At 43.8% G+C, this 64,961-nt stretch overlaps 2 protein-coding genes and 2 long non-coding RNA genes across 5 annotated transcripts in view; 2 read left to right on the forward strand and 2 right to left on the reverse strand.

The window, feature by feature from the left end:
- Window positions 1-8,978, forward strand: part of LOC128833451 (amine sulfotransferase-like) — a 22,797-nt gene extending 13,819 nt beyond the window's left edge. The window contains exons 5-7 of the mRNA XM_054021376.1: window positions 3,838-3,932; window positions 7,375-7,555; window positions 8,734-8,978. Coding sequence (XP_053877351.1) covers window positions 3,838-3,932; window positions 7,375-7,555; window positions 8,734-8,858 — 401 coding nt within the window. The 3' untranslated portion in view covers window positions 8,859-8,978. The remainder of the gene's footprint in view (window positions 1-3,837; window positions 3,933-7,374; window positions 7,556-8,733) is intronic.
- LOC128833457 (uncharacterized) lies at window positions 3,942-8,718 on the reverse strand. Its single transcript, XR_008444240.1, has 3 exons — window positions 8,644-8,718; window positions 6,942-7,022; window positions 3,942-4,366 (listed from the first exon to the last, which is right to left on the reverse strand). It is a non-coding gene; the product is annotated as an uncharacterized LOC128833457 (long non-coding RNA).
- Window positions 8,979-10,836: 1,858 nt separating the features above from the next.
- On the reverse strand, window positions 10,837-13,731 carry LOC128833456 (uncharacterized). The gene is made up of 2 exons (XR_008444239.1): window positions 13,499-13,731; window positions 10,837-11,070 (listed from the first exon to the last, which is right to left on the reverse strand). It is a non-coding gene; the product is annotated as an uncharacterized LOC128833456 (long non-coding RNA).
- An 18,353-nt stretch (window positions 13,732-32,084) lies between these two features.
- LOC128833452 (amine sulfotransferase-like) lies at window positions 32,085-60,711 on the forward strand. 2 transcript variants are annotated; one of them, XM_054021378.1, is made up of 7 exons: window positions 32,085-32,216; window positions 41,448-41,621; window positions 43,072-43,280; window positions 45,239-45,365; window positions 49,242-49,336; window positions 51,223-51,403; window positions 54,579-54,901. In XM_054021378.1, the coding sequence occupies exons 2-7, from the start codon at window positions 41,480-41,482 to the stop codon at window positions 54,623-54,625; spliced, it is 801 nt and encodes a 266-aa protein (XP_053877353.1). In that variant the 5' UTR covers window positions 32,085-32,216; window positions 41,448-41,479; the 3' UTR covers window positions 54,626-54,901. The 2 variants fall into 2 exon arrangements, with proteins under 2 accessions (XP_053877353.1, XP_053877352.1); XM_054021377.1 differs by lacking the exon at window positions 54,579-54,901 and adding an exon at window positions 60,469-60,711 and having other exon boundaries at window positions 32,095-32,216.
- Window positions 60,712-64,961: the final 4,250 nt, after the last annotated feature.

The following is a 64,961-nucleotide window of genomic DNA, read 5'->3' on the forward strand; positions in this document are numbered from 1 at the left end:
ACTGACCACAGCCTGAATAAACTATCTGAGTGGATAAATTACTTAGATGGAGGAACTGGTCAGAATCCTGGCCCCCACCTCACAACCTGGGGTCTAAGGTTGCAGTGAATGCCGTATCATTCACAAATCATAATAGAGATTTTGTGCAAAGGTAGTCCAGGGGAGCTGCACAGGCACATGCATTGCACCAATAAAGTGCAAGTTGCCTCGTGTATCTCAATTGGGTGTTCACTCTGAAACCTAACAATGAAGATTTGAATACATTTCAACTCCACTTAGGTGCTCAGATAACACAGGTGACGAGATGAGGATGAGCGCTATGCAAAGAACACACAGAAGTAGTTTTCTACTGTTAATTTTCTGATTTAGTAGTTTTCCACAACTGTTATGCCTATCCGGCAATTCCAAACCATTACTTATACCTTCCAAAGAGCCAAAAGACTCAGCTGTAACCTATCTAGCTCCTGAGTTCTCTCTTAAAATCTCTGACAATGCAACATTCTCACTACGGCAGCTTATGGCACACTGAGAATTTAAGTACATAGTAAAATAAATTCTACACATTCTTCTATTATGATAATTAGTGAGACTGTCTCATCTGCATAGGATCTTTTGGGCCTGAATCCAGCCTCTTCTCCCCTAAGCTTTGAATCCACTGCCTCTTTTATCCTTTGTAGAACCACACTACAGGTAATTTCCCCTACAACAGAGAGTAGTGTGACTCCTCTCCAGTTATTGCCGTCAGTGAGATCACCCTTTTTAGGTACTCTGCCAACGATTCCATGTTTTCACTTGTCAGGAGGAGTCTCTTCTTCCTGAACTTAGAACAGTTCTGTCATTTTTATTAGGGTAGTGGGGTCAAGTTCTTTTAGCTTTTCTGCTGTGATTTGATCATCACCTGCCATTTTGTTGTTTTTCAGCTTCTTAATTGCATCCTGTATTGCTGACATCTCTGTTGCATCAATGTTAATGCCAAGTAGATTATGTTCACATGTTTCATCAATATCTGGTGTTGAGCTGGGACTGAGTCTGTTGTGGACTTGTCTGAAATGCTCTGCCCATCTGTCGTTTTGTTACACCTCAGTCGTAAGCCTTTTTTCATCTTGGCTTTTTCTTGGCCCATTTCCTGTTTGAAATGTCCACACTTTTCACTGCGTTGTCTGCTTTCTTGTACTTTTCCTTTGCTTTTTGCAGTATTTCGTTTGTCTTAGCGTTCAGGAGTTTTCCTTTCAGTGCTTTTCTTTCCTTGTTGAGATGCAAGGTCTCTTGGCTTATCCAATCCTTGCTCTGTGTGTGCTGATACCAGGCAGTGACTGCTGCAGCTTGAATCACGTTGTCTCAGACCACTGTGCAGTTTTCTTCAGGTCCAATCTCTATCTCACCTTCCTCTGCCTCTGTCAGCACCCCAAATCCGTTCCATAGTTCACGTTGGAATTTCTCAGAGCACACTTTTGTTTTCATATTATTGATTTCTTTGCTGCTTTCTGTTTAAAGTTGGTCTTTCCCAGTTTTAATTTCAGTTTGGCAATGCAAAGATTTTGGTTGCTCCTGTCATCTGTAGCTTGATGTGCCCTTGCATCTTGGACAGATGACGTGAATCTTGAACTGATGCCGATGCAATTGATTTCTTTTTTTGTTTTGCCATCTGTCAGATTCCATGGTTCTTTGTGTATGTCTCTAGAAGGGATCAGGGTGGTTGCAAGTACTAAGTCAGACACCAAGCACAATTCAGTGAATTCCAGGTTTCCTTCATCATTGATATCATTGACTTTCAAAAGGTATTTGACAGCCTGCATGGGCATACATTGTGGAATATTCTTCAGTCCTGCGAAATTCCAGCTAAACCCATCAACACCATACCGACCACATACAGAGTTGCAAGGTTGCTCTATAAGAGTGAACAACCTGACAACAGAGTGGTTCATTGTGGACAAATATATGAAACAGGGCTGCATTTTATTTTTGCTGTTGTTTGGCATTGCCATAGACAGGCTAATGAAGAAGTATATTAGTAACAGAAAACCTGGTACCCAGATGGCAAAAGCCTAGAAGACCTAGACAGAGACACTACTGAGCAATACCCTGGAAAAGCTACAAACAGAGAAAGACAACTTGGCAAAATCTGTAGGTCAAACATGGCTCAGAATCAGTTACAGACAACCTTGAAATTCAGATGTCAAGCAGTAACTTCATATTAGAAGGCAAAAACATCAAGAAAGTGGAATAATTCATCTACCTAGGCAGCACCATTTTAGCCAACAGGAACATCAAGAATAATATGACATCAAGGTTGAGAAAAGCATCCACCTAATTCACTAAACTCAACAACACATGGACATCAAAGATATACAGCACCAAAGCAAAACTGAGAATTTTCAACTCAAAAATCTCCGTGATAACGTATGGCTGTGATAGCTAAAGATCTACTAAAATGTTAAACAGAAAATTAGATGCCTTCGAAAATAAGTGCCTACAAAGATTCCGGACATTGGATGGAGAGACGTCATCACCAATAAATATATCTGAGAAATCACCAGCCAGCAGCTTATTTCCACTAGAATTAGAAGGAAGTATTGGACATATATGGGGCATGGGCTTCAGATGCCAATACACAGAGTTCCACATGAAGCTGCCAAGTGGAAACCAACTGGGTTAGGAAATGAGGGTGCCCAAGAGACCTTAAAAAGTACCCTTGAAAGGGAGGGCAGAATAGTTGATCATAACATCATCGAGTAGATGGAAGTAGTATCAAATGACAGAGAGGAATGGAAGAGATTAGTTTCACCATGGGCATCAACATTGACATGGTTATTTTGCCTCTATATTTGACATTGCTGGAATACTGTGTCCAGTTTTGGTGCCCATAATTGAGGAAGGGTGCAGATAAATTGGAGAGGGCTTGGAGAAGAGCTGTGAGAATGATTAATGGAGTAGAACATGTGCCTTTTAGCAATAGACTCAAGGAGTTCAATCTGTTTAGCTTAACAAAGAAGTTTAAGGGATGACTTGATTACAGTCTATAAGTACTTATATGGGGAACAATCTAGCAGAGAAAGGTATAATACAATTCAATGGCTGGCAGTTGAAGCTAGACAAAGTTAGACTGGAAATAAGGCATAAATGTTTAACTGTGAGAGTAATTGGCCACTGTAACAATTTACCAAGGGTCATGGTGGATTCTCCATCACTGACAATTTTTAAACGAAGAATGGATGTTATTCTAAAAGATATGTTTAGCATTTATTTGGGAAGTTCTATGGCCTGTGTTATACAGGAAGTCAGACTAGATGACCACAATGGTCCCTTCTGGCCAGAGAATCTTTTAATCTATGAATCTATCAATTTAATTCTAGGTTTGTGATCACTAATCCATCAAAAGCAATGAAAAATATTATCTATAAATAAATAATCCAGGACATAAAAGTGAAAATATGCTGTGCTAGGTGAAAGTACCATTCTGTGGTGCCAGTGGAAGCTAGAGGTAAAAGTAGAATGTGTATTGGTTATCATGTAATGGTCTGTTTTTGGAAAAAAACAAAACTTGTCCTCAGATCCCTAGATAAGAAAATGGACTTGGCTTAGCCTTTATATCATGTTTACGGTGAAAGATAATCCAGTATAAGGCTGTGAATAAAAACAGGAACTGGAATAAAATCTCTGTGAGCCCACATTTTCCCCCCAACAGCAGAGGGAAGAGAAGCTGAAAAAAGGAAGTCTGATCCATCGATTCTGAAGCCATGCTTGTGAGGGTATTAGAATGCAAAAATGTCAATGACTGAATGGTTTTTCTGTTTGAGATCATTAACATTTATTTCTATAATTTTTCTCCTTCATAAGTACTGGCTGGCTCCTGGTTGGATCATGTTAGAGGCTGGACCACCCACAGGGATGACTTCAATATTCTCTTCCTTACCTTTGAGGAGATGAAGAAGGTGAGACTATTCAATGACTTTATATCTGAAAGAAACAGTAAATACAATGCCTCCAATTTTCAGTCTGATTTTGCCACCTTTACTCACATTGAGCTGTACTTTACTCTGTGAAGAAACTCTGTGAAATCAACGAGAAAGGCACTTTGGTCTCATTGATTTCCATGTGAGTCCTTCTCAGTGTGAGTAAGGGTGGAAAAATCAAAACCGTAGGGTGAGATGTTCAAAAGCACCAAAGTAAGTTAGTCGCTTAACTCCTATTCATTCAATAGCACATAGAAGCCTAATTCACTTAGTCACAAGAGGTTTCATTTGCTTCCTAGTGAAGTATATCTGCTGGATGTGAGTACAGTTAGAAAAGATAATAATCTTGCTTTACTTCTTTTCTTTTTCTGCATAGCAGGATGGCAGCTACACAACCCATCCCACGAGGCATCCTAAAGGGAAAGGAGAGATTTTGATACATTTTAGAACTTCTCAAACTGCTTTTAGAACTAAAGATGTTTTATCAAAATGTCATTTTTTGCAAAACTGAAGATCTTCTTGTAATTTTTTGTGAAAAATGAGATTTTAGTGCAATCTCTATACAAAACTAGGTTTGTAGTAAATAAAGTATATTTGCAAAACTGAAGATCTTTTTGTAATTTTTTGTGAAAAATTTCAATTTTTGTTAGAAACTAGTTTTTCACTTTTCTACCAGCTCATCTAGCTTTTAACTCCTTAACAACTTCACCTAGCTTAGCAGAAGTCAGATTTAAACTACTTTGAGTGTCCATACATGTGTTTGTTCTGGTTGAACTAAATCAATTTTAAACTGATTTTAGTCACACTTTATAAACAAGATCTGGAGTATCTGAGTGCACCTCTTAGCTAAATAAATAGAGATGCAGCAACATCCTCTCTGCTGACTTCAGCAGGAAGCATGTTGATAATAGCAGCAAGGCTGATTAACAAAGCGAGGAAAGACCCTTCCCATTAAGAGGTCCAACTCCTGATATATATATTCATAGATTCCAAGGCCAGAAGGGACCATTGTGATCATCTTGTCTCACCTCCTGTATAACACAGACCATAGAACTACCCCAAAATAATTTCTACAGAAGATCTTTTAGAAAAATATCCAATCTTGATTTAAAATTGTCAGTGATGGAGAATCCACCATGACCCTTGGTAAATTGTTCCACCCTCACTGTTAAAAATGTAAACTTTATTTCCAGTCTGAATTTATTTAGCTTCAACTTCCAGCCCTTGGCTTGTGTTATCTTTCTCTGCTACACTGAAGAATCCATTCATAAATATTTGTTTCCCATGTAGGTAATCAAGTCACCTCCTAGCCTTCTCTTTGTTAAATTAAATAAGAACATTATAATGGCCATACTGGGTCAGACCAAAGGTCCATCTAGCCCAGTGTCCTGTCTTCTGACAGAGGCCAATGCAAGGTGCTCCAGAGGGAATGAATAGAACAGGTAATCATCAAGTGATCCATTCCCTGTTGCTCATTCCCAGCTTCTGGCCAGCAGAGGCTAGAGACACCATCCCTGCCCATCCTGGCTAATAGCCATTAATACACTGAGCTCTTTGAGTCTGTCACTGTAAGGCATGTTTTCTAATGCTTTAATCATTCTTGTGACTATTCACTGAACCCTCTTCAGTTTATCAACATCCTTCTTGAATTGTGGACTCCAGAACAGGACACAACAGGGGTCCTTCTGCTTCCAAAATAGGTTGCCAAAGACAAACCAAAATACAGAGAGCCAGAAAATTATGACAACCCTTGTCTTACATGGTGCTAGCAGTTGTAATCACAGTCACAGAAATGAGCCTTTTCTCTCTTGATTAGGCCAGGAGGATGGGTTGGCTAATCATAGAATCATAGAATATCAGAGTTGGAAGGGACCTCAAGAGGTCATCTAGTCCAACCCCCTGCTCAAAGCAGGACCAATTCCCAGCTAAATCATCCCAGCCAGGGCTTTGTCAAGCCGGGCCTTAAAAACCTCCAAGGAAGGAGACTCCACCACCTCCCTAGGTAACGCATTCCAGTGTTTCACCACCCTCCTAGTGAAATAGTTTTTCCTGATATCCAACCTGGACCTCCCCCACTGCAACTTGAGACCATTGCTCCTTGTTCTGTCGTCTGCCACCACTGAACAGCCGAGCTCCATCCTCTTTGGAACCCCCCTTCAGGTAGTTGAAGGCTGCTATCAAATCCCCCCTCATTCTTCTCTTCTGGAGACTAAACAATCCCAGTTCCCTCAGCCTCTCCTCATAAGTCATGTGCTCCAGACCCCTAATCATTTTTGTTGCCCTCCGCTGGACTCTTTCCAATTTTTCCACATCCTTCTTGTAGTGTGGGGCCAAAAACTGGACACAGTATTCCAGATGAGGCCTCACCAATGTCGAATAAAGGGGAACGATCACGTCCCTCGATCTGCTGGCAATGCCCCTACTTATACAGCCCAAAATGCCGTTAGCCTTCTTGGCAACAAGAGCACACTGTTGACTCATATCCAGCTTCTCGTCCACTGTGACCCCTAGGTCCTTTTCTGCAGAACTGCTACCTAGCCATTCGGTCCCTAGTCTGTAGCAGTGCATGGGATTCTTCCGTCCTAAGTGCAGGACTCTGCACTTGTCCTTGTTGAACCTCATCAGGTTTTTTTCGGCCCAATCTTCTAATTTGTCTAGGTCCCTCTGTATCCAATCCCTACCCTCTAGTGTATCTACCACGCCTCCTAGTTTAGTGTCATCTGCAAACTTGCTGAGAGTGCAGTCCACACCATCCTCCAGATCATTAATAAAGATATTAAACAAAACCGGCCCCAGGACCGACCCTTGGGGCACTCCGCTTGAAACCGGCTGCCAACTAGACATGGAGCCATTGATCACTACCCGTTGAGCCCGATGATCTAGCCAGCTTTCTATCCACCTTACAGTCCATTCATCCAGCCCATACTTCTTTAACTTGGCGGCAAGAATATGACGAAGGAATTTGCAATGGCTTAACTTGCTACTCACCTGTCAGTTTTCAATGCTGCTGTAGCCTCTTACAGTGAATTAAAATCTTGCTTATGAAGTAATGTAGTAAGACTGAAGGTCCTAAATAAGAAATCACCTTTATGCTTTAGTGCTATATCCCTATGCTCAGTTTCCTTTATTTAAGTACACCTCTACCCAGATAAAACGCTGTCCTTGGGAGCCAAAAAATCTTACCGTGTTATAGGTAAAACTTATTATATCGAACTTGCTTTCATCCGCCAGAGTGCGCAGCCCCCCCCCACTCCCCCGGAGCACTGCTTTACAGCGTTATATCCAAATTCGTGTTATATAAGGTCGCGTTGTATCGGAGTAGAGGTGTATCCCATTATCTTTTACTCTATCATTTTATTTATTTAGTTCTTTTATTTTCCTAATTTGGGAAACTGTTACTTTGAAATAATGTTCATTTCAGGATCTCAGAGGCACTGTGCTGAAAATCTGCAAATTCTTAGGAAAGCAGCTAAATGAAAAGGAGCTGGACACTGTTGTGGAAAATGCTACATTTGATAAAATGAAAACTGATCCCAGGGCAAACTATGAGTCCATGCTAGGCAATCTCCTGGAACGAGGCAAAGGACATTTTCTTCGGAAAGGTAAGGCAGAAACAGCCAAATCTAATAAATATTTAATCCTGCAGATCCTGGCACAGGACGTGTTGAAGCTAGCTGCTTAGGACTTCCAATCACAACTTTCCATCCCCAGGAAACAATTGGCTTCGGGGCACTAAGACTGTTGAGTGAGGGTGTATCGTGTAACAATGCACAGACACCACATCTCACAGATTAAAAGAGAGCTGCGCTACTTTGCTCAATGCAATATCTTAAATGTTTGCCGAGCAAAGTACTGCAGCTTTCTTTTGATCTGTGAGAAAAAAGTGTCAATATTTTTTTAAAAAATGAAAATGTTCAATAAGGTCTCTTGGAGGGTAACATTCATTTTGTGTCATTTGTAAAAGGGAAGGGTCTTCTTCAAGAAATTAAAACATGTGAACATTAGAGAAAATTGAAAGCATTTCTGTCTAGTGCTTCTGAGAAACTTCACACATGGTGGGCATCTGAACTGATTTTGTCTCTACAGCTTCCAGGGGTTATTTAGAGTATGAAATTAGCCAAAGAAATAAAATCTAGGGGACAATTCTCGTGGCTGAGTGGAGATGGGTATTTTTCATGTTTTAGCCCTTATATGGGAAAGTCGTGAATAGATGTCAGGGGTTTGTGGCCTTCTGATACTGCGGAATAGGAGCAGGACTCAGCTAGATGGTAGTGGGCACTTTGGTATGGAAAAGGTAGAGAACCACTGCCTACTGTTAAGTACAGCATTGCATGAAAAGTATGTTCAGAGAAGCTCATATTTCTCTTAACAGTCACTACTTCCTATTGCCAATTTTTCTTCTAAAATTTGCAATGAAATAAATCAGCATAGGAAGATAACTGAGATGTATAAAACCACCTGTGCCTAAAACAGAATTAGTGACATTAATTTGACCCAGTATTTCTAGATAGAGATGTACAACTTCAATTTAAAAAAACAGGAGGGTGTTTTTTACTGTAGTTTGCCCACACCTTCAGGAGTGGAAATATACCGCCAACGCCCTAGAGAGCTACGTTCTGGGGAGATGAGAGAGGAAGGAATGGAGGAAAAAATGAACTGCACCCAACTAGCAGCATTCACAGCCTCTTACCTGCACAAGCGATATTCCAATTAAAATAAAATGTCCAAGTGGCAGCAGAGCATCTAACCACCAATTCCTCTTCTGTGTCTCCTGCCCCAGGGACCGTTGGAGACTGGAAGAACACAATGACTGTGGCACAGAGCGAAAGGTTTGACAATGTTTTTAAGGAGAAAATGAAAGACCTGTCTTCCACGTTCAGCTGGGATATTAATGACAACATATAGGCTGGTTTCCAGTTGGAAAGAGGTGAAAGTGTGCTAAAGAGAATGAAAATACATTTTTGTCTTCAGTGTTCATAAAAATCCATCATTCTGTGCACATTAAAGATTTTAAACCTGCAAAAATGTTTACTTCTTACACGTATTTGCACATCACCATAGTACCCCAGTTCTAAGCTATGAAAAGGTGTTACATACTGTCATGTTCTGGAGCAATCCAGGCCAGTCAGAGGTTGTATCCCCACATGTCCTATAAACCTTGGTGTCTTAACTGCCCTGAGGCTGTGGCTGACAGCCTGGACACCAACAGCCAGCAGACAAACATGCAGTGTCCTGAGTGTCTGCTCTGCAGCCCTGGTTCAGCGCTCTGACCCCAGCCGCCTGCCAGGACACAACAGCCCCACTGTAGTCTCAGTCACCCAATTACCTCATGCAGCGGTGACCCAAACACACTCCCGGTCCTGAATTTTCCCCAAACTGCTTTCCAACATCTAGCCCTTTCCTGGACCATTCAGAGAGATATTAAGGTTCATTTGTTCCTTTAAAGATACACTACCCAGCAGCTTACCACATTATCCGGAGTTAATATTCACTTTAAATCAAACACAGCCACTGTAACCCAAACGCCCCAAGTGTAATGATTCTGAGAAGCAAACTCTTCCCGAAGGCTCTGAATCAGAGATTGACAGGAGGTTACTAATCCTTTGCAGGTCCCCTCGGCACCCATCTGTCAGAGTTTGCCTAGGAAGAACACCACCTGCACCGCTGTTTAAATATAAACGTTCCTTTAATTACTAAGGGAGAATGCAAAGGGAGGAAGGAAAGGGAGCAGGGCTGGTGCAACCACTAGGTGAACTAGGCGGTCGCCTAGGATGCCAAGTGGTTGGGGGTGTCCGAGATTTTTCCTCCCTCCCCTCCCTTCCCCTCACACAGAGTGTGGCGTGGCTGATTGGGCGCCTGGACCTGATTTAGCCGCTCCCACTGGCCTCCAGCAGGCAGAGTCCCTCTCCCCCCTCCCCTTCCTCAGCGTCGCATCACCAGCACGCTACGGGGGAGGGTCTGTGGGCTCGCAGCCTGTTTGTTTTGGCTCCAGCAGCTGGAGCGGCATGGTGGTAACGGGAGTCTGGGGGGGCTGTCAGGGGGCGGGGGGAGGGTTGGATGTGTCAGGAGTTCTGGGGGGGCCTGTTAGGGGGCGGGAGTGTGGAGAGGGATTGGAGCAGTCAGGGGACAGGGAGTAGGGGGAAGGTTGGATGGATCGGGAGTTCTGGGGGGCTGTCGGGGGCGGGGGGAGGGTTGGATGGGTTGGCAGTTCTGGGGAGGTCTCTCAGGGGGTGAGGAGTGGTTGGATGGGGCGTGGGAGTCCCAGGGGCCTGTCTGGGCGTGGGGGTGTGGATAAGGGTTGGGGCAGCCAGGGGACAGGTAGGGGGTAAGGTCCTAGGGGGGCAGATAGGGTGGGGGGTCTCAGGAGGGGGCAGTCAGGGGACAAGGAGCAGGGAGGCTTAGGTAGGGGGTGGGGTCCTGGGGGGAGGTAGGGGCAGGGGTCCCAGGAGGAGGCAGCCAGGGGACAAGGAGGGGGGGGGTTGGATGTTCTGAGGGGGGCGGGAAGTGGGAGGGAGTGGATGTGGGTGGGGCTCTTCCCCCACCATCCTCTTTTTTGATTGTTGAAATATGGTAACCCTAAAAAAGCAGTGCCCTGGCTCGGCAGGGAGGATCCGCCTTCTGGAGGCACTGGAGTGCCAGAATGTCGGCTTGCGGGGGTGGCGAACCCCAGCCATGGAGGAGCCAGCGCAGCACAGGGGGGCAGCAGCCCTGCAAAGACAGCAGCATCACTAGCGGGGAGCAGCCACACCCCATGCCCAGGCTGTGGCCTGGCGCACCCCCCTCCCCGCAGGGGTCTCCGGCAGGCTGCAGCAGTTGCATGTGGTCGGTGGCCCCCGTGTGCTCCACAGCTCCCCCCTCACCGTTCTCAGGCTCTGTTCATGGATAAGGCCCCTGGCTTTTATTTTTGCGTCAGCAAGGAGAGTTGTTTCGATAATCTCTTATAAAGCCTGTAAAATGATGGAGTAGTTTTGTTTTACAGCAGCCGCTGCTTCTGCTTTGCATGCCCATCTTGTGTTTGATAGTGACTTCAAAGTCTTCAACTGGGATCCTACTTCTTGTGAAATCTTCTCATTACTGCATGTCGCACAGTACTCCCCTCCATGAAGGCATAAAGAGCCTGAATAACACCAAAAAAATCAAAGACAGTTCTGTTTTGTTTACTTGAAGTGCATGCATCTACTAGGACAAGGTTCAAACAATGCGCATAGCAGTGTACATAGAGTATTTCACTGTTTCTTTCTTTACATTTCATTTGAACTCCCGCAGTACATCCAGACATAGTAGATGCGCCATCAAAACAGACAGACATCACTGATGACCAGTCAATTTTAAGAATGCCAAGGACGTCATTTAACCGGACAAAAATAGACTGAGCATCAACTGTTGCTAGTCTCTGAACAGACACAAAATGTTCGACTGGACTCTGTTTTTCATTGTCAAAATACCTCACCACAATGGACATCTGTTCATGGTGTCCACAGTCAGTAGTGTCATTGGCAATTATTGAGACCATTTTTCCATTTAGTGAAGACACAATCTTTTGTTGCACAATGTTGTGCAAGGCCACAATTAAAATCATTTTGGATGCGATTACTCAGATAGATAGCTTTTCGAGGAGATTGTTGCTTTGCCATTACGGGATCATATTTTTGGAGCATATTGACAAGATTTAGAAATAAACCTTTCTCAAAACTGTCAGCTTTTTCATTGTGACCCTTGAATGGTCTCCCACCTTTCAGCAAACATAGAACAATGTCAATCAGTCGCTCCATTGCACTTCAGTTATGGCACCGTTCTTCTCCTTGTTTAGACAGATAAGCCTGCTTGCCCTCATCCAACAATACATCAATAGTTTTCCCTTCATTAAAACTTGACCATGAAGAACAGCTCAACACATGAGATTTTTGACAGTTGGTGTTTTTTAAAACATTCGTTAGCCCTATGCCAGTTTCTGAATCCTTTATCATTAAATGCTGGATCAGTGTGACCTTTGTTTGCTGCATCATTAGAGGAGAAGAAACGGCAGTAAAAGCAAAATGCTGTGTCCTTTGATGGGCTATATTCTAACCACCTATACTTTTCATACCAATTTGGACTGAAAACTTTTTTGTTTATTCTCTATTTTACTCCTAGGAAACATGCTCAATCTAGGCTGATAAGGACCTCTAGCTAATCGAGACCGCTGTTCTAATCTATTTTTTGGAATATCACAGACCGGGTCATCAGATGGAATGTTTGATGGCTTTGAATAGGAGCTACACTAACCTGAACTAAGAGACAAAGTCTGTTTCTGTTGGTCATTACTCAGTTTATTGCACGCACTGGAACTGGTGCGGCATTATCTTCATGTAAGTTCTTAACCGAGGAGTCCGAGGTATTTGCACTACTATCAGCACATTCATTATAATTCAGTTTGTCTGCTCCTTTTATTATCTTAACAATGAACCGATCCATATTTTAAAATTAAAAGGGGGTATCATATGATTGAATTAAAACGTAAAGCCATGGGCTTGTTATGCTATTTCAGTAGAGTACACGCGACAAAGATTACAAACACTGTAGACACTGCTCTGGGCATGCCTGACGCGTCCACTTATATATGTCAAAGAATTTTCTAGAATAGTAGAGGGGAAGGGGAGGACCAATGGTAATGCGGCGCCACAGTAGAGGGCATGCATGCTGCGAGCGGGCTTTCTATACATTTCTACATCTATATTAAGCAATTTGGCGCTTATTGCATAATACAACCATCCATACTTTAAAACTAAAAGAGCGTATCATGCAATTAAATTAAAACGCAAAGCCACTTTTTTTTTTGAGACATTAGGGTAGGGGTGGGCAAACTTTTTGGGCCAAGGGCCACATCGGGGTGGGGAAAATGTATGCAGGGCCAGGGGTTGGGGTGCAGGAGGCAGTGTGGGGTGTGGGAGAGGGTGCGGTGTGCAAGAACGGGCTCAGGGCAAGGGATTGGGGCAGAGGAGGGGTGCGGAGTGTATGGGGGGCTCAGGGAAGGGGGTTGGGGTACAGGAGGGGTGCGGAGTGCAGGCAGGGGACTTGGGGCAGGGAGGTGGGGTGCATGGGGGCGCGGGGTGCAGGCAGGGGGCTCAGGGCAGGGAGTTGGGGTGCAGGAGGGGTGCAGAGTGCAGGCAGGGGCCTTAGGGCAGGGAGTTGGGGTGTGTGGGGGTGCAGGGTGCAGCAGGGGCTCAGGGCAGAGCGTTGGGGTGCGAGGTGCAGGCAGGGGGCTTAGGACAGGGAGTTGGGGTGCAGGAGGAGTACGGGGTGCAGGCAGGGGGCTCAGGGCAAGGGTTGGGGTGCAGGAGGGGTGTGGCAGGGGGCTCAGGGCAGGGAGTTAGGGTGTAGGACGGGTGTGGGGTGCAGGAAGGGGGCTCAGGACAGTGGGTTGCAATGCAGGAGGGGTGTGGCAGGCGGCTCAGGACAGGGAGCTGGGGTGCAGGAGAGCTACGGGGTGCAGACAGGGGGCTCAGGGCAGGGAGATGGGGGGCGGGGTGCAGGAGGGGTTCGTGCTCCGACCCGGAGACACTTACCTAAAGCAGCTCGGGGTGGCAGCGGCGCATTCCCTCGCTGCCTGCCCTGGCCCCACGACGTGCCACTCACCACGTCCCTGCGCGGTCCCTGGGGAGCAGTGGGGGACACAGGGTTCCACGTGTTGCCCTTGCCACGCCTCCAGATACCTCCCCCGAAACTCCCATTAGCCACGGTTCCCTGTTCCCGGCCAACGGGAGCTGCGGGAGGTGGTGCCTGGAGCAATGCACGGAACCCTCTGCCCTCCCCCCCCCCGGGGCCCCAGGGACATGGTGCCGGCCACTTCTGAGAGCGGCACGGGGCCTGCGGCACCACGGGGGGCAAGTCCCATGGGCCAGATCCAAAGCCCTGAGGGGCCGGATCTGGGCCGTAGTTTGCCCAACCCTGCATTAGGGTGTGCCTGGGCACACATGGCACGCTCCGTGCACACGCCTATGATCCTCAAGATTAAATATTTATTACACTTGGCTGCTTCTGCCTTACCTTTGCAAAGAAAATGTCCTTTGCCTTCCCCTAGGAGATCATCTACCAAGGACTCATTTTGCCCTGAGATCAGTTTTCATGTTATCAAATGTAGCCTTTTCCAAACAGCGTCCAGTTCCTTTTCATCCAGCAGCTTTCCTAAGACACTTCAGATTTTCAGTGCAGTGGTTCTGAGATCCTGAAATAAGCATTATTGCGAAGTAACAGTTTCCCAAATAAGAAAAGTAAAAGAGCCAAATAAATAAAATGATAGAATAATGGAGTATTAAATAAGGGAGAGAAACTGAACCCAGAGCCGTAGCACTGAGGGATGAAGGTGATGCTCCTTACTGGGACCATCAAAGTGCTTCATATGCAAGATTTCAATTCACTGTCAGAGGTTTCATGAGTATTAAAAACTGGCAGGTGACTAGCAAGATAAACCATTAGAAACTTCTTCTTTAGCTAACCCTTCCTCTTGGCCTACCAAAAGGGCATAAGTTCATTTCTGTTAGTGAGAATAATATTGCCATCAGCATTTTAAACAAAGGCTGTCCTAGTTTTTGGGCTTTTTGCATACTGTAGCCATTTTGATTAAGGGATCTGTCAGTCTTAGAGCTACATGAAACATCTCAGGAACTGGACCTCTTAATGGGAAGGGACTTTCCTTGCTTTTTTTATCAGTCTTGATGGTATTATTCTCAACTTGCTCCCTACTGGTATCACCGGAGATACCGTTTCTGCTTTTTTTCCCATTTAGCTAAGAGGTGCTCTCAGATACTCTATTTGTTCGTATGTTAAGTGTAATTAAAAACCATTTGAAATTGATTTAGTTTATCAGCACAAACTCCTATGTTGACGCTCTTACATGAGTTGGTAAGGAGTCAAAAGGTAGAAGAGCTGGCCTGACTTTCATATCCTCAGAGGTAAGGAAGAGAACATTGAAGTCATCTCTGTGGGTGGACCAGCATCTCATATGATCTATCCATAAGCTAGCAAATACTTATGAGGGAGGAAATAAAATAAAATAAATGTTAATGATCTCAAGCAGAAACATAATTCAGCTCTTAACATTTTTGTACCCTAGTATTTTCTTGATCACAGCTGCAGAATCAATGGAGCACACTTCCTGTTTTCATCCTTTTTTCCATTTGCTGTTGCGGGGATATTTGGACTTCAGAGGGTTTAACTCCAGTTCCTGTTTTTATTCACAGCCTTATTCTGGTTTATCTTTCACCTTAAGCATGAGATAAAGGCCAAGCCCTGTCCATTTTCTAATCAAATTATTTGAGGATAAGCTTTGTTTTTTCACAAACAGATAATTAGTTACATAACTAATACAAGTTATACTTTTACCTCTAAAATGATACTTTCACCTAGAACAACATTTTTACACTTGTACGTTCTGGATCCTTTACTTGTAGTTAATATTTTTCATTGCTTTTGGTGGGTTTAGTGATCAAAAGACTAGAACTAAATTCCTCCATATTAACATCCAAAGTCCAATGTACTTTGTGGCAACCTGGACTAAATACCACAGCAAGTATCTTCATGGTTTCTTCAGAACTCCAGTGTGGAAATCAAGGTTCTTCAGCAGCTTCAGCAAGATGGAAGAATTTAATTGAATTCAGCATGAAAATGAACACAGGAACAGCACAATATTCCTGGTCTTATAGATTTAGTTAATAAATTCAATTTATTTATTTATTTATTATTTCCATCCTTCCCATGTCAATGCTGGTGCACAGGGTGGAAACTCTTCTATTCCTCTCTATCACTTGCTATTGCTTTCATCTGCACTGTGATGTTAAAGTCAACTATTTAGTTCTCCCTTCCAAGGGTCCTTCTTAAGGTCTCTCTTGGGTACCCACCTTTCCTCAACCGTTGGTTTCCACTTGAGAGCTTCATATGGGAGTCTACGTGTTGTCATCTGAAGTATATGTCCCAAATACACCCAATACTTCTTTCTAATTCTAGTGAAAACAAGCTGCTGGCTGGTGACTTCTCAGATATATTCACTGCTGATGAGGCCTCTCCATCCAGTGCCCAGAAACTTTGTAGACACTTATTTTCAAAGGCACCAATTTTCTGTGTAACATTTTAGTAGATTTCCAGCTCTTGTGGCTGTATTTAGCACTGAGATTACATTTGGGTTGAAAAGTCTCAGTTTTGCTTTGGTGCTGTATTAGTTTGATTTCCATGTGTTGTTGAGTTTTTTGAATCCTGTGGATTCCTATTTTCCTATCCTTGATGCCACTTTCTTCTTGAGGTCTCTGGTGGCTAGTATGGTGGTGCCCAGGTAGATGAACTGTTCTACTTCCTTGTTGTTTTTGCCTTCTACTCTGATGTTACTGCTTGACACCTGAGTTTCCAGGATGTTTGTTTTGGGGCCCAGCTTGGCCTGCTGTTTTTGCCAGGTTGTCTGTCTTTGTTTGTAACTTTTTAGAGGTGTCACTAAGTAGTGCAATATCATCAGCAAAGACTAGGTCTTCTAGCCATTTGACATCAGCAATGACCACAGTGTTTGCATTCCCAAATTGAAATTAAAACGGAGGTCTACATTACACACTTATTGTGGTATGATGACGTTGCTTAGGGGTGTGAAAAATCCACACCCATGAGCAATGTGATCATACAGATCAATTCCCCCCTTGTAGACAGCGCTATGTTGACTAGAGGGCTTCTCTTGTTGACATACCTACTGCCTCTCATGGAGATGGCGTTCTTAAGCCGATGGGAGAGATATTAGAGCGTCTTCACCAGAAGTGCTACAGCGGTGCGGCTGCGCCCATGCAAGTTTGAAGTGTAGACCTGCCCTGAGAAAGCCCAACCTTAAACAGAAATTGGCAAAGAAAATTAATAATATAAAACTGAAAACAAAAACGTGCTGTGAGAAATTCCAGTGTGAACTATGGAGCAGATTTGGGGTGCTGGCAGAGGAAGGTGAGGTAGGGATTGGAACTGAAGGAAAATGCACAATCCTCTGAGACAACGTGATTTAAGCTGCAGCAGTGACAGCCCGATATCAGCACAGACAGAGCAAGAACTGGATAAGCCAAGAGACATCGCATCTCAAGGAGGAAAGAAAAGCACTGAAAGGAAAACTCCTGAATTCTAAGACAAACGAAATATTGGAAAAAGCAAAGGAAAAGTACAAGAAAGCAGACAAAGCAGTGAAAAGTGTGGACATTTCAAATTGGGAAATGGGCCAATAAGAAGCCAAGATGAAAAACAGTTTACAACTGAGGGAAAGACAGATGGGCAGAGCATTTCAGACAAGTCCTCAACAGACTCACCCCCAGATATTGATGAAACATGTGAACATAAACTACTTGGCATTAACATTGATGCCACAGAGATGTCAGCAGCACAGGCTGCAATTAAGAAGCTGAAAAATAACAAAATGGCAGGAGATGATCTAATCACAGCAGAAAAGCTAAAAGAACTTGAACACGCTACCCTAATAAAACTGACAGGAGTTACACTACTCTCTGTAGGGAAAAGTGTCTGTAGTGTGGACAAAAGAGGCAGGTGATTCAAAGCTTAGGGAAGAACAGCTGGATTCAGGCCCAAAAGATCCTGTGCAGATCAGATAGTCTCACTTAGGACTATCATAGAAGAATGTGTAGAATTTATTTTACTATGTACTTAATTTTTCAGTGTGCCATAAGCTGCCTTAGTGAGAATGTTGCATTGTCAGAGATATTAAGAGAGAACTCAGGAGCTAGATGGGTGAAAACTGAGTCTTTTGGCTCTTTGGATGGTATAAGTAGTGGTTTGGGATTGCAGGATAGGCATAATAATTGTGGCAAACTACTAAACTAGAAAATTAATAGTAGAAAACTACTTCTGTGTGTTCTCTGCATAGCATCATCCTCATCTCCTCACCTGTGTTATCTCAGCACCTAAATGCAGTTGAAATGCATTGAAATCATAGAATCATAAACTATAGGGTCAGAAGAGACCATTATGATCATCTATGAATAACAGAGACTTGGTGAGATAACTCAGATGACTGGAGTACTGTCATGGATGGATATAAACTGTTCAGGAACGACAGACAGGGCAGAAAAGGTGGGGGAGTTGCATTGTATGTAAGAGAGGACTATGACTGCTCAGAGCTCTGGTATGAACCTGCAGAAAAACCTGAGAGTCTCTGGATTAAGTTTAGAAGTGTGAGCAACACGGTGGTGGGAGTCTGCTAAAGACCACCAGACCAGGGGATGAGGTGGACGAGGCTTTCTTCTGGCAACTAGCAGAAGTTACTAGATTGGAGGCCCTGGTTCTCATGGGAGACTTTAATCACCCTGATATCTAATGGGAGAGCAATACTGCGGTGCACAGGCAATTTAGGAAGTTTTTGGAAAGTGTAGGGGACAATTTCCTGGTGCAAGTACTGGAGGAACCAACTAGGGGCAGAGCTCTTCTTGACCTGCTGCTCACAAACTGGGAAGAATTAGTAGGGGAAGCAAAAGTGGATGGGAACCTCAGAGGCAATGACCATGAGATGGTCGAGTTCAGGATCCTGACACAAGGAAGAAAGGAAAGTAGCAGAACATGGACCCTGTACTTCAGAAAAGCAGACTTTGACTCCCTCAGGGAATTGATGGGCAGCATCCCCTGGGAGAATAACATGAGGGGGAAAGGAGTCCAGGAGAGCTGGCTGTATTTTAAAGAATCCTTATTGAGGGGCCAGATGCGCTGCCTCCAAGGGTGCTAAAGGAGTTGGCGGATGTGATTGCAGAGCCATTGGCCATTATCTTTGAAAACTCATGGCGATCGGGGGAGGTCCCAGATGACTGGAAAAAGGCTACTGTAGTGCCCATCTTTAAAAAAGGGAAGAAGGAGGATTCGGGGAACTACAGGCCAGTCAGCCTCACCTCAGTCCCTGGAAAAATCATGGAGCAGGTCCTCAAGGAATCAATCCTGAAGCACTTAGAGGAGAGGAAAGTGATCAGAAACAGTTAGCATGGATTCACCAAGGGCAAGTCATGCCTGACTAACCTAATTGCCTTCTATGAGGAGATAACTGGGTCTGTGGATGAGGGAAAGCAGTGGATGTGTTATTCCTTGACTTTAGTAAAGCTTTTGATACGGTCTCCACAGTATTCTTGCCGGCAAGTAAAAGAAGTATGGGCTGGATGAATGGACTATAAAGTGGATAGAAAACTGGCTAGATCGTCGGGCTCAACGGGTAGTGAACAATGGCTCCATGTCTAATTGGCAGCCGGTTTCAAGCGGAGTGCCCAGGGGTCAGTCCTGGGGCTGGTTTTGTTCAATATCTTCATTAATGATCTGGAGGATGGCGTGGACTGCACTCTCAGCAAGTTTGCAGATGACACTAAATTGGGAGGAGTGGAAGATATGCTGGAGCGTAGGGCTAGGATAGGAGGGACCTAGACAAATTAGAGGATTGGGCCAAAAGAAACCTGATGAGGTTCAACAAGGACAAGTGCAGAGTCCTGCACTTAGGACAGAAGAATCCCATTCACGGTTACAGACTAGGGACCGAATGGCTAGGAAGCAGTTCTGCGGAAAAGGACCTAGGGGTTACAGTGGACAAGAACCTGGATATGACTCAACAGTGTGCCCTTCTTGCCAAGAAGGCTAATGGCATTTTAGGCTGTATAAGTAGGGTCATTGCCAGCAGATCGAGGGACGTGATCATTCCCCTCATCTGGAGTACTGTGTCCAGTTTTGGGCTCCACACTACAAGAAGGATGTGGAAAAATTGGAAAGAGTCCAGAGGAGGGCAACAAAAATGATTAGGGGGCTGGAGCACATGACTTATGAGGAGAGGCTGAGGAACTGGGATTCTTTAGTCTGCAGAAGAGAAGAATGAGGGGGGATTTGATAGCTGCTTTCAGCTACCTGAAAGGGGGTTCCAAAGAGGATGGATCTAGACTGTTCTCAGTGGTACCAGATGACAGAACAAGGAGTAATGGTCTCAAGTTGCAGTGGGGGAGGTTTAGGTTGGATATTAGGAAAAACTTTTGCATTAGGAGGGTGGTGAAGCACTGGAATGGGTGACGTAGGGAGGTGGTGGAATCTCCTTCCGTAGAGGTTTTTAAGGCCCGGCTTGACAAAGCCCTGGCTGGGATGATTTAGTTGGGAATTGGTCCTGCTTTGAGCAGGGAGTTGGACTAGATGACCTCCTGAGGTCCCTTCCAACCCTGATATTCTATGATTCTATGATCTAGTCTGACCTCCTGCAAAACACAGGCCACAGAATCTCACCCACCCACTCCTGTATCAAGCCCCTAACCTATGTCTGAGCCACTGAAGTCCTCAAATCATGGTTTAAAGACTTCAAGCTGCAGAGAATCTTCCAGCAAATGACCCATGCCCCACGCTGTAGAGGAAGGCGAAAAACCCCCAGGGCCTCTGGCAATCTGCCCTGGAGGAAAATTCCTTCCTGACCGCAAATATGGCAATCAGCTAAATCCTGGGCATGTGGGCAAGACTCACCAGCCAGCACCCAGGAAAGAATTCTCTGTAGTAACTCAGATCCCACCCCATCTAACATCCCATCACAGGCCATTGGGCATTGTCATAAACAGATAGTTAAGGGTTAATACCTCTTTTACCCGTAAAGGGTTAAAAAGTTCACCTAGCCTAGCTGACACCTGACCAGAGGAACCAATGGGGGGACAAAATGTTTCAAAAGGAAGGAGGGAAGTTCCCTTTGTCTGGGTCAGTTTTCAGTTTTGGCCGGAGTGGAAAAAATCAAGGAATCAGCTTCTTATCAGAGTAATGAGTATTAGAAAAGGAATAAATAGGCTTTATTTATTTTCTTTTTGTAACTTGTCTTGTGCAATTAGGGGAATAATGAAATTGGGTATTCTTTTGTGTAACTAAGTTTTGCCCAGGGGAACACCCTCTGTGTTTTGAATCTCTTGTCTGTGAGAGTAGCTGGTATGCTAATCTCTCCCAGAGGTTTGTCTTTCACCTTTCTTTTCTTTAATTAAAAGACTTCTTTTTAAGAACCTGATTGATTTTTCCTTGTTTTTAAGATCCAAGGGAATTGGATCTGAACTCACCAGGAATTGGTGGGGGAAAGGAGTGGGGATGGTTAAATTCTCCTTGTGTTAAGATCCAAGGGTTTGGATGATGTTCACCAGGAAATTGGTGATGAAGTCTCTCAAGGCTACCCAGGGAAAGAAGTTAGAACTTGGGAGTGGTGGCAGCAAGACCAGATCTAAACTGGTAATTCAATTTAGGGGTTCACATGCAGGTCCCGATATCTGTACTCTAAAGTTCAAAGTGGGGGTGAAACCTATGACAGGCATATTTACCGCTAATAGTCAAAGATCAATTAATTGCCAAAATAAGGCTATCTCATCATACCATCCCCTCCATAAACTTATCAAGCTTAGTCTTGAAGCCAGATATGTCTTTTGCCCCCACTGCTCCCCTTGGAATGATGTTCCAGAACTTCGCTCCTCTGATGGTTAGAAACCTTCATCTACTTTCAAGTCTGAAGTTCCTCATGGCCAGTTTATATCCATTTGTTCTTGTGTCCACATTGGTACTGAGCTTAAATAATTCCTCTCCCTCCCTGGTATTTATCCCTTTGATATATTTATACAGAGCAATCATATCTCCCCTCAGCCTTCTTTTGGTTAGGCTAAACAAGCCAAGCTCTTTGAGTCTCCTTTCATAAGACAGGTTTTCCATTCCTTGGATCATCCTAGTAGCCCTTCTCTGTACCTGTTCCAGTTTGAATTCATCCTTCTTAAACATGGGAGACCAGAACTGCACACAGTATTCCAGATGAAATCTCACCAGTGCCTTGTATAACAGTACTAACACCTCTTTATCTCTTTATCTCTACTGGAAATACCTCGCCTGATGCATCCCAAGACCACATTAACTTTTTTCACGTCCATATCACATTGGCGGCTCAAGATCCTTTGATCAACCAAAACTCCGAGGTCCTTCTCCTCCTCTGTTACTTCCAACTGATGCGTTCCCAGTTTATAACAAAAATTCTTGTTGTTAATCCTTAAATGCATGACCTTGCACTTTTCACTATTAAATTTCATCCTATTACTATTACTCCAGTTTACAAGGTCATCCAGATCTTCCTGTATGATATCCCGGTCCTTCTCTGTATTGGCAATACTTCCCAGCTTTGTGTCATCTGAAAACTTTATTAGCACATGTCCACTTTTTGTGCCAAGGTCAGTAATAAAAAGATTAAATAAGATTGGTCCCAAAACTGATCCCTGAGGAACTCCACTGGTAACCTCCCTCCAGCCTGACAGTTCAACTTTCAGTATGACCCGTTGTAGTCTCCCCTTTAACCAGTTCCTTATCCACCTTTCAGTTTCCATATTGATCCCCATCTTTTCCAATTTAACTAATAATTCCCCATGTGGAACCATATCAAACCCTTACTGAAATCGAGGTAAATTAGATCCACCGCATTTCCTTTGTCTAAAAAATCTGTTACCTTCTCAAAGAAGGAGATCAGGTTGGTTTGGCATGATCTACCTTTTGTAAAACCATGTTGTATTTTGTCCCAATTGCCATTGACCTCAATGTCTTTAACTACTTTTTCCTTCAAAATTTTTTCCAAGACCTTGCATACTACAGATGTCAAAAGTTACCCGGATCACATTTTTTCCTCTTTCTTAAAAATAGGAACTATGTTAGCAATTCTCCAGTCATACGGTATAACCCCTGAGTTTACAGATTCATTAAAAATTCTTGCTAATGGGCTTGCAGTTTCATGTGCCAGTTCCTTTAATATTCTTGGATGAAAATGATCTGGGCCCCCCGATTTAGTCCCATTAAGCTGTTTGAGTTTGGCTTCTACCTCAGATGAGGTAATATCTACCTCCATATCCTCATTCCCATTTGTCATCCTACCATTATCCCTAAGCTCCTCATTAAAGACTGAGGCAAAGTATTTGTTTAGATATTTGGCCATGCCTAGATTATCCTTAACCTCCACTCCATCCTCAGTGTTTAGCGGTCCCACTTCTTCTTTCTTTGTTTTCTTCTTATTTATATGGCTATAGAACCTTTTACTATTGGTTTTAATTCCCTTTGCAAGGTCCAACTCTACATGGCTTTTGGCCTTTCTCACTTTATCCCTACATGTTCTGACCTCAATAAGGTATCTTTCCCTGCTGATCACTTCCTTCACTCCTTGTAGGCTTTCTGCTTTTTCTTAATCACCTCCCTGAGATGCTTGCTCATCCAGCTTGGTCTACAATTCCTGCCTATGAATTTTTTCCCCTTTCTTGGGATGCAGGCTTCTGATAGTTTTTGCAACTTTGCAACTTTTGCAACTTGAAGTAATTCCAGGCCTTCTCTGCCTTTAGAGCCACAAGTTCTTCAGTCCAATCCACTTCCCTAACTAATTTCCTTAATTTTTTAAAGTTAGCCCTTTTGAAATCAAAAACTCTAGTCCCAGATGTATTTTTCTTTATCCTTCCATTTAATTTAAACTGAATTAGCTCATGATTGCTCGAACCAAGGTTGTCCCCTGCAACCATTTCTTCTATGATGTCCTCACTACTCACTAAAACCAAATCTAAAATGGTATCATACCCCCCTTTGTTGGTTCAGCAACTACTTGGTGAAGGAATCCATCAGCTATCGCATCCAGGAAAATCTGAGCTCTATTATTATTACTAGCACTTGTCCTCGTCTATATCTGGGAAATTAAAGTCTCCCATGATCACACAATTCCCATTAGTATTACTTCATTAAAAACATTAAAGAGGTCTCTATCCATATCCAAATCACATCCCCGGCGGTTTATAGCATACCCCAAGCACTATCCCAGGAGAGGCTCTAGTTGCTTTCTTCCTCAATGTGATTTTTGCCCAGACAGACTCTGTCTTACCCATTCCATCACTTCTTATTTTTTTACAGTCTACCTCATCATTGATATACAATGCTACTCCACCACCTTTGCCTTTATTTCTATCTTTCCTAAACAGCACATACCCTTCAATACCTGTACTCCAGTCATGACTACTATTCCATCATGTTTCTGTTATCCCTATAATATCTGGTTTCAGTCGTGGGGAATCAGAAGGAGTGATCGTGACAATCTCCTACAGCAAGGTATTTTAGGGTGAGTGACCATGCGAAGAAATGTCCTTTCTGGCTGCTGACGTGGACTATCCTTGTTATATCACCATCTCTGAACGGCAAACAGATAAAGCTCTTGTTTGGAGGTGATGCCCGGTCAGACTCTAAACAGGCTCCTCTTGTTTGTCCACTGGACAGTTCATTGGGTTTTTAAGAATGGGAACAGTCAGTCATTAAGAGGAGGAAGTCATTATCAGCGTGAGATCGGTGCCTGCCAGTGGTGAACAAAGGCAGACAGGGAGAACAGGCTGTCAGGTGCGGATGTGTTTTCAGAAGAGCTCTTGCATGAAAGAGCTGTGACAACATAGCAATGCCGCTGGCGACAGGTGAAAGGTGGTGTGTCCAGCAAAGCAAAGAGGGGCCTCAGTAGCTCTTTGTTGTACTCAGATTTGGTCCTGGTTGTGGGGGGAGAGAGAGAAAACAGAGGCCCAGATTCTCAGACCTTGTCTGTACAAGAAAGATACATTATTTGACCAATGGTGGGATTTTAATCTGAGTAAGGTCAACCATGAAAACCCCTGTGTGGAGGCTCTTCTTTCCATTCAAATCACTTCCTGGACCAGTAACTCTAGCTCCTCCATTTTGTTACCTAGGCTCTTCGCATTGGTGTATAAACATCTTAATTTTTGCTGTTTGGCTTCGCTCACATTCTTTAGGCCCAGGTATTATACTGCCAGTATCACCTATTAGACTGGTATCTACACTACCCTTCCTCCTTATGTCCATTCTCCTACCCACAGCTGTATCCTTTCTTACTTCATTTTCATTCCTCTCAATGTTAAAATCTGGCATGGAGGTTACCTGGACATCTCCCAACCATCTCCCCCCAATTCCTAGTTTAAAGCTCTCTTACTCAGTTGTGCCAGCCTCCATCCTAGAAGTCTATTTCCCTCCCTACTCAGGTGAAGTCCATCCCGAGAGAACAGTTCTCTGTCCATGAATGCCTCCCGGTGGCCATACATCCCAAAGCCCTCCTTATAGCACCACTGCCTGAGCCATCTATTGATCGTCATAATCTTGTCACACCTTTGTTGCCATTCTCTAGTAACAGGCAGAATCCCACTGAAGATCACCTAAGCCTCGATTTCCTTAAGCATCTTCCGCAGCCTGGCATAGTCTCCCTTGATATGTTCCAGGGAGAATCTAGCCGTATCATTTGTTCCCACATGAAGGACAATCAGTGGAAATCTTCAGTGTTAGGTTTCAGAGTGAACACCCGATTGAAATACATGGGGCAACTTGCACTTGATTGGTGCAATGCATGTGACTATGCAGCTCCCCTGGACTACCTTTGCACATAGAGCCTCTATTGTGGGCTGTGGATGATACGGCATTCACTGCAACCTTAGATCCCAGGTTATGAGGTGGGGGCCAGGATTTTGACCAGCTCCATCTTCTACGTAATTTACCCACTCAGATAGTTTACTCAGGCTGTGCTCAATGAGCAGGGTTTGGCCTTTTAGCAGTTAATGAAAGCTTACCTTTCCCAGATAACTCCCCCATTCCCCCCCAAAAAATAAAATCTGGTACTGTCTCAAGTTTGACTGCAAGCTTAGAAAAATGAAAAAAAAAAAGGAAAGCACAAATCAGTAGCAGAGATAGGATTAAACCACTGCAGTTCTTGGGTCCCAGAAACCTTAGGTTTCTGGCTATATAAATAACCTGCAAGGTGAAAATGTGGCAGCCTCAGATAAATTAAAGGGACACAATTAACCTAAAAATCTGTGGTTTTATAAAATTGCTATTGCTGCAAGTAACACTAAAAATCACTGTATCTGAAAAAGTTTAGAATAAGTATTTATAAAATATTTTATCCTGATTTTAAAAATATCATTTCTTTTTTGTCTTTGCCAGCACTTTCTGTACGGTCAGTGTCATTATTGTGCTTCCTTAATTCTACAGATCCTCATGCACATGTGTACATGTGTACTGTATAAAGGTGATAGTACCATTGACCTCAATGGGATCACTCACTGTTGTAAGGTTAGGAACATGAGTTAGTGTACTTAGAATCAGGTCCTCAAGTTTTTTCCAGTTGTTTATATGGGTCTTTCACACAGCAAGAGAGGAGCAAAAACATTTAAAAATCATGGGAAATGTGATAGTAAAAAGCACAAAAATAAATAGGGAGTGCACTTTCAGGAGTATTACCTGAAAAGAATTTAAACTTTTCAATAAATAGATTTGATTTTTAGTTCCTTTTAAATACAAACACTGTTAAGTCAGCAGAAGTTATTTATTTATGTGTAGTTTGGTATATTGGTAAAGTAGATGAGTCCAAAACATATAGTCAGAGTAGATTCCTAGTAAGCAAGAATATACTATTATTTCAGATAATTGGCAAACAGAAATATTTTCAGACAATTTTAACGGTTATAGTGATTACTGAGTAAATCTAACATGCATTGCTGCACACCTTGAGCAATTTCTCCAACAATTTGGAGCTGAGAATTTCTGGAAAACCACACAGACAGTTAAGCCATGCAGTGGTGCACGCTCAGAACAGCCAGCCACAAGGCATGAAAAGAAAAAATTCCCTACACTAATGTTTCTCAACAACCAGTCTGTGGCAGCACTGTGGTTATCTAGTCCAGTGTTTATCAATGATCTATTCATGGACTGCTGCCAGTCCATGCCAGTTCCTGAGATTTCCCTGACACAGAATATTTAAAATGTACCTTTAAAGTGGGTTATTTTTGTACTTACATTTTATATCACTGTATTAATTAACTTATTTCAGAAGTTTTGAAGTGTTCTGTATTTTTCAAAGATTTGAAATAGATATCTATTGAAAACATCAGAATAGTTATTAAAATATTTTACCTAGCTTTCAATTAATGAAAAATATCAATAGAAATTGCAATCAAACATAATTTTTCACAAAAAGTTACAAAAATGCGCCTAGAACTGGAAGGGACCTTGAAGGGTTGTCAAGTCAAGTCCAGCCCCGTCTTCATTAGCATGACCAAGTACTGATTTTTGCCCTAGACCCCTAAGTGGCCCCCTCAAGGACTGAACTCACAAGCCTGGGTTTAGCAGGCCAATGCTCAAACCACTGAGCTATCCCTGCTCCCCATATGTCATTTTGATAAAACATCTTTAGTTCTAAAAGCAGTCTGAGAAGTTCTAAAATGTAGCAGAACCTCTCCTTTCCCTTTAGGATACCTCATGGGATGGGTTGTGTAGCTGCCATCCTGCTATGCAGAAAAAGAAATGAAGTAAAGCAAGATTATTATCTTTTCTAACTGTACTCACATCCAGCAGATATTCTTCACTAGGAAGCAAATGAAACCTCTTGTGACTAAGTGAATTAGGATCCTATGTGCTATTGAATGTCAATGGGTATTAAGTGGGTAACTTACTTTGGTGCTTTTGAACATCTCACCCTATGTTTCTGATTCTTCCACTCTTACTCACACTGAGAAGTACTTTTTCAAAAACTTGCCTTGAAATCAAGGAGAACAATGTACTTTACTCTGTGAAATCAACAAGATTCTTCAGAGTAAAGTATAGCTCAAAGTGAGTACAGGTGGCAAAATCAGACTGAAAAATTGAGAAAAATTTATTTACTGTTTATTTAAAATATAAAGAGATTGATTGACTAGCCTCACCTTCTTCATCTCCTCAGAGGTAAGGAAGAGAATATTGATGTCATCCCTGTGGGTGGACCAGCCTCTAACGTGATCCGACCATGAGTTAGCAAAAACTTATGAGGAAGCAAAATTATAGAAATAAATGTTAATGATCTCAAACAGAAAAACCATTCAGTCATTTATCAGAGGGGTAGCCGTGTTAGTCTGAATCTGTAAAAAACAACAGAGGGTCCTGTGGCACCTTTAAGACTAACAGAAGTATTGGGAGCATAAGCTTTCATCGGTAAGAACCTCACTTCTTCAGATGCAAGTAATGGAAATCTCCAGAGGCAGGTATAAATCAGTATGGAGATAACGAGGTTAGTTCAGTCAGGAAGGGTGAGGTGCTCTGCTAGCAGTTGAGGTGTGAACACCAAGGGAGGAGAAACTGCTTCTGCAGTTGGAAAGCCATTCACAGTCTTTGTTTAATCCTGATCCGATGGTGTCAAATTTGCAAATTAACTGGAGCTCAGCAGTTTCTCTTTGGAGTCTGGTCCTGAAGTTTTTTTGCTGTAAGATGGCTACCTTTACATCTGCTATTGTGTGGCCAGGGAGGTTGAAGTGTTGTCCTACAGGTTTTTGTATATTGCCATTCCTTATATCTGACTTGCGTCCATTTATCCTCTTGCGTAGTGACTGTCCAGTTTGGCCAATGTACATAGCAGAGGTGCATTGCTCACATATGATGGCATATATAACATTGGTGGACGTGCAGGTGAATGAGCCGGTGATGTTGTAGCTGATCTGGTTAGGTCCTGTGATGGTGTTGCTGGTGTAGCTATGTGGGAAGAATTGGCATCGAGGTTTGTTGCATGAGTTGGTTCCTGAGTTAGAGTTGTTATGGTGCGGTGCGTGGTGAGGGACAATCGCATCTGCTCCAACCCCTCAGACAGAGACCAACACCTACAAGATCTTCACCAAGCATTCTCAAAACTACGATACCCACACAAGGAAATAAAGAAACAAATCAACAGAGCCAGACGTGTACCCAAAAGCCTCCTGCTACAAGACAGGCCCAAAAAAGAAACCAACAGAACTCCACTGGCCATCACCTACAGTCCGCAGCTTAAACCTCTCCAACGCATCATCAGTGATCTACAACCCATCCTGGTCATTTATCCCTCACTCTCACAGACCTTGGGAAGCAGGCCAGTCCTTGCCCACAGACAACCCGCCAACCTTAAGCATATTCTCACCAGCAACCACGCACCGCACCATAACAACTCTAACTCAAGAACCAACCCATGCAACAAACCTCGATGCCAACTCTGCCCACATATCTACACCAACAACACCATCACAGGACCTAACCAGATCAGCTACAACATCACCGGCTCATTCACCTGCACGTCCACCAATGTTATATCACCCAGTGTGAAAATCAGGCTCCTGGTGAGTGCTGAAAATTACGTCCCTATGTTTTCTTGGCAATAAAACAAATAAATAAATAAATAAATAAGGAGTATTTTGTGTGAAAGAAATTAAGGCACTTAACTAAGGTATCCAAACTTGAGAAGAGTAGAGAGAGAATTGCTCTGGCCTTCCACCCTGTCCTACAACATGGTAAGAAGAGGGCAGTTGGTAACACTACCAATAAATTCAGAAGTAGATAAAAGGAAATCCATGGAATCACAGTAGCAATACCACAGAGAAGGCTGCATGAAACATTCCATTCTATGTGTTACTCCTTTCACAGCATTTGCAAATTCCTTTTGGCTTCACATTTCTCATACTATCTCCTATCAGAAACGAGGGAGAAAGTGAAAGCTTTGAAGCACCATCATGTTGATTTTGATGCTGTATAAGGAGTAGTCACTGATGCTGTACTAAAATTTTTAAATGAAAAATGTCTGCAATGGCCAATAGCTCCCAGACGTAGCCATGATAGTCATAGGCAGGCTGGCAACAGAGGAGCATGTTGTTTACTTTCTATTAGTGGGATTTTGAATGTCTCATATTCATTCTTTTAAGATCCCACAACAATGGGTGCCACGTAAGCTATTGTTGTACAAATGCTGATAAGGGGGTTACCAATTTGTCCACAGTGCTCCAGTTTAGAAACCTGTCTTACAGTTTTGACCATCTCTGCATTTGAACCATTCAGCTTTCCATTTAAACTGGACTATGCAAGGACACATTTATTACTGTCGCAGGATGACTGTAATTAGCCTGAAGAGGACTGACTGCTCCAAGATAAACTGACCCAGGGAAAGGAGAAACAGGAATTTGTGTCTGGGGTGGCTAATGGCAGCTATTGCTCTTGTCATGATTCCATTAGTTTTATCCTGAGGCATGTCTTTGGGATCTTGCATAGGGGATTGTGTAACTTGCTTTGACAAAGGGAATGTGTTCTCTGTTGTCACAACTAACTTAAAATGGCACGTACCTTTTTTATTACAAGCTTGTTGCCTATTTGACTGAAGGACCAAATAAGACCTTGTCTTAATCATAGTAACTGTCTGATTTATGTCGTTACAGCAAGGGAATTCTGGGGTTTCCCCCCTTTGTGTTCAGGTATCTCGGTTTACATAATTTAACCTACAGTTCTGAGGTGTTGACCTCTTGCTGCTGCTGTAGCTCACTACAGTGAATGAAGGGTGGAGCAGCATCTTTTATCTCTGAAGTTCCCCTCTTCTGTGAATTTGTCAGTCCCTGAACACTATGTTGTAACCATGTGTGTTTAGTTCTATTTAGCATCCCCAAACTGGGTCTGGCCGGGAAGGCTGCACAATAGCTCCCCGCAGCCTCGCTCAAAGCAGCAACTTGCACAGTTGAGAACACACAGACCAGGGCCTCTCTTCACTGGACATTTGTCCCTTAAATCAGTATTTCAGTTTTCCATAATGGGAGCCCGCTACTTACACCATTGTTCTTGGAAGACCCGGACATATTGTTGCATATGTAGAGATGTCTTCGTATCTCTTCCCAAACATACACACACATATTCAGTTAATCTGGCACAGTTCTATGTTGTATTTGTGAAAGTGAAGTGCTAATAAAAGCTGCTTTCCCAGCAGGAACAAAATATTATAATCAAATGAAATCACTTCTGTTTTACATCTGTTGTCTCTTAAAGCAGGCCAAGGCTCGGGGTGAGAACTCTCACTCCCTGGGGAATGATTCACAGGGCAGGAGCTGCCCACTTTTCCCTGGCAGCTTCTGCAGTGAGCTGAATTGTTTCACTTCTTGATTTCCATACATAAATGAAGCTGGTCAGCTGGAGAAAGTGCCACTGGTGGCATTCTCCCCTTTCTAAGTAGACAGGGGGATGCCTGCAAGTGGGCAGGACTCTGAAGTTCTGCTCAGTATCAGCCTCCTCCTTCTCAGGTGGTGCCCTTGTATCCCTGATTCTGTGCTCATTGCACATGCGGCGGCCTGTCTACATTCATCACCATAAGAAGTGCCAAGTGCCCCCATGCTGCCTTCCTGGCAGCACTTACTTTGAAAATGCTGCTGGTTTGCAAACATAAGAAGGATGAGGGGATGAAAACAAGAGGCATCTTGAGAATTAAAGCATTTGACACTAAGTCTCACAATTCACAGCATGAAAAAATCCCAGAATGCATACAGAACAGTGGCTGAACAGAATGCCGAGCGCTCATAGTGAAACAGCACCATGCTGTGAGGCCACAAAGATGGAAGGCAACATTGACTTGAATGCGGGATAACAATGCGGTGTCTATGAACTGATTAGGGATCCCTTGTTGCAGATTGCTGAAGGCAGATAAAACCCCCCAGAAAGTACCAAGTTACAAACATAGCCATGGCCTAGAAGAGTTGCTGTAGTGGTAAAGGTCTATGTGTTCAGTACCAAAGGGCCTAGGTTTAACCCATGAAAGTGGTAATTACACACACTCTGCTTGGTAATATTTAAACTGTGTAATTAGGAACTAAATTTCATAATAATTGCTCACTAAGTATTTTACAAAAAGATATATATATGTGTGTGTGTGTGTGTGTGAATATGGTATATCAAAGGATTTTCTCCTTTTATGAGTAAACTACCTGAAAGTAAGTGGACATATTTTCAAATCTATAAGATTGTGGATAGATCATTTTCACATAATTCATCAGGGACAAAAAGCACAAATAGTTTTTCCCCTTCCATTTCATCTGTCTTCCTTAATGATGCTGCTGGTATGAAAAAGTTGGAATGAAAGTTAAAACTACAGTACTATCATTTGAATCGTTTACTGTTGAGTTACAGTATTTAATTCAGACATACTCAGGAAATTGGAGTCATATTACCATGTTTTTATTCAGACATTTTGAACTCTTTTCACATTTCTAAGAACTACCCTGCTTGGTAATCTTTCACTAGTGATCAGCCTTCAGGTCAAAGGTTGGAAGAGATCAAAAGAAAAAAAAACACCCCCTTAAAACTCCAATCAGGTTGCACACCAGCTGTAAAGAAAGTATTTTCCTGTTTCCAGGAGTGAATATCAGTCTTGTTTATTGAAGTGGAAGGCAGGAGTGTGGGCTTGTGTCTTGGAGCAGCAGAAATAGAGAAGAGAAGGTAAATATTATTTTATTACATAATATATTAGTAAAACATTTCCATTGGTAAATCTGTGAATGAATTAAATATCTTATAAGCTTCCGCAGAGAACTGTATGCATTGGAAATATTTTCCATCACTGTTCTTTGGCAATAAGCTGAGTGGCATGGGAATTTGATCCTGAAATGCTTTTTGTGTGTGTGGTTGTCCAACAAAGAAGTCACAACAACAGTGTGTGTGAAGGAGGTGACTGGTGAAAGTAAATGTAATTTAAGCCATCATTTGTTTTACAATATCAGCATGATGATGGAGTTTTTAACTGGTAGTTGATAGTTTCTGCTGTGTCAGCAGAGGTGGATGGAAAAGTTAAGGGAGAAACAGGTTTGTGTACGAGTACAACTGTTGCACCTGGCTGGCCTGATGTCATTCTACACATCACTGTTGGAATTTGAGATTTGTAGAAAGGTTATAACTCCTGTACTGCTGCATATGAGTGACCGCCCTAGACCAGCCCTTGTGCAGTGTCCATCAAGCTGAAAACTTCTGTAGAGCTTGTAGTGCAGCCTGAAGGGTAAAAGGAAGTTGAAATTTTTTACAAATTGAAAAAAAAAATGCAAGTAATAAAATAAAATTAGCAAGGGGGCTGATTGCATTCAGAAAGCAGGAAGGGGGAGAATCTTCAAGGTAACTGCAGCCCTGCTAGGTGAGAGCATATCATTCATTGTGTTATTTTTCTAATTTATGTAGTAGAATGAAGTTTGTTTTATCTTATGAACCAACTATTTTATCACATGGTGCTCTTCCATAGACACATCTAACTGTAAAAAAAAAACAAAAAAAACCCAACAACATTATTCCTCAATCTGATTTAAAAGCTCCATTACTAAACAGGGAGATTAGCAGATTCATTGGGCAAAACCAAAAATGTAGTATCAAATTGAACATTTTGAACATTTTATGGGGTCCCCAAGAGAGAGGATTCTCTGGGCACTGCACATTGGTATGTTTCTGCCCTTAGTGTGCACTTAGGAAGCAAAATGATAAACTGCCCAAGTCTGGTTCTTGCATGAGTAGATGAAGCTGGTCACTCCCCAGATCTTCTTGCTGCTCAACTTTTGCTTTCTCAACTTGACAGCTTTGGGCTGAGTTTAAAGAGATACAGTAACAGCTTTGTTATCCGGAATGTTGGGGGAATGGGGCGTGCCAGTAAGTCAAAAAATCTGGTTAACTAAGGCCTTGGCTACACTTGCGAGTTGCAGTGCTGTAAAGCCGCCCCCAGCACTGTAACTCACTCCCCGTCCACACTGGCAAGGCATTTGCAGCGCTGTATCTCCGTGGTTGCAGCGCTGCATGTACTCCACGTCCCCGAGAGGAATAGCGTGTATTGCGCTGCCGCTGCAGCGCTGCAGCGCCAGCGTGGCCGCCCAATGCGCTGTAACTGGCCTCCAGAAGTATTCAGCAGTATCCCACAATGCCTGTTCTAGCCACTCTGGTCATCAGTTCAAACTCTACTGCCCTGGCCTCAGGTAACCAACCATGTGACCCGCCCTTTACATTCCCCGGAAATTTTAAAAATCCCCTTCCTGTTTGCTCAGCCCGGCATGACGTGGAGTGCTATCAGCGAATCTTTCCAGGTGACCATGCCTCCACGTTCCAAGCAACCCCCAGCATGGAGCAATGGCGAGTTGCTGGACCTCATCAGTGTTTGGGGGGAGGAAGCTGTCCAGTCCCAGCTGCGCTCCAGCCGTAGGAATGACGATACCTTTGGGAAGGTATCAAAGGACATGATGGAAAGGGGCCATGACCGGGACGCCCTGCAGTGCAGGATTAAAGTGAAGGAGCTGCGGAGTGCCTACCGCAAAGCCCGCGACGCAAACGGCTGCTCGGGTGCTCGCCCCACGACCGGCTGATTCTACAAAGAGCTGGATGCTATACTTGGGGTTAACCCCACCTTTACTCCGAGCACCACCATGGACACTTCAGAGCTGGGGGGGGGAGGAGGAGGAGGAGGAAAATGGGAGTGAGGGTGGTGGGCCGGATGGAGACACCCTGGAGCCATGCAGCCAGGAGCTCTTCTCGAGCCAGGAGGAAGGTAGCGAGTTGCAGCGGCCGGTACTTGGTGGAGGACAAACAGAAGAGCAGGTTCCCGGTAAGCGGTTTTCTTTTCGGGAAGGAATTTTTTCAGTGCGGGCTCTTTGGGAGGGGAGGGTTAGACATGCATGCCTAGATGCGGAATAGTGCATTGATGTGGTTTATCACATCGCGATAATCGGCTTCGGTAATCTCCTCGAATGTCTCATCCAGAACGTGTGCAATGCGCTTGCGCAGGTTTATCGGGAGAGCCACCGTGGTCCTTGTCCCAGCCAGGCTAACGTGCCTGCGCCACTGTGCCACGAGGGGCGGGGGGACCATTGCTGCACACAGGCAAGCTGCATATGGGCCAGGGCGGAAGCCACATTGCAGTAGAAGACCCTCCCTTGCTTCCCAGGTCACCCTCAGCCGTGAGATATCATCCAGGACGAACTCCTGTGGAAAATGTTGGGACAGTGTTCAGTGTGGGTGCCCCCTGCAGCTGTTGGCTCTCCCCAAGGCACAGAAAGCCAGAGGACAGTGCAGCCGTGAAACAACCAGTCCCCCTTACTCACCATTTTGAGGCTCCCGTGGGATATGTGTGCTCTGTTTCTGACGGGAAAATTATGCAATTGTGTAGACCCTGTGTGTTTTCTACTCCTTAAGTGCGGGGGGAATCATTACTCTGTCTGGTATAAACAATGCTGCCTCTGTTAAATGTTGCATTTTGCCTATACAGCTGCAACAACCTTGAGACCTCAGCTGTCCCTCTTATCACCTGCTCAGAGACTGCAAAGACTCAGGAAGAGACTGCGAAAAACCAAAGAAGACATGCTGCAAGAAGTGATGCGGCAATCTATTAAAGAGAATGAGAAGGCACAGAACTGGAGGTAGAGAGAAAGCAGGATCCACCAGGAAAATGCAGCGCACCGGCAGCAATGCATGGAGCACCGGCAGCAAAGCACGGATCGGCTCATAAGCATCCTGGAGCGCCAAGCAGACGCTATCCAGGAGCTCGTAGCCATGCAGAAGGAGCAGTACTGCAAGTGCAAACGCCACCCCCCCCCACAGCCCTTGTCCCGAAAGATGCGTGCGTCATGCACCTTTCCTGGCCAGCCTGTGTTAATGTCAATGAAATGCCCACGGTGATCCACAAGCGCCTGGAGAACCATAGAGAAATACCCCTTCCGATTAACGTACTCGGATCCTAGGTGGGGTGGTGCCAGAATAGGAATGTGCGTCCCATCTATCGCACCTCCACAGTTAGGGAACCCCATTTGTGCAAAGCCATCCACTATTTCCTGCACATTACCCAGAGTCACGGTTCTGAGTAGGATGCGATTAATGGCCCTGCAAACTTGCATCAACACAATTCCAACGGTCGACTTTCCCACTCCAAACTGGTTTGCGACTGACCGGTAGAAGTCTGGAGTTGCCAGCTTCCAGATTGCAATAGCCACCCGCTTCTCCACTGGCAGGGCAGCTCTCAATCTCGTGTCCTTGCGCCACAGGGTGGGGGCGAGCTCCTCACACAGTCCCATGAAAGTGGCTTTTCTCATCCGAAAGTTCTGCAGCCACTGCTCGTCATCCCAGACTTCCATGACGATGTGATCCCACCACTCGGTGCTTGTTTCCCGAGCCCAGAAGCGGCGTTCCACGGTGCTGAGCATGTCCGTGAATGCCACAAGCAATTTCGTGTCATATGCGTTACGCGGCTCGATAGCATCGTCGAACTCCTCACTCTCACTGTCACTTTGGATCTTAAGGAATAGTTCGACAGCCAAACGTGACGTGCTGGCGAGACTCGTCAGCATACGCCTCAGCAGTTAGGGCTCCATTTCCCGCAGACAGATCGCGCTGCTCAGAAACCGTTGAAAGATGGCGCCAAAGGTGGACGGAAACAGAGGGATTTCTGTAGGCGCCAACTCCGTGGGTGCTCTGGGGCTGGAGCACCCATGGAAAAAAATAGCAGGTGCTCAGCACCCACCGGCAGCCCTTGATCAGCTCTTCCTCCTCCCTCTCCCCCCCTCCAGCCTGCTGTGGATCAGCTGTTTGGTAACGTGCAGGAGGCACTGGGGGAGAGGGGGAGGAGTAGGGGCAGGTAGAGGCGGGGTGGGGGCGGAGGAAGAGGCAGGGCGAGGGCTTGGGGGAAGGGGTGCAGTGGGGGCCAACCCCGGAACTCAGGATGTCAGCGCCTCTGCATAAGCTGCCTTAGGTGGACCTAACTCTGTAGTATAGGCCAGGCCTAGGGGTGAAAGTAAGGTGGTACGGGGCGATACAGCGTACCATTAAAAAGTGGCCCCCAGTCTGTACCCAGCTGACTTTAAAGCGCTGCCACGGCAAAGGACCCATTCCGCCTTTTGGCCCACCTCCCCGGCCACTGACGGGGGGAGGCGAAAGGAGCAGCTGCCCCAGGCTGGCGATTTAAAAGGGCCTAGGGCTCCTTTAAATTGCTGGTGGAGCACTGGTGGACACGGGCCAGGCAGCGCGTGGATGGGCTGGCTGGGGGACACAGACCCTCCCAGCCCCGCCACTTCTGCCTGAGGCCCTGCCCCTTCTGGGGGCTGGAGCTGGCCCCCGTACTAGTAAGTCTTTGCCGTTATTTTCACCCCTGGCCAGGCCAAAGTCATGTCACATGGGGGGGAGGGATAGCTCAGTGGTTTGAGCATTAGCCTGCTAAATCCAGCATTGTGAGTTCAATTCTTGAGAGGGCCATTTAGGGATCTGGGGCAAAAATCTGTCTGGGGATTGGTCCTCCTTTGAGCAGAGGGTTGGACTAGATTACCTCCTGAGGTTCCTTCCAACCCTGACTTTCTTGCATTACTCTTTTTGAGCCTTGTATGTTGTCTAATGACACTAACAAGGGCTTTTCCCCCCACATACTTACTCTTCTTTGTTAATTGTATACCACAAAAAAATACATCTATTATTGGAAAGCCTTAAAGAGAGAGACCTGGGTATTAATTCACTTAATCTGATAAACTACATGGAGATTTCTTAAACCTGTTCCAACTCAAATACTGTAACAGACATACAAGGTGAAATCCTCTAGAAGGTTATTTTAATCCAATTTTATTGTCTCTCTACTGTTGGAAGGATGTAGCCAACAGGGCCGGCCCACAACATTTTGGCACCTGAGGCGGGGAGCTCAAATGATGCCCCATCGCTTGGGCCAAAACTTTGAAAGGTCTCAATTCTGCCTTCTTCCTGTTCTACTGCTCTCATGGTACTGCTCTGCTACCTATCTCTATAAAGGAGAACAAGTTAAAATGCCTTGTTCAAAAATTTTAAGTAACACATTTGCTGTTCAGGTGTTTGAAAGTTAACTTTTCTTGTCTGCACAGTAAACACCGGCATTTTTATCTGTTTGAATAATCGAAGTGGTGCTTTCCGTGCCTTCTTGGTGGCAAAGATTTGAACTGCTTCCTGAAGGTCCACAGTCTGGGCCAGCTCATACTCTATTGAGATGGTTGCAAGACCAACCAGCCTCTCCTGTGTCATTGAGGAGCGTAGATGTGTTTTTATTAACTTCAGCTTGGAGAAGCTGCGTTCTCCACTGGCACTGTTACAACTGTTACAGGAAGTGTTAGAAGTATGCGCAGAGCAACAAAAGCATTTGGAAAGAGGGTGGTCATCTTATTTGTGCACATATATTCCAGAACAACCTTTTGAGTTGATCCCGCTGAAATGTATCTTGAAAGGGCTTTCAGTTCATCACCTAAATGACTCGCATCAATATCATGCATGTCATCATGTATCAACATTGTCACTAGTGCCCTGCATTGCTGGTGTAGGTCTTCTTCAGATATAGTGAGGAGTTTTGGAATATCATACAACATCCCAAATATACTGCTGTGTTCCTTGAGCTGCATGAAATGTTCTTCAACTGACTGTATTTCACAATCTAGCACCTGGTTAAAGAATTCAATTTGAATTGTTGTTTGGGGTCTCTTATGGGATTATCCCATGTAATCAAAATGTCTTCATCTTCGGTGACTCTTGTATTCTTGAATGGGTGGGGAAATAGCTTCAGTGTGAAGTTCCTCTGCCAACTTCTGTGCACTCTTCAGAACGTTTTGAAATCCCTCATCTGACCAGTAAGACTGTAGGTATGACTTTGCTTTGTCCAGTTGTTCCATTGCTCCAGCTATATCAAGGTCAACACCTTGGAGTCTCTTGCTTACAACATTAATTTCAAACAGTATGTCATGCCACAACACTATAGGGTGACCAAACAGCAAGTGTGAAAAATTGGGATGGGGGTGGGAGGTAATAGGCACCTACATAAGACAAAGCTCCAAAAAATCAGGACTGTCCCTATAAAATTGGGACATCTGGTCATCCTACAACACTAAGCCACACAGAAATTTGAAGTTATTTATGTTTCTGGTGATTCCATTTCCCTCTGCCACTGTTCTCCCACAAACAGTTCCAGTCATAGCATTATCCTCCATAATGGCAACTGTGGCATCATCTATCTTGCCAATTTGGTGTTTGATAGGCTTTATCACCTCCACTCGAGAAAAATACATAGATGCTTTGAATTACATTAAAAAATTCAGCAGCCTCACTAGAAGCTGATGCTGCATCACTGACCACCAAGTTCAACGAATGAGAACTGCTCGAGGGTTTAACTCTGGGATCCATGTCTGCACTCCTCTGTTCGTTCCTCTCATTTTGGTGCGCACCATTATCGTAGCCCTGACCTCTCATGTCAGCTATCGCAATTCCGTATCTTCCAGCTTTTTAAGAAGCACACTTGTCTTACCAGCTCCTGTAGTATCATCAATGACAATAAATTCTAAAAAATGCTCTTTGACAGTCACCATTGAGGGACATTTTCACTAGGTTTTGTTGTTGTTACAAAACGCATTAAAGTCATTTGTTCCGTATGGCTGATGTCAGGTGTGCAGTCCAGAATAACAGAGTAATATCTTGCTGACTTCAGATCTGCCACAATTTTCTGTTTGACTTTTGTTGCCAGTAACTGTATGATCTCATTTTGAATTGTTTTTCCAAGGTAGTGGTGTGTGTACATTTCTTGGGTGGTGACTCTTCTTAGATGCTCCTGGAGTACAGCATCAAACTCAGCCATCAGCTCCACAATTTTAAGGAAGTTTCCATTGTTTGGCACATACAGCTGATCTGAAGTGCCACGCAGTACTAAGTTCTGGGTAGCAAGCATTCTCACAATGACAATGAGCCTTTTCAGAACATTTTGCCAGTAAAGAGACTCTGATGCAATTTTCTCTTGATGCTGATCATCTATTGTGGCCTTTAACCTTAGTCTCATCTCAAGCTCTTTCCACCTATGGAATGTTGTCTGGTGATTTGCTGCCTTCTCACGGCATGCCAGATTTCTAGCCAGATTTTTCCAGTCCTTTGTTCCTGTAGAACCCAGTGTGGCTGGAACATTAGACTGGAAGAGTTTGCAACAAAAACAGTATGCAGCATTCTGGGTTTTTGAGTACATAAGCCATTGCCTCTCCACTTTGTCACCATTGGGGATCACATCATACCAGTAATGTGTTGGATGGAAACTTCTATTTTCATTGTCTTTGGGGAACATGAAGTTTTTCACTTGCTGTGGCCCATGCAGTACAAGGAAGCCCCTCAGGCTACTGCTCAAGTGGGTCCACAGTCCTGGATCATCTACACTTAAGGAACTAAACTCAGCAGCAGCTGTTTCTTGCGCCTCCACCACACTCTCTTCTCTGATCTACACTTTTCTTCAGGAATATGCATGGTTACATACATTTGAGATGGAGATATGGATGCTGCAGTAGCTGCCAGGTCACCTGCACTCTGACTAACTGGAAGATCAGGCATCTCCTCACCACTCACATTCTCACTGGGGCCGGAAGACACACCGTGAACATTTGTGTCTATGTATCTCAGGAGAGCTCCTTCCTGCTTAGATAGAAAAGTTTCCTTGACTTTCTTTTTCTGAATGCTGACCCAGAGGGGTGTTTTCTTCTTTCACTCATGTCTGCTGTTCTGTGCCAGCTATAGTGGCTCTCAACACTGAATTGAAGGGGACAAATAAGCAGGCTGGTAGCAGGGCCTGAGTGAGGGAAGATATCAGCGTCTTAAGGGCCTAACTGGCTTCTACTACTTCAGTTGACTGCCTGTTCTCCTCAAGTCGGTTCAGGGAAGCAGCAGGAAACAGGAAGCTCCCTGAGGAGCTGTTGTTAATCAGTCCAGGCTCCTGGGGGTACTAGAAAGGTACATAAGAGGCTCCTCCTCCTCCTCTCTCTCCCTGAAGCTCCTGCTGCTTTCTGTTATTCCCTCTCACCTTTTCTCCTGCCTGCCTATTATGTCTCTTGTGCCCTCCTTCCTCTACCTCAGCAGTCCACCATCTCTGTGCATCTAGAGCAGAGAGAATACATATACACCAGCAGACACAATTTTCTACACTCTGGGTCCTAGTGGCGCCCCCACCCCCGCCACAGTCTGGCACCTGAGACGGCCGCGTCAGTTCGCCTCATGGTAAGGCCGGACTGGTAGCCAATATGCTCCACAGGCACATATGTGGCATGATGTCACTATTTTATAAGATTCTTAACCGGTAAATCATAGTGGCCAAAAATAAAATTATCAAAGAAAACTCTTGAGAGGAAATAAACTTCCTCTCCCTCCCTCCTATTTTGCTGAACTTATGTTACTAGACAAGATGGACTGGGAGAAATATATTAAACAGGGAAATAGGAGAGAGAGAATCAGAGATAATATGATGGGGTCAACAAAATACCAGCCACAAAATTAATTGGAATGCAGCCTCTGGTTGTGCACAAGGACTAAGTCATAGCTCATAGAAAGCACTGGACTTTGTGGTGAGCTCCTTGAGTAGCTCTGATTTTAAGTGCCCATTTACATAGATTCTGTGAAGTTAGATAATTCATTAAAGCAATATTGGTGCCTAACAATACCAGACACTTGTACAAGTAAATAACTCAAAGACAATGTATTTACACAGCACTTTTAGCTGAAAAAGATATTCTGTTCTCATGCCAGTCCCTAAAAGTGCCATTTCTGTACTGTCATTCAGTTTCCTGTTTTTGTTAATGTACATTTTGCTATCAAAAAGGGATCTCTTTTATGTTGTAGTGAATTTTTTTTCCTGAAGGATAGATAACACCAAAATAAAAATGATATTAAATTATGTTTTCTAACCTGCAGATTCTTGACATAGGAGTGAAACTGAATTAACAATGGAGCCATCAGAAGAATTTGTGTTCAAACATAAAGGATTTAATTTCCAACCAGACCTTGTTACACCTGAATACATAGATTCACTGGAGGATTTTGAAATCAGAGACAGTGATGTATTTATTGTTACTTATCCAAAATCAGGTAAGACTGATTGCTTGATTTCCTTTAGGAAAATCATATCTGACTTTTGTCTTTAACCTTAATTGACCTTCCCCCCGCCCCCCGCCCCTGCTTCTTGACCACCATTATGACCTATTTTGGTGGTAGCAGTTTAAAATCTTTTACCTGTCAACATTTTATTGGAGACATTATCTCAGTTTCATCCCTATGTTTAAGCAATGGCAGAAGTTTACCTCTAAGCATTAATTTGCAAAGTATCAGGGGGTAGCCGTGTTAGTCTGTATCCACAAAAACAACAAGGAGTCCGGTGGCACCTTGAAGATTTACAGATTTCTTTGGACATAAACTTCCTTGTTATAATCTGCAAAGTATATTTGAACTGGGCAAATATTGCCAAAAGGTGTTCACAAATATCTATTTGTTTCTGTAATAGACAAATATTCTTATTCACCTTTGTGTAAATATTTATGTCAGCAATATTTTGGAAACAGTAAATTCATGGAAGGGGAAGATGGTGTGAATGCTCAGACTAATGAATTTTCACACAAATACAAAACCTCAGACTGCACTGAAACAGCCATCTCTACTGCCAAAAAATAAAGGACAATCCTCCACACACACACACACCCCCCGATCGATCCCAGTCCTCTCACAGACTATTCAAGCTGAATTACCAACGTCATGTACTCAGGTGATCAACATTTTTGTTCTCAGACTTCACAGTCTATATTTTCTTAAAACAAGAATAGCACCTCTTCCAGCCTATGAGGTTTGAGAATTACTTGCAGCTGAAGTTATAATATAGCAGAACCAACTCCTCTGTGACAAGCTCAGAGAGAAGGACTCTTTACCTCATTGTATACTAAACATTGTAACACAGCTTTTGACACTGACCAATTCTGGTCCTAAAGAACCCTTGGCACTTCTTAATAGAGAATTCCTTGTATCGCTGTGATGTCATGTAACATGCACAGAAAGGACAGACCAGTGTGAGCCTTCTCCATGAGGCCTGAAGTAGCACTGGTGTTCTTCCACTGCGGGGGTGGAATAGGGGTACTTAAAAACTCTCAGAACAACAGTATACAGGGTGCTTTGGATAGGGCCAGTGAATCCACTGGCTATTACTGTAATGGACAGTCATGCTGCAGCACTGAGGCTACATAAGAGGGAGAACTGTCTGTAGTAATCACGCTTTCTATGGGGAACCTGAATACCCTAGGTAAAAATATTTGAAGATTTAGTTATCGACCAGCACATAGATAGATACAGGATATTTAATACTAAAATGTACACTTTGGATTCCCATTCCTGCTATATTACGTACTCCCTTTAAGACAAATTTTTGTACTTCATGTATAATGTAAAATGAGACACATCTTTGAAGAGTTTGTGATTATGGCAGATTATTACATGACATTACAAATAAAATTAGCATTAAAGCTGTTTCAAATAAGGCTATTTTCTTTCCCAGGGACTGTGTGGACTCAGAATATTTTGAGCTTGATTTATCATGAAGGCCATCGAGATGGAACAGAAAATATGGAAATAATAGACAGAGTCCCATGGCTGGAGTATAACATACATAATATGGATTATGTCCATCGTCTATCACCTCGTTTCTTTGCTAGTCACCTGCCTTACTATTTAGTTCCAAGAGATCTGAGGAACAGGAGAGCAAAAGTAGGTGATACTATTTTTACAATTTAATTGACATTACCCAGGAAAACTGGTAGCTTTCACCAATAAATCAGTCTAAATCTTCTGGGCCAGACTGTCTGTCCTCCCACAACAACCCTTCCAAAAGCAAATCTCCCCTGCATGGGGATGGGGCTCACTTCCTCCAAAGCCCCATTCCATGTCCCTAGACCCAGCCAAAGGGGGGAAAACAAGTTCAATCAAGACCTCAGGACTTCAGTGTCCAGTTTCAGTGGAGATCCCATTTTTCATGGAACTGCTGTGCTTGGCCTCTGAAACGGAGCTGCTTCTTCCTCATCATGACAGCTCCCCCTAAAAGGGGCATTAGTGATGGGTTATGATCATTACAGTCTGCATGTTATATTGTAAATTACGGTGTTTCTGTTGTTGTGGTGCATGTAGCTATGTAACTGTAAGCTCTTACGTTATCCATGTTTTACGTCTCCTGCATCTTTTAACGTCAGGAAACTTCTTGCTAATGATAGGGGTGTGGACTGTGCCAGATGCAGCTCAAGAGGAAGGATCTCCCAGGGTCAGGGATTCGCACCAAGCTCTCTCTCATGGAGATGGCTGCCCCGCCCTGCTGTGTTGCTTTCCTTAATCTAAACAGACATCATTCACACCGAAGGTGTGCGGTTCTGGCCTGTGAGAATTGCCTTGTGGGAGCAAAGCCAATCTCTTACATTGCTACCTGGATCTCCCATGAAAGTTGGCATGTGCTGTGCACCCACATCCCCAGGAGACTCCCTTCCCAGGCACCTTTGCAGCTTCCTTATCTCTGTTGCAGTAACACCTATGATAAAATGAGCAGATGCGTGTTGCAGAGCTTGCACCACATGAGCTCCATCAGTGCAACCTCTCAATCCATAGGAACCTTCCTCTTGATTTGCTTTATAGCTCAGCCCCGTTTCCCATGCAGAAATTCCCTAAAGTTACAGGGACAGTAAAAGTAAATGGAACAACAACATCTCCTAAGCTGCACATAGCACAATTTTAACTACAGACACTGGAAAATCTTGTCTTGCTTATGTATATTTTACAGGGCTCATGTAGATTTTCACAATTTTAAGAACACGTTGCTGGTGTAGGGAGTTTTTCCCTTGATGGGTTCTAGCTAGCTGGTTTTAGTGTGCACCACCATATGGCTTAGCTGTCTGTGTGGTTTTCCAGAAATTCTCAGCTCCAAATTGGTTGAGGTGTGCAGCAATGCATGTTAGCATTACTTTTTAAACATTGTATCCATTACAATTCTCTAAAAATATCTCTAGCTGCAATTTTTTTGAACGAGCAGTAAGTTCAGGCTTACTATGATTCACGTTTAAGGATGTGATTTTCACTGAAATACTTTATCAATATACGAAACTACACATAAATAAGTAACTACTGCTGACTTAACAGTGTTTGTATTTAAAAGGAACTCAAAATCAAATCACTTTATTAAAGTTTAAATTCTTTTCAGATAGTACACCTGCAACTGCACTCCCTGTTAATTTTTGTGTAGTTTATTATCACATTTCCCATGATTTTTTAAATGTTTTTGCTCCTCTCTTGCTGTGTGAAAGACCCATGTAAACAACTGGAAAAAACTTGAGGACCTGATTCTAAGTACACTAACTCATGTGCTTAACCTTACAACAGTGAGTGATCCCATTGAGGTCAATGGTACTATCACCTTTATACAGTACACATGTGCATGAGGGTCTTTAGAATTAAGGAAGTGCAATAGTGCCACTGAATGTACAGAAAATGCTGGCAAAGACACACAAAAAATCCCATTCATTTAAATCAGGATAAACTATTTACTAAAGTACTTATTCTAACCCTTTTCAGATATAATGATTTTAGCATTACTTGCAGCAATAGTAATTTTATAAAACCACCAATTTTTAGGTTAATTGTGTCCCTTTGATATAACTGAGACTGTCACTCTTTTTACCTTGCAGGTTATTTATGTAGCCAGAAACCCGAAGGATGTTGCGGTTTCCTATTTTCATTTTTCCAAGCTTTCAGTCAAACTTGAGACAATACCAGATTTTAATATTTTTCTGGAGAGGTTTTTAGCTGGGAGAGGTAAGGTTTCATTTACTGCTAAAAGGCCAAATCCTGCTCACTGACCACAGCCTGAATAAACTATCTGAGTGGATAAATTACTTAGATGGAGGAACTGGTCAAAATCCTGGCCCCCACCTCACAACCTGGGGTCTAAGGTTGCAGTGAATGCCGTATCATTCACAAATCATAATAGAGATTTTGTGCAAAGGTAGTCCAGGGGAGCTGCACAGGCACATGCATTGCACCAATAAAGTGCAAGTTGCCTCGTGTATCTCAATTGGGTGTTCACTCTGAAACCTAACAATGAAGATTTGAATACATTTCAACTCCACTTAGGTGCTCAGATAACACAGGTGACGAGATGAGGATGAGCGCTATGCAAAGAACACACAGAAGTAGTTTTCTACTGTTAATTTTCTGATTTAGTAGTTTTCCACAACTGTTATGCCTATCCGGCAATTCCAAACCATTACTTATACCTTCCAAAGAGCCAAAAGACTCAGCTGTAACCTATCTAGCTCCTGAGTTCTCTCTTAAAATCTCTGACAATGCAACATTCTCACTAAGGCAGCTTATGGCACACTGAGAATTTAAGTACATAGTAAAATAAATTCTACACATTCTTCTATTATGATAATTAGTGAGACTGTCTCATCTGCATAGGATCTTTTGGGCCTGAATCCAGCCTCTTCTCCCCTAAGCTTTGAATCCACTGCCTCTTTTATCCTTTGTAGAACCACACTACAGGTAATTTCCCCTACAACAGAGAGTAGTGTGACTCCTCTCCAGTTATTGCCGTCAGTGAGATCACCCTTTTTAGGTACTCTGCCAACGATTCCATGTTTTCACTTGTCAGGAGGAGTCTCTTCTTCCTGAACTTAGAACAGTTCTGTCATTTTTATTAGGGTAGTGGGGTCAAGTTCTTTTAGCTTTTCTGCTGTGATTTGATCATCACCTGCCATTTTGTTGTTTTTCAGCTTCTTAATTGCATCCTGTATTGCTGACATCTCTGTTGCATCAATGTTAATGCCAAGTAGATTATGTTCACATGTTTCATCAATATCTGGTGTTGAGCTGGGACTGAGTCTGTTGTGGACTTGTCTGAAATGCTCTGCCCATCTGTCGTTCTGTTACACCTCAGTTGTAAGCCTTTTTTCATCTTGGCTTTTTCTTGGCCCATTTCCTGTTTGAAATGTCCACACTTTTCACTGCGTAGTCTGCTTTCTTGTACTTTTCCTTTGCTTTTTGCAGTATTTCGTTTGTCTTAGCGTTCAGGAGTTTTCCTTTCAGTGCTTTTCTTTCCTTGTTGAGATGCAAGGTCTCTTGGCTTATCCAATCCTTGCTCTGTGTGTGCTGATACCAGGCAGTGACTGCTGCAGCTTGAATCACGTTGTCTCAGACCACTGTGCAGTTTTCTTCAGGTCCAATCTCTATCTCACCTTCCTCTGCCTCTGTCAGCACCCCAAATCCGTTCCATAGTTCACGTTGGAATTTCTCAGAGCACACTTTTGTTTTCATATTATTGATTTCTTTGCTGCTTTCTGTTTAAAGTTGGTCTTTCCCAGTTTTAATTTCAGTTTGGCAATGCAAAGATTTTGGTTGCTCCTGTCATCTGTAGCTTGATGTGCCCTTGCATCTTGGACAGATGACGTGAATCTTGAACTGATGCCGATGCAATTGATTTCTTTTTTTGTTTTGCCATCTGTCAGATTCCATGGTTCTTTGTGTATGTCTCTAGAAGGGATCAGGGTGGTTGCAAGTACTAAGTCAGACACCAAGCACAATTCAGTGAATTCCAGGTTTCCTTCATCATTGATATCATTGACTTTCAAAAGGTATTTGACAGCCTGCATGGGCATACATTGTGGAATATTCTTCAGTCCTGCGAAATTCCAGCTAAACCCATCAACACCATACCGACCACATACAGAGTTGCAAGGTTGCTCTATAAGAGTGAACAACCTGACAACAGAGTGGTTCATTGTGGACAAATATATGAAACAGGGCTGCATTTTATTTTTGCTGTTGTTTGGCATTGCCATAGACAGGCTAATGAAGAAGTATATTAGTAACACAAAACCTGGTACCCAGATGGCAAAAGCCTAGAAGACCTAGACAGAGACACTACTGAGCAATACCCTGGAAAAGCTACAAACAGAGAAAGACAACTTGGCAAAATCTGTAGGTCAAACATGGCTCAGAATCAGTTACAGACAACCTTGAAATTCAGATGTCAAGCAGTAACTTCATATTAGAAGGCAAAAACATCAAGAAAGTGGAATAATTCATCTACCTAGGCAGCACCATTTTAGCCAACAGGAACATCAAGAATAATATGACATCAAGGTTGAGAAAAGCATCCACCTAATTCACTAAACTCAACAACACATGGACATCAAAGATATACAGCACCAAAGCAAAACTGAGAATTTTCAACTCAAAAATCTCCGTGATAACGTATGGCTGTGATAGCTAAAGATCTACTAAAATGTTAAACAGAAAATTAGATGCCTTCGAAAATAAGTGCCTACAAAGATTCCGGACATTGGATGGAGAGACGTCATCACCAATAAATATATCTGAGAAATCACCAGCCAGCAGCTTATTTCCACTAGAATTAGAAGGAAGTATTGGACATATATGGGGCATGGGCTTCAGATGCCAATACACAGAGTTCCACATGAAGCTGCCAAGTGGAAACCAACTGGGTTAGGAAATGAGGGTGCCCAAGAGACCTTAAAAAGTACCCTTGAAAGGGAGGGCAGAATAGTTGATCATAACATCATCGAGTAGATGGAAGTAGTATCAAATGACAGAGAGGAATGGAAGAGATTAGTTTCACCATGGGCATCAACATTGACATGGTTATTTTGCCTCTATATTTGACATTGCTGGAATACTGTGTCCAGTTTTGGTGCCCATAATTGAGGAAGGGTGCAGATAAATTGGAGAGGGCTTGGAGAAGAGCTGTGAGAATGATTAATGGAGTAGAACATGTGCCTTTTAGCAATAGACTCAAGGAGTTCAATCTGTTTAGCTTAACAAAGAAGTTTAAGGGATGACTTGATTACAGTCTATAAGTACTTATATGGGGAACAATCTAGCAGAGAAAGGTATAATACAATTCAATGGCTGGCAGTTGAAGCTAGACAAAGTTAGACTGGAAATAAGGCATAAATGTTTAACTGTGAGAGTAATTGGCCACTGTAACAATTTACCAAGGGTCATGGTGGATTCTCCATCACTGACAATTTTTAAACGAAGAATGGATGTTATTCTAAAAGATATGTTTAGCATTTATTTGGGAAGTTCTATGGCCTGTGTTATACAGGAAGTCAGACTAGATGACCACAATGGTCCCTTCTGGCCAGAGAATCTTTTAATCTATGAATCTATCAATTTAATTCTAGGTTTGTGATCACTAATCCATCAAAAGCAATGAAAAATATTATCTATAAATAAATAATCCAGGACATAAAAGTGAAAATATGCTGTGCTAGGTGAAAGTACCATTCTGTGGTGCCAGTGGAAGCTAGAGGTAAAAGTAGAATGTGTATTGGTTATCATGTAATGGTCTGTTTTTGGAAAAAAACAAAACTTGTCCTCAGATCCCTAGATAAGAAAATGGACTTGGCTTAGCCTTTATATCATGTTTACGGTGAAAGATAATCCAGTATAAGGCTGTGAATAAAAACAGGAACTGGAATAAAATCTCTGTGAGCCCACATTTTCCCCCCAACAGCAGAGGGAAGAGAAGCTGAAAAAAGGAAGTCTGATCCATCGATTCTGAAGCCATGCTTGTGAGGGTATTAGAATGCAAAAATGTCAATGACTGAATGGTTTTTCTGTTTGAGATCATTAACATTTATTTCTATAATTTTTCTCCTTCATAAGTACTGGCTGGCTCCTGGTTGGATCATGTTAGAGGCTGGACCACCCACAGGGATGACTTCAATATTCTCTTCCTTACCTTTGAGGAGATGAAGAAGGTGAGACTATTCAATGACTTTATATCTGAAAGAAACAGTAAATACAATGCCTCCAATTTTCAGTCTGATTTTGCCACCTTTACTCACATTGAGCTGTACTTTACTCTGTGAAGAAACTCTGTGAAATCAACGAGAAAGGCACTTTGGTCTCATTGATTTCCATGTGAGTCCTTCTCAGTGTGAGTAAGGGTGGAAAAATCAAAACCGTAGGGTGAGATGTTCAAAAGCACCAAAGTAAGTTAGTCGCTTAACTCCTATTCATTCAATAGCACATAGAAGCCTAATTCACTTAGTCACAAGAGGTTTCATTTGCTTCCTAGTGAAGTATATCTGCTGGATGTGAGTACAGTTAGAAAAGATAATAATCTTGCTTTACTTCTTTTCTTTTTCTGCATAGCAGGATGGCAGCTACACAACCCATCCCACGAGGCATCCTAAAGGGAAAGGAGAGATTTTGATACATTTTAGAACTTCTCAAACTGCTTTTAGAACTAAAGATGTTTTATCAAAATGTCATTTTTTGCAAAACTGAAGATCTTCTTGTAATTTTTTGTGAAAAATTTCAATTTTTGTTAGAAACTAGTTTTTCACTTTTCTACCAGCTCAGCTAGCTTTTAACTCCTTAACAACTTCACCTAGCTTAGCAGAAGTCAGATTTAAACTACTTTGAGTGTCCATACATGTGTTTGTTCTGGTTGAACTAAATCAATTTTAAACTGATTTTAGTCACACTTTATAAACAAGATCTGGAGTATCTGAGTGCACCTCTTAGCTAAATAGGTAGTGATGCAGGGACATCCTCTCTGCTGACTTCAGCAGGAAGCATGTTGATAGTAGCAGTAAGGCTGATTAACAAAGCGAGGAAAGTCCCTTCCCATTAAGAGGTCCAACTCCTGATATATATATTCATAGATTCCAAGGCCAGAAGGGACCATTATGATCATCTTGTCTCACCTCCTGTATAACACAGACTGCAGAACTTCCCCAAAATAATTTCTACAGAAGATCTTTTAGAAAAATATCCAATCTTGAGTCAAAAATTGTCAAGTATCAGAGGGGTAGCCGTGTTAGTCTGAATCTGTAAAAAGCACCAGAGTGTCCTGTGGCACCTTTAAGACTAACAGAAGTATTGGGAGCATAAGCTTTCGTGGGTAAGAACCTCACTTCTTCAGATGCAAGACTTGCATCTGAAAAAATTGTCAGTGATGGAGAATCCACCATGATCCCCTGGTATATTGTTCCAATGGTTAATTACCCTCACTTTTAAAAATGTAAACCTTATTTCTAGTCTGAATTTGTTTAGCTTCAACTTCCAGCCCTTGGATTGTGTTATAATTTTCTTTGCTAGACTGAAGAGCCCATTAATAAATATTTGTTCCCCATGTAGGTAATTATAGTCTGTAATCAAGTCACCTCTTAACCTTCTCTTTGTTAAATTAAATAAGAACATAAGAACGGCCATACTGGGTCAGACCAAAGGTCCATCTAGCCCAGTGTCCTGTTTTCCGACAGTGGCCAATGCCAGCTGCCCCAGAGGGAGTGAACCTAACAGGCAATGATCAAGTGATCTCTCTCCTGCCATCCATCTCCACCCTGTGACAAACAGAGGCTAGGGACACCATTCCTTACCCATCCCAGCTAATAGCCATTAATGGATTTAACCTCCATGAATTTATCCAGTTCTCTTTTAAACGCTGTTTAAAAGCTGAAGTTAAAAAACTGAAGGTTCCAAATAAGAAATCACCTTTATGCTTTAGTGTTATATCCCTATGCTCAGTTTCCCTTTATTTAAGTATCCCATTATCCTTCACTCTATTATTTTATTTATTTAGTACTTTTATTTTTCTAATTTGGAAACTGTTACTTTGAAATAACGTTCATTTCAGGATCTCAGAGGTGCGGTGCTGAAAATCTGCAAATTCTTAGGAAAGCAGCTAAATGAAAAGGAGCTGGACACTGTTGTGGAAAATGCTACATTTGATAAAATGAAAACTGATCCCAGAGCAAACTATGATTCCATGCAAAGCAATCTCCTGGAACGAGGCAAAGGCCATTTTCTTCGGAAAGGTAAGGCAGAAGCAGCCAAATCTAATAAATATTTAATCCTGCAGATCCTGGCACAGGACATGTTGAAGCTAGCTGCCTAGGACTTCCAATCACAACTTTCTGTCCCCAGGAAACAATTGGCTTTGGAGCACTAAGACTGCTGAGTGAGGTTGTATCACTGTGTAACAATGGGTATGTCTACACTACGGGATTATTCTGATTTTACAGAAACCGATTTTTGGAAAGAGATTGTATAAAGTCGAGTGCATGCGGCCACACTAAGCACATTAATTCGGCAGTGTGTGTCCATGTACGGAGGCTAGCATCGACTTCCGGAGCGTTGCACTGTGGGTAGCTATCCCATAGTTCCCGCAGCCTCCCCCGCCCATTGGAATTCTGGGTTGAGATCCCAATGCCTGATGCGGCAAAAAACATTGTCGCTGGTGGTTCTGGGTACAGCCTCACCCCTCCCTCCATGAAAGCAATGGCAGACAACCGTTTTGCGCCTTTTTTCCTGGGTGAACACTGCACTGCGTTCACCATACCACATCAAGCATGGAGCCCGCTCAGCTCAAGACAGCAGTCATGAACATCGTAAACACCTTGCACATTCTCATGCAGTTTATGCTGAACCAGGACCAGAAAAACCAGGCGAGGAGGAGATGGCGACTGCAGCGCGGTGACAAGAGTGATGAGGACATGGACATGGACACAGAATTCTCTCAAACCATGGGCCCCGGCGCTTTGGAGATCATGTTGTTAATGGGGCAGGTTTAGCCATGGAACACCAATTCTGAGCCTGGGAAACAAGCACAGACTGGTGGGATCGCATAGTGGGATGATTCCCAGTGGCTGCGAAACTTTCGCATGCGTAAGGGCACTTTCATAGAACTTTCTGACTTGCTTTCCCCTGCCCTGATGCGCCAGAATACCAAGATGAGAGCAGCCCTCACAGTTGAGAAGCGAGTGGCGATAGCCCTGTGGAAGCTTGCAGCACCTAACTGCTACCGGTCAGTCGGGAATCAATTTGGAGTGGGCAAATCTACTGTGGGGGCTGCTGTGATACAAGTAGCCAAAGCAATCACTGAGCTGCTGCTACCAAAGGTAGTGACGCTGGGAAACGTGCAGGTCATAGTGGATGGCTTTGCTGCAATGGGATTCCCTAACTGTGGTGGAGCGATAGACGGAACCCATATCCCTATCTTGGCACCAGAGCACCAGGGCAGTCAGTATATAAACTGCAAAGGGTACTTTTCAATGGTGCTGCAAGCACTGGTGGATCAAAAGGGACGTTTCACCAACATCAACGTGGGCTGGCCGGGAAGGGTTCATGACGCTCGTGTCTTCAGGAACACTACTCTGTTTAAATGGCTGCAGGAAGGGATTTACTTCCCAGACCAGAAAATAACCACTGGGGATGTTGAAATGCCTATAGTTATCCTTGGTGACCCAGCCTACCCCTTAATGCCATGGCTCATGAAGCCATACACAGGCAGCCTGGACAGTAGTCACGGGCTTTTCAACTACAGGCTGAGCAAGTGCAGAATGGTGGTAGAATGTGCCTTTGGACGTTTAAAGGGATGCTGGCTCACGTTACTGATTCACTCAGACCTCAGCCAAACCAATATTCCCATTGTTATTGCTGCTTGCTGTGTGCTCCACAATCTCTGTGAGAGTAAGGGGGAGACCTTTATGGCGGGGTGGGAGGCTGAGGCAAATCGCCTGGCCGCTGATTACGCGCAGCTAGACACCAGAGCGCTTAGAAGAACACACCAGGAAGTGCTGCGCATCAGAGAAGTGTTGAAAACCAGTTTAATGACTGGCCAGGCTACGGTGTGAAAGTTCTGTTTATTTCTCCTTGATGAAAACCCGCCCCCTTGACTCATTCTCTGTAAGCAACCCACTCTCCCCCTTCAATCACAGCTTGCTTTCAAAGGAAATAAAGTCACTATCGTTTAAAAATCATTTATTCTTTATTAATTGATTATAAAAAGAGGGAGAGAACTGACAGGGTAGCCTGGGTGGGGTTTGGGAGGAGGATATGAGGGAAGGAAAAGGCCACTAAGAAGTTTAAAATAATGACAGCCTTTTGGTTGGGCTGTCCACTGGGGTGGAGTGGGAGGGTGCACGGAGCCTCCCTCCCTGCGTTCTTACACGTCTGGGTGAGGAGGCTATGGAACATGGTGAGGGGGGGAGGGTGGTTATACAGGGGATGCAGCGGCAGTCTGTGATCCTGCTGTCATTCCTGAAGCTCCACCAGACGCAGGAGCATGTCCGTTTGCTCACGCAGCAGCCCCAGCGTTGCATCCTGCTTCCTCTGATCTTCCTGCCGCCATCTCTCATCTCAAGCATCTCTCCTCTCCTCACATTGGTCCCTTCTTTCCTCACGTTGGTCCCTCATGTCCTCATGTTGGTCCCTCCTGTCCTCACATTCACTGGCCTCTTTCCTGTACTTTGAAACAGCGTCCTTCCACTCATTCAGATGAGCTCTTGCATTGTGGGTCGATTCCATGATTTCCAAAAACATTTAGTCTCTCATCCTTTTTTTTCGCCTCCTTATCTGAGATAGCCTTCGGGACGGAGGAGGGAGGCTTGAAAAATTTGCAGCTGCGGGAGGGAGGGAAAAAAGAGAGGAGAAATATTTAAAAAGATACATTTTACAGAACAATGCTTATACTCTTTCACGGTGAACAACACTATTCACATTACATAGCACATGTGATTTTGATACAAGGTGACATTTTGCATCTTAATATTGAGTGCCTGCGGCTTTGGTGTTAAGGAGCACAGACGCAGGTCTGGGTAACAGAATTCGGCTTGCATGCGGCCACGGTAAGCCATTGTCTTTCGGCTTCTGTAGCCTTCAGAAAAGCAGCGCCCTGCTTTCTCACATACCAAGCAAAGCCCGTTGAGTGCTGTGGTTTTCCTGTTAACGTGCAGCAGCAGAAACCAAACTTCCTCGCCCCCACCCAATCCAATTCTCTGGGATGATCACTTTATCCCCCCCCCCCCTCACCACGTGGCTGGTATCAGGGAAGATCCCTGCTAGCCAAATGCGAAAAGCTCAGCGCCAATGATCTCCCTCCCTGCCCCCCGCTTGGCTAACTGCAGGGAAGGATTTCTTTTCAATCACAGGCAAACAGCCCAGTAGAAACAGGGTTCTGTCCCCTTAATTAAATTCCCGTATTTCAACCAGGTTACCATGAACGATATCACTCTCCTGAGGATAACACAGTGAGATAAAGAACGGATGTTGCTTGAATGTCAGCAAACACCGGGACCATACGCTGCCAGGCTTTGTCATGCAATGATACCAGATTACTTGCTACTAGCATGGCATGGTCAAGTGTCCTACCATGGAGGATGGAGATGGACTAAGGCTGCACTGCCCAGAAACCTTGTGGAAAGGCTTTTGGAGTACCTCCAGGAGAGCTTCATGGAGATGTCCCTGGAGGATTTCCACTTCATCCCCAGACACGTTAACAGACTTTTCCAGTAGCTGTACTGGCCGCGAATGCCTCCCAAATCCTCAGGTCAAATTAATCATTAAAAAATGCTTGCTTTTAAACCATGTTTTATATTTACAAAGGTACATTCACTGGAGGTCCCTTCCATGGCCTCATTGTCTGGGGGTTGGGAGGATACTTCTGTCAGGCTGAGAAAAAGATCCTGACTGTTAGGGAGAATGGAGTGCTGTGTGCTCTCCAGGAGCTTTTCCTCCTCCTCCTCCTCCTCATCTTCCGCGTCCTCAGAATCCTCAGGCATGGCTGAGATTACCCCTGCCTCGGAATCCACGGTCAGAGGTGGGGTAGTGGTGGCGGCCCCCCCCCCCCCGAGAATTGCATGCAGCTCAGCATAGAAGCGGCATGTCTACGGCTCTGCCCCGGACCTTCCGTTTGCTTCTTTGGTTTTCTGGTAGGCTTGTCTGAGCTCCTTAACTTTCACGTGGCACTGTAGTGAGTCCCTACTGTGGCCTCTCTCCATCATGGCCTTGGAGATTTTTTCAAAAGTTTTCGCATTTCGTCTTTTGGAACGTAGTTCTGCTAGCACTGAATCCTCTCCCTATATAGCGATCAGATCCAGTACCTCCCATACGGTCCATGCTGGTGCTCTTTTTTGATTCTTGGACTGCATGGTTACCTGTGCTGATGAGCTCTGCGTGGTCACCTGTGCTCTCCACGCTGGGCAAACAGGAAATGAAATTCAAAAGTTTGCGGGGCTTTTCCTATCTACCTGGCCAGTGCATCCGAGTTCAGATTGCTGTCCAGAGCGGTCACAATGGTGCACTGTGGGATAGCTCCCGGAGGCCAATACCTTCGAATTGCGGCCACACTAACGCTAATCCAAAATGGCAATACCGATTTCAGTGCTACTCCCCTTGTCAGGGAGGAGTACAGATATCGATATTAAGAGCTCTTTATGTCGAGGTAAAGGGCTTCGTTGTGTGGACGGGTGCAGGGTTAATTTGGTTTAACGCTGCTAAATTCGAGATAAACTGCTAGTGTAGACCAGGCCAATGTTTCAGACACCACGTCTCATAGATTAAAAGAGAGCTGTACTACTTTGCTCAATGCAATATCTTAAATGTTTGCTGAGCAAAGTAGTGCAGCTTCCTTTTGATCTGTGAGAAATATTTTTAAAAAATGAAAATGTTCAATAAGCTCTCTTGGAGGGTAACATCAGGACCAGCTCTACCTTTTTTGCCGCCCCAAGCGGCGAAGCAAAGAAAAAAAAAAAAGTGGCCGCAGCAGTGCTGCCGAAGAAGGAAAAATGAAAAAGCTGCCGCCGAACTGCCAGCGAGTCAGAGTGCCGCCCCAAGAACGGACGGAGTGCCGCCCCTTCATATTTGCCGCCCCAGGCACCTGCTTCCTTAGCTGGTGTGTAGAGCCAGTCCTGGGTAACATTCATTTTGTGCCACTTGTAAAAGAGAAGGGTCATCTTCAAGAAATTAAAATGTGAACATTAGAGAAAACTAAAAGCATTTCTGTTTAGTGCTTCTGAGAAACTTCACACACGGTGGGCATCGGAACTGGTTTTGTCTCTACAGCTTCCAGGGGATATTTAGAGTATGAAACTAGCGAAACAAATAAAATCTAAGGAACAATTATTGTGGCTGAGAGGAGAGGGGTATTTTTCATGTTGTAGTCCTTATATGGGAGAGTTGTGAATAGATGTCAGGGGTTTGTGGTCTTCTGATACTGCTGAACAGGGCTGGATTAACCTTTTGTGGGCCCAGAGCCAAACATATTTGTAGACCCCCGTGTAATTGTTGTTATGGGTCCCTTCCGAGTGAGGGCCCGATGTGGCAGTGCCATTGGTGCCATGGTATACCTGGTACTGAATCTCAGAGACATTTTTCATTTTGATCACTCACCTCTGCAAAACTATGTGTATTGCCATACCCAGCTTTCTCAGCCCCCAGTTTTTCTCACTGAGCTATACCCATGTGGATTTACTAGTGTCCACAGTGAGCAGAACTTTCATAGTGAACAGGGAAACTCCCCACGGATTTATCTCCTTCCTCATTCAGACATTCTATAGCCATGTCTCCAGTACCACCCTATTTCACCAGTCACTGTAGGTGGCTCTGGCCTCAGCTCAATAAATTTCCACAGCCAGCAGATGCCTGATCAGTTCCGACAAATCCCTTCCCCAGCACCCTTCCTGCCATTTGAGCAAGCCACTTGCAAACACCATTTCCCCAACCCTGGATAAGTGAGCACTTAGCCCCTAGGAACCTGGAGTCACCAGCCTTCTTTCTCCCTCTGCTCCCATCTACGTGCTATTCCACCACCACCTCTCCCCATGCTTGTTTCCCTTCTATCTTGGCCGTGCTCTCCGGCCAGCAGGTCCTATTCTCGCCCTGCAAGTCTGACCTGCTTCTTCTTTCCCTGCTCCTCTTGATATTCCTTTCCTACTGCTGAGTTCTGTTCCTTGAGGTTAACTCCAGTTTATCTGCTCCTAGCTCTAATGGCCCCCCGTAGTCAGAGAGGAACCTGTGGCTTCTCTGGCTACAGCCATCGGACCAATTGCCAGAGGCCAGCCTTAGACAGCTGCACCTACTAGCTGCAGGAGGGGTGGCAATTGCAAGGCTGAACATGCTTGAACCCTGCAACAGCAGCATTAGGGACTCTGTCTCAATCCTCAGCGCTGGCCCTAGGCAGCTGCAGACTCTGCAGTAAAGTGTTTCCCTACTCCAGGCCATGGCTTTAAGTACCTGAGATGCCCATCACCTGCAGCAGGGGCCCCCAATTCCCATGCACCCCTCAGCTAACACATAGTCATGCAGAAGGTGCAGCATGGATGAATTTAGAGGCTAGGGGCACCAGGAGGTTCCCCACCCCTGCGCAGCAGCTCTGCAACAAGCTCACACTGCCCCCCTCTGCTGTGGGACCGGGACCCTATGAAGATAGTGGATTACCCTGTGTATAACCAGTTCCACCCAAAGCCTGCTGTTGAATAGAAGGGGGACCCAGCTAGATGGTAGTGGGCACTGTGGTATGGAAAAGGTAGAAAACCACTGCCTACTGTTTAGTGCAGCATTGCCTGAAAAGAATGTTCAGAGAAGCTCATATTTCTCTCAACAGTAACTATTTCCTGTTGCCATTTTTTCTTCTAAAAATTGCAACAAAGTAAATCAGTACAGGAATATGATAACTGAGATGTATAAAACGACTAGTTCCTAAAACAGAATTAAGAAGAACAGGAGTACTTGTGGCACTTTAGAGACTAACAAATTTATTAGAGCATAAGCTTTCGTGGACTACAGCCCACTTCTTCGGATGCATATAGAATGGAACATATATTGAGGAGATATATATACACACATACAGAGAGCATAAACAGGTGGGAGTTGTCTTACCAACTCTGAGAGGCCAATTAATTAAGAAAAAAAAACTTTTGAAGTGATAATCAAACTAGCCCAGTACAGACAGTGTGATAAGAAGTGTGAGAATACTTACAAGGGGAGATAGATTCAATGTTTGTAATGGGTCAGCCATTCCCAGTCCTTATTCAAACCGGAGTTGATTGTGTCTAGTTTGCATATCAATTCTAGCTCAGCAGTCTCTCGTTGGAGTCTGTTTTTGAAGTTTTTCTGTTGTAATATAGCCACCCGCAGGTCTGTCACTGAATGACCAGACAGGTTAAAGTGTTCTCCCACTGGTTTTTGAGTATTTTGATTCCTGATGTCAGATTTGTGTCCATTAATTCTTTTGCGTAGAGACTGTCCGGTTTGGCCAATGTACATGGCAGAGGGGCATTGCTGGCACATGATGGCATATATCACATTGGTAGATGTGCAGGTGAACGAGCCCCTGATGGTATGGCTGATGTGATTAGGTCCTATGATGATGTCACTTGAATAGATATGTGGACAGAGTTGGCATCGGGGTTTGTTACAAAGATAGGTTCCTGGGTTAGTGGTTTTGTTCAGTGATGTGTGGTTGCTGGTGAGTATTTGCTTTAGGTTGGGGGGTTGTCTGTAAGCGAGGACAGGTCTGTCTCCCAAGATCTGTGAGAGTAAAGGATCATCTTTCAGGATAGGTTGTAGATCTCTGATGATGCGCTGGAGAGGTTTTAGTTGGGGGCTGAAGGTGACAGCTAGTGGTGTTCTGTTATTTTCTTTGTTGGGCCTGTCTTGTAGGAGGTGACTTCTGGGTACTCGTCTGGCTCTGTCAATCTGTTTTTTCACTTCAGCAGGTGGGTATTGTAGTTTTAAGAATGCTTGATAGAGATCTTGTAGGTGCTTGTCTCTATCCGTGGGATTGGAGCAAATGCGGTTATATCTTAGAGCTTGGGCTGTAGACAATGGATCGTGTGGTGTGTCCTGGATGGAAGCTGGAGGCATGTAGGTAAGTGTAGCGGTCAGTAGGTTTCCGGTATAGGGTGGTATTTATGTGACCATCGCTTATTAGCACAGTAGTGTCCAGGAAATGGACCGCTTGTGTGGATTGATCTAGGCTGAGGTTGATGGTGGGATGGAAATTATTGAAATCATGGTGAAATTCCTCAAGGGCTTCTTTTCCATGGGTCCAGATGATGAAGATGTCATCAATGTAGCGCAAGTAGAGTAGGGGCGTTAGGGGACGAGAGCTAAGGAAGCGTTGTTCTAAGTCAGCCATAAAAATGTTGGCATATTGTGGGGCCATGCGCGTACCCATAGCAGTGCCGCCGACTTGAAGGTATATATTGTCCCCAAATGTGAAATAGTTGTGGGTGAGGACAAAATCACAAAGTTCAGCCACCAGGTTAGCTGTAGTTTCCTCCACTGACTTCCTGAGGAAACTACAATCCATCGGTGATCTTCCAGAAAACACCATCCTGGCCACTATGGACGTAGAAGCCCTCTACACCAATATTCCACACAAAGATGGACTACAAGCTATCAGGAACAGTATCCCTGATAATGTCACAGCTAACCTGGTGGCTGAACTTTGTGATTTTGTTAGTCTCTAAGGTGCCACAAGTACTCCTGTTCTTCTTTTTGCGAATACAGACTAACACGGCCGCTACTCTGAAACCTGTCATAAAACAGAATTAGTGACATTGTCTAGAAATACTGGGTCAAATTAGTTACACTGTAGTCAAAGTTAGACCGAAAATAAATTTGGGTCATTATGGTTTTCCCCAGGGGCACAGCTGTATTCCACAAAACACAGTTACAGTTTCTGCCAGTGGCATGTGTTTTATCAGAGGGGCAGCACTCTCTGATAAAGCTGCTGACATCTGTAACATGCAAGTCACATCAATAAAACATTTGCCCAGCTAATCAAATGGACACCAATGGGTACATTTCTAGTGCCACGAAGGATAGATGAGATGTACAACTCCAATTTACAAAACAGGAGGGTGTTTTTTACTGTAGTTTGCCCACACCTTCAGAACTGGAAATGTACCGCCAAAGCCCTAGAGAGCTACGTTCTGGGGAGATGAGAGAGGAAAGAACGGAGGAGAAAAGGAACTGCACCCAACTAGCAGCATTCACAGCCTCTTACCTGAACAAACGATATTCCAATTATAATAAAATGTCCAAGTGGCAGCAGAGCATCTAACTACCAATTCCTCTTCTGTGTCTCCTGCCCCAGGGATCATTGGAGACTGGAAGAACACAATGACTGTGGCACAGAGCGAAAGGTTTGACAATGTTTTTAAGGAGAAAATGAAAGACCTGTCTTCCACGTTCAGCTGGGATATTAATGACGACATATAGGCTGGTTTCCAGTTGGAAAGAGGTGAAAGTGCGCTAAAGAGAATGAAAATACGGTTTTGTCTCCAGTGTTCATAAAAATCCATCATTCTGCACAAATTAAAGATTTTAAACCTGCAAACATGTTTACTTCTTACACGTATTTGCACATCACCATAGTACCCCAGTTCTAAGCTATGAAAATATGTTACATACTGTCATGTTCTGGGGTGCAATCCAGGCCAGTCAGGGGTTGTTTCCCCACATGTCCTATAAACCTGGGTGTCTTAACTGGCCTGAGGCGGTGGCTGACAGCCTGGACACCAACAGCCAGCAGACAAACATGCAGTATCCTGAGTGTCTGCTCTGCATCCCTGGTTCAGTGCTCTGACCCCAGCCACCCGCCTACGACACAACAGCCCCACTGTAGTCTCAGTCACCCAATTACCTAGTGCAGCGGTGACCCAAACACACGCCCAGTCCTGAATTTTCCCCAAACTGCTTTCCAATATCTAGCCCTTTCCTGGACCATTCAGAGAGATATTAAGGTTCATTTGTCCCTTTAAAGATACACTACCCAGCAGCTTACCACATTATGTGGAGTTAATATTCACTTTAAATCAGACACAGCCATGGGTTCGTTTTGATTAAAAGTAAACCAAGTTTATTAACCAAAGGAGTTTGGATTTTAAGTGAGTACAAAGGATAGAGTTAGAAATGGTTATAAGCCAAATGCTTTCTAGAGACTAAAACTTAACAAAACAAGCTACAGCCTCTCTTCAGGATAAGATTCTTATAACACAACCTTCCAGCAAGATGCCTGACCACCCTTCAGGTCAGGATCAGGCTTTCCCACAAAGTCCAATGTGCTTGGTTCCTTTGTCTTCTTCATGAAACATAACTTGGGGTTCTTTGCTCTTTTCTTTTATAGTCCAGTGTACCTTTAATATGAATTCTTTTGAAGGTTACACCTCAACATAAACTATGAAGAAGGTAACATGGAGTCTCCTGGCGACGGAAAGTCCATGCTGATTTCTTCCCCTGCTGGTGTCTGAAAAATGCAAATTGATCTATTTCCTGCAATCTCCTGCTGCTGTAATGCTGTGTGGTTATCTTCTCCCCTTGTTGGCTTGATGGTCTTGTTTACCTTCTGTGTAAATTGCTTTCCCATTGTCTCTTAATGTAGCTTCTTGGTGGTAGAACCACATTCCTTTGCCTAGGGTGGGGTAGCTTCACCCTGCCCTGCCTGGCAGACACATTTTGATAACATAATTTCCAAGGTGTTTGTAATTTTGAATTTGTCCCCCATATCCACATCACACAATAATATCATTGATCAGTATATGTGATGGGGTGTACCAACCCCGCGCTGACCCAGCAAGGGTTAACCACACACTTTGGGCCCGGGAGGCCACGCCCTCTCGTCCTTGCTGGGCATGCTCCAGTTGGAAACAATATATGAAAGGGAGCAGCTCAATTCAGTCAGGGCTGGCTGATGGAAGAGAATGGATGCATGTTACAGGCTCCTGTCAGTAATCCAATCGAGCCCCAGACTATGGAGATTGGGCACCCGCAGAGGATGAGAGAGATGGAAAGACACTTGCTCTGGAGGAATCAATGGTAAATAATAAGCCTGAAGCCAAAACCAGGACTACTGTTTCCCTGGATCAGGACCTGGTGGAGTAGGGCAGGCCACGGTCCCCCTATCCCTCCCTGTGCCTAACACTAGGCCTCTCTGCCCTGAATACAAAGGCAGCTGCATTGCCTCTGTCCACTAGGCATCACTGCCCTGAACACAAGAGCAGCTACATAGACTCTGGCTGCTAGGCCTCGCTACCCTGAAGGAGAGAAGCCACATTGACTGAAAGGGGGTGTTTTCCCCCTTCTTTCTCCCCTGATGGCCTGATACCCTGTGACAGTATGTTATTAGCTTTTCATTGCTATTTTACATGACTCCTTCTGGACACAGGTTATGACATTAGTGAGTTGGGGTACATTCCATTCAGCTGGTCAGGCCAATTGAAATTCACTACCAGATACCAATGTGCCCTTTGCCGTCTTGCACTAGGATGCCGTTAGGGTCACACATGCAAAACACTTAACTACACACAATGCCCTCCCCTGCACCCACACCACCTTTACCCCAATATGTAGAATAAGTGTTGACAAAACCCTACGGGAATTGTAGTCTTTCAGTGAAGTAGTATGTATTTTGGTAGGATTTATTTTAGGAGCTAAACAAAGTTATGAGACTTCCATAGACACATGCCTCTTTTTTTTTTAATTGGAGTTGTATGTCTAATCCACCATGTATGGAACTAGAAACTTACCCATTATTGTCCATGTGAATTGCTGGTGAAAGCCTTTGTTGGTATGACTTGCATATTACAGATTTCAGCAGCCTTATCAGAAAATGCTGCACTTGTTTTTAAACACATGCCTTTGGTCTAAACTGGATTCTAGCAGTACCATCATGGAAAATCATAATGGACCAAATTCATCCTTGATCTAACTTTGACTGCAATGAGTATTTCTAAATAATTTCACCAATTCTGTTTAAGCACCAGTAGCCCAGCTCAGTTCCTATCATCATGAAGTGATTTTTTCCCATCACAAATGTTAGAGGGAAAACTGGGAGTAGGAAGTAGTTACTGTTAAAAGTAGTATGAACTTCTCTTAACATCCTTTTCAGGCAATGCTCTATTTGATACAAGACAGTGGTTTTCCACCTTTCCCATTTCCATTCCAGGGCCCCACTCCCATCTATTGGGAACCCCCTCTCTTGTTCAGCAATATTGGAAGAGCAGGGTGGATGCTAACCCCTGATGTCCACTCATGACTGAGAACCTAAAATATAAGGGATCTCACATGCTAAACACCCATCTCGTGCTCTCTGACACAAGAATAATTTCTTAGATTTTATTTATTTGGCTGGATTCGTGCTCTAATTAATCCCTGGAAGCTATAGGGCACCTGAGATGATCTGTCTCGCCATTTGTGAAATTGCACAGTAACCACTAGACAGGATTGCTTTCAGTTTTCTCCTATTGATCACAGATTTTAATGTTGAGGGGGGAAATGTTAACTTTTATAAATGGCACAAAGTGATTGTTACCATCCAAGAGAGCTTGTATAAAAATGTTTTTTGTCAAAACATGTATTTCTCAGCTCTGTTCTGTGGACACTTACAATGTTGCACTGAGCAAAATAGCATAGCACTCTCTCTCTCTCTCTCTCTCTCTCTCTCTCTCTCTATATATATATATATTGGCAAGACTTATTTTAATAGCTTATTTTTAGGCACTGTGGCAGATGATGAGAGATTTGGAGGCCAGGGTAGTAGACTTATGGAGCAATCTAGTGAAGGGTAATTTGAGTATAAGGGGCAACATGCAAGAAGGCACAGATCATTGTGTGAGAAACTGACATATGGGCAGATAAGACTTAGGCCTTGTCTACACTGCCACTTTACAGCACTTCAGCTTTCTCGCTTAGGGGTGTGAAAAAACTCCCCCCTCAGCGCTGCAAGTTCCAGTGCTGTAAAGTGGCAGTGTAGACAGTGCACCAGCACTGGGAGCCGCTCTCCCAGTGCTGGGAGCTACTCCCCTTGTGGGGGTGGGTTTTTTTACAGCCACGACTATACAGCCACGTTAAAGCACTGCCGCAGCAGCGCTTTATCGTTGCTAGTGAAGACATACCCCTAGTATCACTGCAGCCTTGAAGGAGGAGAAAGAGGAAGGATGCTGGAAAGAGAGCAGCTAAGTATAGAGAGGCACAGTACTAAAGGACCATAAAGGGGAAGACAAGCAGAATGAATATGATGCCATGAAATGAAAGGAGCTAATGGAATGATTTAAACAAAGGATTTATGGGATAAGACTCATCTGCAAAGAAGATATCAAACTAACAGAGTTTTGTATGGGGCTGAGTGGAACAATGTGCAATTGGGCAGGGCTGAGGGGAGGCATTTACAGTAATCAAGACAGGAGATAAGAGGGCCCTGAGTGAGATTTCTTGCCATGTGCACAGAATAAAGAGGCTAAATTAGCGATTCTCAAACTTTTGTACTGGTGACCCCTTTCACATAGCAAGCCTCTGAGGGTGCCCCCCCCCCCACATAAATTAAAAACATTTTAAAATATATTTAACACTATTATAAATGCTGGAGGCAAAATGGGGTTTGCGGTGGAGGCTGACAGCTTGCGACTCCCCACATAATAGCCTCATGACCCCCTCAGGGGTCCCAACCCCCAGTTTGAGAACCCCTGGGCTAAATCTTAGATGGTGTGGAGCAGTATTTCTCAAACTGGTGGGTCACAACCTTTGGGGGGAAGTGGTCTGTTTCCCTCCATCCTATCCTACATATTTTCCGTATCTGCAGCATCTCCTCCT

This window comes from Malaclemys terrapin, chromosome 3, assembly GCF_027887155.1.
Source record: "Malaclemys terrapin pileata isolate rMalTer1 chromosome 3, rMalTer1.hap1, whole genome shotgun sequence".
Lineage (NCBI taxonomy): Eukaryota > Metazoa > Chordata > Testudines > Emydidae > Malaclemys > Malaclemys terrapin.

Coding starts and splice junctions, on each gene's coding strand:
- LOC128833452 (XM_054021377.1), top strand. CDS start 41,480: ATGGAGCCATCAGAAGAATTTGTGTTCAAACATAAAGGATTTAATTTC. Junction 41,622..43,071: donor TGTTACTTATCCAAAATCAG/GTAAGACTGATT, acceptor TTTCTTTCCCAG/GGACTGTGTGGACTCAGAAT. Junction 45,366..49,241: donor GAGGTTTTTAGCTGGGAGAG/GTAAGGTTTCAT, acceptor CTCCTTCATAAG/TACTGGCTGGCTCCTGGTTG.